The sequence below is a fragment of the Lottia gigantea genome, assembly GCF_000327385.1.
Source record: "Lottia gigantea unplaced genomic scaffold LOTGIsca_9, whole genome shotgun sequence".
In the NCBI taxonomy this organism is placed as follows: domain Eukaryota; kingdom Metazoa; phylum Mollusca; class Gastropoda; family Lottiidae; genus Lottia; species Lottia gigantea.
The window spans coordinates 210376-282464 of NW_008710950.1; the positions used below are offsets into that span (position 1 = coordinate 210376).

Genomic DNA, 72089 nt, shown 5'->3' on the forward strand with positions numbered 1-72089 from the left:
GGGTTTTAAGATGAAATGTGACAATGTTACCACTTTTCGAAATTATATGTACATTTAAAGAACACCCAACAATGTTAACCATAATCAGAAAATGACTAGCTCTCAAGTCTAGACGTAAGATTTCACTGGTAATTATAAACACATAGTAATGGAAAGAATATTTTCATAGTTGACATCTTAAAATCTAAATGAATTCTATCAAAAGAACGAAAGTATCATTGTGACATTGTACGAAGTCCAGCCAATTCTTGTTAACCCTTTAGCTTTCTCAATACCATAATCATATCTTATGAAGCATAAAAAGTGATATTAGATATCTAATGAATTTTAGAAAAGAAACCCCAGGGTAATAATATTCTCACCCTTTTTGACATTCAGACAACCTTTATTCCTCTATGGAAGCCAGTCACGGGTTGTTAATGTTTTCCTGTACATTTGAATCGACATAAGCATTAAACACTTAGACCTTAATGATATATGACCATTTTTGTTGTTGTTATTGCAAACTCGTCGTGTCTCAACATTGTATACTGAAATCGATATGGAAGGCATATGCTTGTATAACTATAGTATGAGTGAGAATCGCCACGATTTTCTTTACATTGAACATTAAAACTAATTTTTCACAATTTTTGTATATGAATTTTTTACCGAGTGTATGCCCTAGTTGACATAGCCAAAATACTCAAAAATTCGCTTGTGAGACTAAAAACACACATGTTAATGGAATGTGTGTGACAAATCTTGTTATGCTCGTGTATATTCACACGATCAAGATGTCTTCGGGAGAGGCTGATTCAACCTGGAGGGTACAGCTACATCATTTAGAAATTGGATCTTCGTCGTTGGATCCGTAAACTAGATAAAAGATAGCGATGACCACAATTGTAATGACAGCCAAGTCGTCACTACAAGATTAACAATCTTTTTATTCGCTCACACATTGATGTGCATGCACTAGAGAGCTGGTTTATTGATGGATTGTGACGAAAATTGGTGTAGAGTTTGTAATCACTTAAAGGGATACTACGTCTTAGAATAAACATAAAATTTAAAAATTTAAAACTTAGCCAATAAGAGCATATTTTCATCAGTAGATATACCTGGTGTCATAAATAACATAACAGGGTCCTTATATAATCCGAAAAATCTAAAAACGTAATAAAAATTCAATTAACTATTGAAAAACGGTTAATATTATGATTAAGCGTTTTTCAATAATTACTTAGTTTTATGAATTTTCCAATTTTTTAGATTTTACAGAGATCCTGTTGTAACTTTATGACACCAGGTAAGTTCACTGATGAATATATACTCATATTGAGAATTAAATTTTATGTTTATTCTAAGACGTAGTATCACTTTAATGACGAACCCTATTGAAGATCAGACAAATTGAAAATTATTTAATGAGTTATTGCCCTTGTTCTTGAAAATGCGTTGTGGACACGATAGTGAGCTGGTCTCTTTGCGGATTTTGACGAAACTTGGTGTGAGTGTTTGTAATCACCATAAGATATGCCCATTTGAAAAATCTAAAAATAGTTCATATGAGTTATTGCTCTTGTGTGAAAACGCGTTCAAATTTTAGCTCGTAAACACTTTAGAAGGCTCACTTTTGACGGTACTTTGTGAAATTGTATATAAATACTCAAATATTTGGTAAATGTAGCCTACTCTAATTATTGCTGTCATTCAGATCTGTAGTTTGTTCAGTTTTTTTCTGAAAAGTATTGTTTTCGTATCCCATAAACACAAATCAATAAATTGGCTTCTGAAGGAATTTTTCTTTTAAGGGGCCTCGGTGGCTAGGGTTCGCTTCCAATCTGATTGAAGAACCTTCCTTCAGATTAATTAACCATTTTGTCCGTCAGAGACACGTGTTTGAGGGGCTGGGATAGAAGGGAAACATCGTCTAATGCCCTCTTGCATTTTGTCGAATTATAATGAAAACTCGAAAACCAGCTTCAAAACAGTATGTGTGGTCTTAGAATAATTAGTTAATATGCCACAATACCACAACTGTTATAAGCGCAACTGATCTGAAACGCTCCAGCATGGTTTCAAGCTGCTTTTTACGCCCAAATCTAAGTGGACATTTCTTGACAAGACATTTGCCCGTCCTTTAAGAAAAGTTATCCTGAGGCATACGTAACATTTACGTTCCATTATGTCTTATGTCAGATTGATTGATGACGTTGACTGTTGGAAGTTGGCAAATTTATCACTTATCCGATCAATTGATATACCATGTAACCATTTCCAAACATTTTGTAGGCGGAAAGAAACTATCAAGTATAAACTAGCTAACGTTTTAGTAAATCAATCCCAACGGGAAGTAACAAGCTGTGCTATTTCAATTCTTTCTTTCATAATGAAATTAATTGGACATACTGACCCAAACTCTACTACAGGAAATTAAGTGTTCTGACTGTTATTATTTAATGGTGTAAACAAAAGGTAGTAGGAGTAAGTTAAAGTAGTTGTAATAAGTAAATGTTTTATCTGTCTGTCTATTTATATAATCCACAAGTCCGTTTCACTGCTTGACCAAATTCACGTTGTGACATAAATAGATTAATTGAACTACAAAACTTAAAAACCTTATCTTCAAGACTATTATTTTAATGCTTGGAAATATTGGAACACTGTCGTTGTCCTGTTATACATTTGATTCTCATTCCATGACGCTCAAACAAATCTTAAAATTACACCGTTAACTGGAACAAAGTTTGGCCTCTGTAATTAGGATACCAAAACTTACTGTTCTTAAGTTCATCTTGAAATCAAGTTTAACAGCTTCTCTGTACTTCAACATCAATGTTCTTTGTCGCTATGAATCCAGGTGTGACACCAGCTCTTCTGGTTAAACTTGTCAGATCATGATCGTGCCACTTACATAGCCTACAACTCATCCAATCTTGTTCTCTAAATCTCCTGATTGATATGGAGGCTTTCAGGTTGTTTCCATTTGTGTCCATTTTCTCCAAGAAATGACTGATTCGAATGCCAAGTGCACTGTGAGAATTATGTGGTTCAGGCTGGTACACCCATTATTAATCAATTCATATCTTAAACAATGCACTCTGTAGATAAAAATATGTTTTAACTTAACAATTGCTCAGTAGTCATGTTATAAAACCAACTTTAGTTTGTATTTTTGATATGACATTGTATAGCCATATATATTCTGGATAAGACTATCCTCAAAGGACCATGACCACATTTTTAAAAGTTTTTACACGATTGGTAGATGCTTTTATAAAAGATCAAAGTATGTAAGTAATTTACTCATCCATGATAGACTGGATCTCTCTCTTGAAGCATTTAATTTATTATGTCTGTCTTACTTATAATATTTGTAAGTATTGTGTAATGTAAGTCTTTTCGGAATTGTTGTGATACTTTTTCCATTCTTTGGACAGTGTAATTAAATAATATGGTGGATATAAATAATGTAACATTAATGTTTTCTATCTGTAACTTTAGCCAATGTCTCTCAGCTGTAGATGAATTACTTCAGGATGTTAATTGTGTACCTTTGTAATAAATTCGATAGCATTTATGCCCTATACGTCAAAAATGGTCATTTATTCGGTAATGCTTGGTATTGATTTTATCCTGCTCGCTAGCATGATGGCGAAGATGTGTAATAATAATGCTGTAATTTAATGAAACAAATAAGAACAATGTATGCTATAGAACGACTTTAAGAGACTTTAAGGTTTAATTGCACAAAGTGCTAAAAGGTTCCCTACCTTGATTAAATTGCGTCATCTTTTTCTAAACGAAAATTTGAGTATAATATTGGAGAGATCGACTTCCATAACAAAAAAATGTATGTATATGATACTATGCAAAAGTGGCGTGGTGGCTCTTAATTTGTTGGAAAGGCATACGTTTTTTTGGCGCCTACCTAAAAAAACTGCGTCTATGGTACTATTAAATTCAATCCAGTGCTTCTCAACCAGGCTCCATAGTCCATGAGGTAAAATGGGGTGACTTTGACACATTTTAATGCTATGATTTCTGAAACAAGAAATAATTCTAATGCTAAGACTTATCTTATGCTATACCTTGATTGACAACTCACCTTCATTTAACCGTTATGATAAGATACGATAAGATAATTTATTCAGTATAAGGGTCAACTGATCTATAGATACATTAATAGTTTGTACAAAATATACAAATAAATAGAAAATATAAGTTATAAATGAATAAACAATATAAACTCACAATACATCGAGATAACAATTTGAACTTTCAATGCAGTTCTTAATATATTTAACTTTTATTTAAACTTACAATATATAATAATATTATTTTAACTGGCAGTACAATACAATTCGTAGCATAATATGTAAACTTACAATACAATTTCCTAATATAGAATATAGAAATTGAGGATAACAAAAATTAAAGTTTCATTCTTAAGGCCATTGCTTTATCTAAATAGCGTGCGATTGATGTAACTTCTGACTCGAGTTTCGATGTACACCCTCTGTTAAAAGTGTAAATATCTGGGCGATTAACAAATTGTCTAGGAAGGATTTCATTTCTCAGTATACTAAAATGAGGACAAATTAAAACAAAGTGTAAAAGATCATCATTAATATGGTTAAAAAATGGACAAAAAGTTGTATTACTCTGTTTTCTTCTTAACAAACTGCAAGTTGTAGGAAGTAAATTTAATCTCAATTTCGCCATGTTGCGTTTAACCCGTTTATCTACATTAAGCATTAAATATGATTCTTGACAAAGATCTTCTTTGAACATAGCTTACAATTTTAGACTTCCGCTATTATTTATTGCAGACGACCAGTTTTGTTAATTGATATCCAACAGACGACGTTTAATAACATTGAGAAAGCGGACAGGATCGCCAATAGTACGCGTTTGCCAAACTATACCAAATCCCAAAGAGTTTAGCATAGTCTTGAATTTTGAAGCCCACGTGACTTTACCTTCAGAATCCAGCCTCCTCAACATCACATAAACCTGTCTAGGATACCTATCCATTGGGATAACAATAAGTTTAGTCCAGTATTTAATACATGTCATATAGCATACAGAAAGTTCTTGTATACCACATTCTCCCAGGGTACCTGCGTTGGTACTAGTTTTGTGGATTCCAACTACCAATTTAGAAAAACGTGTTTGTATGGCTTCTATATCACTTCTATACTCATATCCCCAAATTAAGGGGAGAAGATGGCATTTTGCGCAACATATTTTGAATTGGAAAAAGTGCTTTCTTGGCTTTGATTGACAGATTTAATACCTCCAGCATAGCCTTGTTTTCATTGTAAAAAAAAATAATAACCACGAAGAGGTCCTCCATTTCTAAAAACTACAACTTTTGTTGTAGTAATATTTACCTGAAGGTCAAACGGATGCAAATCAATTTTTCTTTGAAGGTCAGATTTTGATTCAGATACAATACTCAAGTCGTATGCATACAATAAAATAAATAAATCTTCAACCTCTTGGTTTGTGAAAATGCCATTGATATTGGAGGGGTTTTCCATATAGTCAATGAGCTGGTTGATGTACGAACAAAACAAAATTGGGCTCAAACACAACCCTGTCGAACTCCAGACATGCAGGCGAAGTATGGAGTTAAATTACTACCTAGCTTGATACAAGACTGAAGAGTACATATTTCTAAGCACGTGAAACATTTTGCCATGTACACCTTTACTTGGTACTAAATTCAAAAGCTTCGTTCTATTTAAGGAATCAAATGGCCGAGAAAAATCAACAAAAAGGCAATAAAAACGGCCCCCAGGTTTGGATAAATACTTTTGGCAAGACCTTGGAGAGTAAATATTTCATCAACTGTAGAATAACCTCTCCTATAACCTGCTTGAGCTTCATGGAGTTTTTCTTCAACCTGGCACCATTTCTGGAGTCTTTTATTAAGAACAGCCCTGTATATTTTTCCAATACAGTCTAACAGAGAAATTCCCGTGCAATTATTGCAATCTGTTAAGGACCCTTTCTTGTGTAAAGGAGAAATAAGTGCTTTAGACCAACTAAGAGGAAAGTGACCATTGTCAAAAACATGATTAAATACATTAATGCAGGTTTTATAGAAATCTGTGCTAACACCATCCGGGCCTGGGGCAGTACCCGATTTCATGTTTGTAACACATTGGCTTATTTCAGATTCAGTGATTCTACAATTCAAGATGTCCTCATCAAGGTCAACATTAGGGTCATTCACAAATGATTGTACGAAATTTTCATGCAATTCATCTTGCGACAATAATTTTGGGTTAAGAACAGATTCAAAATGGCACATCCACTCTTTTGAATTTATTGTAGGGCATAGTTTTTATTTGGGGCGGACACTCTTCTCTAAATTCGAAAACTTTTTTGGATCGTGGATACTTGTGCATAGAGAGTCGCAAAAGAACTTATCCTGTTGAGCTTTCTTTAGTGTACACACAGCCTTAAATTCTGATCTACTTTCTACATTTAGTACTCGATCCGTTTCAGAATTGCTTTTTCTAAGGTAATTTAAACATACATATTTAAACTTCTTAGCTTCTATAAGTCTTTATCAAACTATTGGGGTTGTGCCCTTGTACCACTGGAACTGGCTTTTGTATAACTTATCATCGATTTTGCACATGATTTAATAAAGTCTATCAAACACAGGACAGTCGCATCAATATCGGAAATATCTACATTATCGAAGTCATTCTGGAACTGTTCAAATTTGTCAATGACGTTTTTAACGTAATTATCTCTTGAGTCTATATTTTCCATATCAATTTTGAGTAAGACACTGTTTCTACATCGCAATAGGAAGATCCTTGGTTCGCTAATGAAGATATACTTAAAGTTTAAGGTTGGTGATCAGACTCTTTCTACAACTGCAAAATGCTTAATTAAATTAAAAGATTCAAAAGAAGCGATCAGATAGTCAACAACACTGCTCCCCATGTGGTTAATACACGTTAACTCACCATTTACATCTCCACCAGACCTCCCATGAACAATATGTACCGAACACAATAACTTTAACCCAAAGGTATTAGTTTCACCATCTTTAGAGTTCCTAGGTTGGTTGAAGTCGTCAGCTACATAGTCGGCTTCATCTAACCCTGGAATAAACTTTACAGAATTGTTAATTAAGTTGAACTGCTGTTCTGGCGTTCAAGTCCCCGGAAATGAATAAGTTTGCATCTGGCCACTCAGCAATTACTTCACACAGAATGTCTTCAAATATATCTATTCTGTTTTCTTCCCCATGAACTGTTGAGTCATCCGGAGCGACGTACACGAAATTGAATATAGCAGATTTTGAACATCCAAAAAATTCATTATCAAATTTCAAAAGTACATTTTCTTTAAAGTTACCTTTCACTCGTTCAATTCCATTCTTGGTAAAGGTTTTGTACAGTACAATTATCCCACCCCTTCGCTTTCCATTTCCACGAACACACCATACACATTCGTAGTCTGGGAAATAATTTCACATCATAGTTTCTCATGAACTGAATGAAATGCGCGTCTTGAAGTTTCGATTTAAGTCCATTCACATTCCACGTCACAAAGGTCAAACTATAGGGTTCAGTTTTTGTGGCTTTGGTTGTTTGGTATTTACCAGTGTTCACTTTGATGAACTGTTCACTCTCTACATTAAACGTGAATGTATCTCGCCCGATGATAAGTTTATCAAACCTTAAGAACGCGTTCACAGTGACATCACTTTTCTTTGCTTGAATGACTTTGGGAATAAGACCTTTCCGAATTTTTCGCACTTATGGTGAAAAGTCTTCAACTACACGCAGATCACACTGATTACTTTTTAACTGTTATGATGTTTCTTAGAACTATACTTTTTCACATAAAAAAAATTAATAAATCGAGGGGGGAATTGACAAGACAATAACAAGATAAAAAATCAACAGTTGACAACAATTTGGCACATTTTGGAAAAGTTACTTTTTCATGTATAATTTTTTTCATCTTAGGAATTGAGCAAAGGTTTCTACTATTCCAGTCACGAAAAAGTTTTCAACCCTCTCTGCAAATTTCTTATCTAAAGAACCGAGAAGTCATAGGGACCACACCAGCATGATTTATATTACAAAGAATATCTATCTGTTCATTAAGACATCCTCTTTCTTAGGCCATGCAAAACGGTTGTTACTGTGTCGCTCCATGTATTTAAGTGATACATAATTGAAACAGATGATACTACTTGTGCTATGACACCCATAGACAGCAATTACCATTGACAGATTTTGATTAACGGAATTGTCTTACTCGTTGAAAATTTCTCGACAGTTGGAAATCTTGTAGGCCTACTACCGCTGTCGTGGCAAATTTCCCTGATGGCACACTTCCTTGTTTTTTTCAATAGCTCAATTTGGTGCAGAAAAGTAGGAAAATTAAAACTTTTGTTTACATTCATTCGATTTACCATAATTTAAAAACAAGTCCTTATTGTTTAAGCAAAGTAAAAAGTTTTTTGAATTTTTTCTGTTATATTTCTGAGAATTGGAATAGTAGCCTCAAAATATTACTGTGAGTCTTAAAATGTCTTTGCTTTGATAATAATATATACATAAGCACACATTATCTCTTCAAAAATTTGCTTTTACAGAAGATCATTTTCTACCAAAATTTGCGAATTTTTGGGGTGAAAATTTCTAGGCGGGAAATGAATTTCTTTTTAATGTAAACTTACAAAAGAGCATAATTTTTATCAACGCAAAGACATTCTATGACTATCAGTACTATTTTGAGGCTGATATCCCAATATTAACCGATTATAACAGCAAGTGAACCTATAGAACCCTTCAACGGTACGATGGTTGTGCACCGTCCACTGGGCATGGTACCCAACTGGGCCAGATACCCAACAGTCTCAAAAAAGAACAACTTAAGGGGGGTCTGCCCCTCCGCCCCCCCCCCCCCTTCCTTTGGCTCAGCCACTGTCTGGTACCACTGTTAGATTTGAAAAGAATGACATTCTTCCAATATATATTTACATGTACGTGATTAAAATCTGGTAATAGATAATTTATATTGAAACTGGTGACAGGATATTTGATTGAAAAGGGAGAAATACAATACCATTGTCAAAACCAGTGACAATTTAATATATTACGATCAATCTTTCATTAATTATTTATTAATGATTAAATGATGATTTATCGTAATCCCTGGTGAAACAGTACATAACGTTTTAAAGGAACAAAAGTTGGTATATAGGCTCTTATAGTTGTCAAAACTTACCTCCTTCTTCTTCTCCATCTCCTTTTTCTTCTACGTAGGGGTGATGTCCAATTTAGATCAGAAAAATTCATATCGCAGACGTTGAGTAAGGATCGACGGACTCTCATGACTTCCTCCATGTCTTAATACTTCGCGCTTCTTCTGTAGAGTTCGCCTTCTGCAGTTTTCCTTTTGTATAGTTTCTCTTCTATAGGTCTTCTTCAGTAGATTTCAGTTTATTCTTTATAGTGAAGAGCAACGTGCCATTTCAGCTTCATCTGTGCACTCTTCTTTTATTTTCTTTATACTATATATTGAGGACTATGGTAACACCTAATGTGCGATCATTCCTGATTTAAAATTATAAAGTGTCAACCGTATTGAAGACATACGCTACTTGCTCACAGTGGACTAACAGATGTTCTGCGTAGCAAACTTCACCACAAAGACATGGCTTTAGCTGGTTTCCGTGATTTCTTACATCACCCTTTATTCTCAGGCGAACGAACGATCGGCATATTGAGATCGTGCAAAAATTCTTTACTGCTACTGCTATCAGAAACCACAATGAGAGTCAATACTTACCTGGCGCGTTGTCTTACTTGTCTTACTTCATGTTATGTCATGTTCATGTTATTTGTCTGAACTGTGTTGAGGAAAGAATGAAGTCATTTGGTTGTGATGATATTCTTCGGAACAAAATTCGGTACTTTCTTAGGAACAATTTTTGTTGTGCTCGGTAAGAATAACTTATATTGGCATACATAATAATAACATTTTTGTGTTTATTGCTTTAATGTTAATTATTGGAATGAATATTGGAATTGGAAAACCTGATAGGTTATGTTAAAATTTACTCATGTAACTCATGGGAAATACTGAAATAGTTTAAACTCATGTCGTCTGAAAGGGGGAATGTATGTCTTGAATCGCCATCGGTGAAATTAATATAATAATATCATCATAATAGAAGATTATGTTTAAATCTAATATGATTGTTTACTATATATTTTCATTGATTTCCATTTCAAGGATAGTATACGATTTTGTCGCCATTATTCACGTTATAAGTTCAAAATCACAAACTTACTATGTATATTATTTTGTTTTTTAACTACTGCATCTGATAGATTACGGGGAAGGCATGGTTTGATTCTCCCAAATGTACAGGCCTAGGGTGGAGCAGACACTTTATTTAGAAATTAGGATTAAGGGTCTTGATATTGGGTTTTCTTCTGTTCTTATTCTGATCTGAAATTAGAAAAAATTACTCGCCCGATGGTCGAGAAGTATAGTATCTGTTATGTACTGATTGTTTTTAGTTTACTATGAACAATATTATCATTTAAGTTCTTATTTTTTGAATATACAACTATATACAACTATCATTTTCTGCTTATAGACATGGGGGAATTTCTCTTGAAGGCTCTTTTAGTGGGCATGAACTATCTTGCTTGCTCGATTGCTGGTTGTATTGAACGGGACAACAAAGGGTGCTATGCCTACATTATGATGAATATTTAGTCCTATAGGTGTTGCTGGGCTTCCCTGGATTGACGGAATTTGGTAGTTTCATCTTCGGGCAAGTCAATTTCTATACGCACAATTGGGATTAGGGTGAGATCGTCTATTGAATGGTCGTCGAGGTTGAAATGATTAGAAACAGGCTTGTTTTTCTTTAATTTGTCCGACCTATGAGCATTAAAACGGGTTCGTAAATTATTCTTAGTTTCTCCTACATATTGTTTGGGGCATTTCTTGCATGAAATTAAATATATTACATTCGAATGTTCACATGTTAGATGTTCCTGGATCGGGTACCTTTTATTCGTAGAGTTGCTTACAAAATAATGAGTATCTGATATATAGAGACATGTTTTGCATCTACTGGACAAACATGGAGCACTTCTTAAACCTGGAGGTACTTCGGCATAAAGTCTGTTTTTAGCTGCTATCTGTGCTAAGGTGGATTTTTTATGTTTCGTAAAAATCGTTTAGAGTACCCACGCTCTTTCAGTTTTGAGAAAACAATCGTACAGGCTTGGTTGAAATCAGAAGATCTTGTACAAATTCGATGAAATCGTAAAACTTAATTATACCAGAAAAGGTGAAAGTAGCTCTTGTGCAAGAGTTGATGAGTATATGTTTCTTTGAAATACACTTTAATATCCAGTTTATTTGTTTCTGCTATGGAATCTCCCTTAAAAACAGTGGTATCGAGAAAGTCTATGCTTTTGTCACTCACGTTTGCGGTTAGTTTGATAGAAGGATGGTGGTTGTTGAGAATTTCAAAGAATTCCCAAAACTGTTCGATAGAATAAGTCCAAACCATAAAAATGTCATGTGGGTCAAATGGACAGAGGGGCAACACCTCACGTTCCCACTCTGCCATGAAAAGGTTTGCGTACGAAGGGGCGAATCGTTTGCCCATTACTGTCCCTGAAGTTTGTAAATATGTTTTACCATTAAATGTGAAATCGTTTCGACTAAGACAAATCTCTAAAAGCTGAAGAATTGCTTCGTCGGGTCTGTTTGGATCTGGGTTTCTATTAAAAGCTTTAAGAACTGCCGTTAAACCAGTAGTGTTATCGATATTGGTATACATAGAAGAAACGTCGATAGAAATTAAAATGGCATTAGAGGGAACTCGAAGATTTTTTATTTTATTGACAAAATCGGTTGTGTCTTTAAGGTAGGCGCGATGTTGACATGCTAGAGGTAGTAAGATATGATCAATGTATTCTGACACAGAGTATGACTCACTACCACAGTCAGATATAATCGGGAGGCCTTTAGCGATTTTATTCGAGATAAACCACTCCTTGGTTGGGTTCTTATGGATTTTAGTGTACAAATGTCTCTCGCGACATCAGGTTTGGCAGACAGATAGTCATATTGTTTCTGTTTGAGATAACTAGTTTTGACTAAATCGGTAAGAATATTGTTAATCATGTTAGCAGTTTCTTTGAAAATTGGTTTCGGTAAAATGGCATGTTTAGGATTATTCAGTCGGTTCTCTGCTTCTGAAACATAATCCTCCCTATTCAGAATGACACAACATGAACCTTTGTCACTCTTTTTAATAACAATGCTATCGTCTTTCTTAAGTAAGTTTAACGCTTCACGTTCCACTCGTGTGAGATTAGGCTTTTCGTGTGTTATGGGGGTTCGCTGTTTGGCTATTCATACTCACAAATGCTTTCAATATTTCAGGATAAATGTCCACGTGGATTTGGGAAAAAACGTTGTTCTAGCACCACGTGGGGGTGATTTCGAAAAAAATATGTGCAGCTAAGATTTCGTTGAAATCGTTCAATGGATGGTCGAAGATAATTTAAGTTAACTATCTTTGGTGTGGGAATAAACTTAAGTCCACGGTCTAAGATTGAATGCTGAAGGGGTGTGAGAATTTTGCGTCTCAAGTAAACTACAGTTTTGCCTAGCGGTGGCCTCTTAGTATTTTTATCCCCAGTAATTAGTTTAAAGACTATCCAAAACAAATAAATGCTGGTCAACTGGTTCGAATTCGTCTTCGTAGGGCGGTAAGATTGTTGCGCTGTTGATACTGGACTCATCATCATGTTGTTGAGGGTGCTGAGGTTCTGTTGTGCTTTCTTCTGGATTTTATTTGAAATGGGTATACATGTGAAGAGGATCTTGGAGTTTTGGAAGGTTTTTTGGCTGTAGCGATTAATTTCTGGGCTTGGTTAAAGGAGGTCTTTGGTAGCTGATCACGATTGTACAGGCCTTCATGAAGAATAATGGTAGTAGGTTTGGGATCATGGTCGTATGATTCCAGGATTGACTGTATGTGATGGATTTGGGTATCGGGGTAAGAATGTATTTCAGTGTCTGAACTGGTTTTTGGTAATTCGATTCAGGTTAGATGATCCAATAATTAAGGTAGATTTGTCCTTGGTTTGGTGATAATATGGTTTGGTAGCGGATATAATGGTTGTCGACGGTGTGATTGGTGCTGGTTTGGTAGTTGTTAGAATTGTAGCATTGGGAACGGACTGAGGTCTGGATACACGTTTCGACTTGGATGGAGACTGAGGGGTGGTTTGCTGGTCCAAAAACGCACAGAAGGAAGAAAGGTTGGCGGATCCTGGATCACGCGGTGAAGATTCAGATGGTGTGGAAGGGGAAGACGAGTCTGAAAGTGAAAAGAGAAGGGGAGTGCCCTCTCTACGAGAGCGTTTACCTATGTCTGCTGGACTAGGAGTAGGTGAACATCGGGCTCGTTTAGGGGTTTGGTTCGGCAGCGTGGTGGCTCTAGATGGTACAGGTGTAGTGTCCATTTCAGTTGGTAGAGATATGGTTACTCTGGTTTTTGTTTCGTTGATTGTTTGGTAGAATTTGGTGATTACAGCTTGAGTGAGACGTTTTCCATAGGAGCGACGGGCCCAGGACAGGGCATGAGAAACTATGCGGTCGACGGCAGGTGTTGATAGAGACTTGGTACGAATGGTGGTCAGCTTCTCTTGAAGTGTGGTTTGGTAATGGTCGATCAGGACCTGCGTAAACTTACAGAGCCATGTCCGATTGAGGGATCTAATATTAGCGTCCACATCTGATGTTTTCATTGCTGGACATATAAAACTATCCAACTCAGAGACTTTGCGTTTCAAGGTAAACGCTGGTTGGCCTTGCATGATTGTTTTCCAGACTATTGGAAAGCTTTACATTTTACAAATAGATGATATGCACTATGTTCTAAACATATCCAAGAAGGTGTAACAGGGGAAGCAAAAATATGATAAAACATGTGAAAATATCCCGTTGCATCAAATGATTGGGACGGTCAGCATTTATTTGGTAGCCTACATGATACTACAAATAAAATGTATTAATGAATGATAATCGATAAGAGACGGTCATCATGCGTAATGTCTCATCAACTGTCCACCTACGTGAACTTTTTATAGTGCTGGCGTAATTGTGATGTTACAACAGGGTTATTCCCTTTTTTCGATGGGCGATGAATTAAATAATAAAACCTTATGAAATGAAGTTTTACGTCCTATTTTCAACTGTATTGGGTATATGAGGACTGTAGAGGAACCTTTAAAGTGCACAGCCAGTACCAAACGGTATATTGTTGCATACGAACGACTAGAAGCTTTTTCGATTTGACCAGCATCAATGGGGAAACCAGCTTTACCGGATATTCCTGTTCTTACTTAGTAACATATTTGTGGAATGATCAAATACATGCCTTTAACAAAAACACAAAGGGATATATTATGGAACGTACGTGAGTGCTTAACTTTCGCGGATCGACCAATCCACGAATTCAGAACCTCATGAGATATAAAACACAATAAGTCTGTGAATAATTGATTCAAGGGAAATTAACAAACAATAGTTCCAATAATAATACGGTATATTAAGAAAATAATAAGATTAATCCGATCAATCAGTATAGAAAAGAAAGAAATGTGTATTGCGAAAAGATAACTTCGGATATGCACATATTGTTCAATTCGGGAAACACGGGCATGTGGTCCCCCTTGAAAATGTTCCCCTCAGCTAATGTTTCCTTGAAACGCCACCGATGTTAATGCATTTGTCGATAAAAATCCTTCGTAGAAAAAATGAAGGATGCTGGTATCTTCTTAATATTTCAATCAGTATGGCCATTAAGACCGAGTGCGTTGGTAGTATTCAACAGTTACTTCAAGAGGCATATCCATGTTTCCTGGGATTTTAGGCAAAAGGAAAATATTTGATTTTGATGTTTGGACTGTGATGGACACAACCTATGCATAGATAAATACCGAGTGACAATAAATCTCTATTACCTTTTCAGGTCTAAATAAGAGCATCAGATTTATTTTATTTCAAGCGCAAGCCTTGTCATTTTACTTTTATATAATCTAAAGTAGTAGTAATTCTTTCTTATAACAAGTATTGTACTGCAGTATCGAAATTTCCTTTAATTTGAACAGTAAGGTTGAAATACAGGATTAGACAAAATCTTTTAGAAATTTAGAATAAGCAGCAACGATGTGATATCACATATTTGTAAAATCGTCAATTTAAAAAGGGAATGTTGGTGGTTTGGTATAATGTACATTCGTGGACTTTAGACGGTTGAGAAATTTGTTTATGTATACAAAAAGCAGTGAAAAAGACTTTATTTTGTCTTATATTATCAGAACATTATTACCTTATAACAATGTTACTCTAAGAAGTTGGAAGGAAGTACCGTGTACGTCTCACTAAATACAGTCTAATCTTGCTGACAATATAATCACAATATGCTGTTCACTACGTCAGACTTTGGTGAAGATCTAAACATCTGATTTTGCAGTAGATGTTAATACAATATCCTTTATCATTGCAGCCTCCATCCAGGAAACGTCTGAGAGATAAAGGCTACGACTAACTATTTATTTACAGCTGGTTCAATGGAAATAATGGGAACACGCGTCTCCATTGAACCTACCATTCATAGTCCGTTACAGGCCGGCTCGAGAACGTTGGAAGATTTAAATCACTCTTGCCAAGCTGTCCACTCTTTTTGAATTATTTTTATAAATCACTCTTGCCAATGGGATTCGTCAAAAAGAGAGAGTACTAGACAGACATCAGAAGTTTTGTAAGATTTAGAATGCCCTGTCTCGCAACCTACATCCGCCTCAATGTTTAGCTTAGTGAGTGACTAAGAATACAATTTGAGGACTAAAGACTATTATCAATTAATATACAAAATAACAATATGAGTCATGTGTCCATATATATAACACACTTATTAGGCTATTGATTCCTCTTAAAAATCTTGTCCATATGTCAAACATACAATAAATGACTTGGTATAAAACAATATTATTATACAAAATATATAATGCAGCTTGACACCGAAATCCATCCTGCATGTAAGAAAATAAAATTTAAGCAGACATATTGTAAGGGCTAACATGATTACACGAAAACTGTTAATGAATCGTTTCACTTTTAGCAAATGATAGTTAAGTTTCCCTGGTATCAGTGCCATAACATGAGTCATTGTTGTGCTATCGTCCATTTTATTAAGTATCTTTCATCGAATATACCTCAGAGAAAATTCTGTTAAACTGAAATATATTAGCTCTATTCATTACAAACATCTACTATTATTAATTATTTATAAAACACTTTCCCAAAGAGCAACTAACGCCTACACTATTACATATGTGTGGGTAGAAAAGAGGTGAATATTATAAAAGCACGAGTTGTACTTACAATGATTATACATCAGTCACATTTAAGAAATGGGATAATAGTGAGAGATGTATAAAGAGAATGCGATTCCTCTTGATTTCAAAGTCAAGTTACATAAAGCTAAGTCTTTGTGTACAATTAGATCAAGATGATTTCTACCGACTCCTGTTGAGCATTGTGTTAAAACGATCAGGGTTTTTCGTGGTGAAAAACGCTACATAGGTTTCGCACGTGAGTGTTTGTAATCACTCTATTGAAAATGAAAGTGAAAATTGAAAAAATATTAAGTATGAGTTATTGTCCTTGTTTTTGACAACACGTTCAATATGTAGGTCGTCATCACTCGATTAGGCACAATTCTTGACAGATTTTGACGAAATTTTGTGAAATTTTTTATTATCAATGATATTATTGATGAACCCTATTATAATACATTGTTTTGAAAACGCTTTCAATTTTTAGCTCGTAAACACTTAAATGCACGATTCTTGCTAGTTTGACAAAACTTGGTAATATTTCAGTATCGCCCCAATAAGTGTATGACTAAATTTTGAATATTTTATACTGTTCATTGTTATTGTAGGCTACTGCCAAATATTTTATTCAAAATCAAAGCTGCCAGTGGGCGTATATTACCTTGCCTGGCAAGCTATCTTTCTATTTGGCAAGATAAAGTTAAACTCTTGTAAGACCCACTCCCCGTACTATGAAACCTACCGACTGGTGGGTTTTAAATGCAAACCAACCGAACCGGAAAGTAAAGTTGTAAATCAGTGTTGTTAAATTTAGCAAGTCAGATAGATTTTATGGTGACGTCAATAATATTGAATCCATTTTTTAAAAATATGAAACAACTCCAAAAATATGATGTGTTCTCCCTGAACTGTCTTAATTCTTTAGTCTTCGTCATGAGAATTGGCATCATGAAGAATCGACGAATCTTTTTGACAATCTTAACGATATTTTAAGAAATAACAAATGCAGATAGTCATAATTATACGAGGCTCCACTAGAACAACCAACAGAACCTGTAGTGTGTTGATAACAGACTTCACCGAGATTGGAGGCACACCTCCAGTGCGTTTGTACGGTGAGGTACATATGATTGTTAAGCCTACTTTAGTTTGTTGTCACAGCAAATCAAACCAGTCTTAAAGATTATACAATATTGTATGGGTTGTCTATATCAATTTCTATATTTCTTCTCTTATCCACAAAAGACAACTCTGACCATAACTAACCATGAGTTCTATTATGAGATTTTAGTAGTATCATGACAGTGGATAAAATAGAAGAATCGTATTAATTCTGTTAAGATTTTAGAGTCCCGAGGACAAATTACTTTTGTCTAATTAAATTAAATCTCTTAATGATATTACCTATTTATAATATTGTGATACGAAAGTTTCATTACTATGGATTTGAGATTGTGGGAAGTTACAGTAACAAACAACTATGAATGCATTCCACCACCATGGATTTTCGTCATAATGAGTTAATGAAATCAAGGACTGGCTTACCAAAATAACACTTCGCATATGAACAAATATCGAAGAATAACTTGCCTTAGGATGCAATAGAAAACCCTCACAAAATAATTGCGTAATGTCTCTGTTGAATTGGTAAAATTGGGTTATCGGCAACAAGTAATTTTCTAACTGATGTGCGGTTAAATTATTTTCTTAAACCACCTTTTCTGCCAACTATTTTTCTGCCCCTTCAGTGTGCAATCTGACTATATACCTACGTCAATGCACAATGATACTGCTGTCTTCTTTATCATTTGCATGGCTGTAATAAATAATGACAAATACATAAACAAGGCAAAAATCGCCTGTCCTAGCGCTTCTTTCCGTCTTCATTAGCCCACAAGGTGCAGAAAAGTAGGACGTAGAACTTCATTTCATTTAGGCAAAAAAATTGCGTCATTTGTATCGAAAAGTGGAATAAACACATCGTGATAGCTCTTCGATTTTTAGATATTTTTGGTTGTCACAGTTCCTTAGACCTAACTGAAGTGGCTATATTAAAAATAAAACCTCATAAAAAAAAACCGAATGAAAGTTTAGTCTTGGTGTTTTACATTTTTGAGAATTTCCAAAACATTTAGTATCGGTACAGAGCTGAACCATTGACCGGGAGGAACAGGGATATTGCAGAAATGTTTTGTTTCAATCCACGTTTCCACTATATTAGACGGATCTATGACTTTTTTTGACACCTTTTAACAACGTGTTGGACTGAAATGGAATGAAATAACACAATAAAATTGTATTTCGAGGCACATATCTTAGTGGGGTCAGTCTAAATAAAACTAAATTACAATTTCGCTTCGTTATTTATTTTCGTCGATCTCAGAGACGGATAAAAAACCTACAAAATATTAATAATAAGAAACTAAATCATAATTTAATTTTAAGAAGATTGTAGTGGGGTATACACATTACTTAATAAAACATTATATGGTAGGTAACTCTTAAATACTTCTATTGTACGGACTCAGACAACTAAAAATGTAGTCCCATGTTATTTGTAGAAATCCTCTTTTTCCCTTTGTGGGTTTTTGCATGACTATTTTTGACTAATTTTTGGTCTAGATTTGGAAATTGATGTCTGAAATTGCATTTTCTTTCAGATTTTGTGAGATGATGAGAGATTTTCATACGGATGGATAATTCTAAAAAAAAGTATTGTGTGCAGTGACAGTCATGAAACTAAGTATTGGTCAGGCTTTCATGTGACATATTGGAAAGTCTTTAGAGAGATTTCTGGAATAAAGTTATAGAAGATTGAATTTTGTGATTTAACATGGAAACAGATGGCATATGAATTACCGGTCCGTACGTTAGTACTCATGATCGATGTTAGAGTAGTGGGAATAGTCGCCTTTTCAGTAGGCGACATTCACCTAGTTATTACCTTTTTCCACTTGCTTGATTTTTCCTCCATCGCAGCAGCACTAATTATTTGTCGCTTTTGCCTCAATAAACTTTCTTCAATATACTTAGACCAACTCTTTTGATTGTATCTATTGGGTGTAATGAGAACCTCTGTTCGTTCCCCCTGCTTCATCATTACAGTTAAGATCTGCAAATTGTCGGACTTTTGGGGGAAATGTAAAGGCAAAAGCGACGAACCAGTTAGCAGCACCAATGCGTTCTAGAAAAAGACCTAACCCGAGCGACTACCATCTTCTGAAAATGCTGAATACTACCACAGACTCAGAGTATAATATTATATTATGTGTAAATGTTCACCGTCTAGCTGGATGTATCAAGTGAGAATATCTTAATATCGAAGTCGGCGAGGATCTATGTAGCAATTACTTCGTCATTCAAGAAAAGTGTAGCGTTTTTCTCATTATCTCGTTAACAGTTTATCCGGCATAGACACCATTAGTCATGAAAAAAATATCCGAGTATCATCCCATATAGGTATATTATTATGTTGGTAGATTTTAAAGATGCATCATTATTTATATGGATACTGGATACATACAATAAATGTAATTCTAATTAACACACAGTTATTTAAACGCATGTGTATGCGATCTAGAGTTTTAAAAAAGTAGATTACAGTTTACCTACTGATTATGTACAGATTAAAACTTGCAGACTTGAAACGGAATTCTTAGCACTCAAAGTAAACGTTATATTCTAAAAGTGAAGTAAACTACTAGATCTTAAAACTTTATCACCAGTTTAACCTGCATAGATAAAATGTCAGATATTTGTTTATGTCCTACCCTTATGTCCTTATCTGGCAACCAACAGGCGTTTTGGGTTTACCTACAGTACTGTTCCGCTGAATGCAAAGGGCAACATCTCGTAAAGTCTAGTATTTCAGAGGGTAAAGCGAAAATGTCCAATGAAAAATGTTCATTGCACAATGGCGAATAGTTAATTGCTTTGAAATCTGTCCGCCAACAAAAATGTTCCCATACTGAACGCCGATGCTTGGCACTTTTGCCTTTTCGCACCTACCCTTAACGTTTTTTTATCGAAACTTGACAGAAAAATATTAATGTGTGTCCTAAAAATATACTGCAAATTTCAGTCTAATCTAACTCTTCGTTCCATCTTAAACTAATTTTCAAAGTGTTCAGCTGAAGGGATGTTTTTCCAGATTATGGCAAAAAGTCAGGAAGACTTAACGCTTTTGTCAGACAGGCCTACCTACGCCTTTACTTAGGACGTATAAACTTATAAGCTTATTATAGTCTTCAGGGTTCAATTTTAGCAGTATCGCATCGTCTGAACTGGAAATTTTTGATAAGTTAACCATTTTCTATCAGGAGCTAATAAATATTTAACTTGATCAACCAAAACTGAATTGGTTTGATGAGTTGCTTTTAAAATTGTCCAATCTAAATTGAACCCTGAAGAAGAATACTTGAGTCGAGTTAAGGAAAATTCACTTTTAATGAAGCAAATCATTGTCTAGCCCTCGCCGTAGGCAACAACTGATGAAATATTGATATCACTGTGAATCTACTGTCGTTGCACATTCGTCAACCTATTATTTTTTAATGAGAATTTGTATTTCAGGTTAAAAATAATTCTACCACAGATCTTACTTACAGCTATGTTGCGAATTTAGTTAGGTTCAAATAAAAACAAACACTATTTCAGACTCAACCATTCAGTTTTACTCATACAAAGTTCAAAATTTCACAAATGCTGACATCAACATCAACAAACAATTTCTATAATTGAGAGCGAGGGTGTTGCAAAGCGACAGTGATGGGAAAGCTTTAACTGTCAGTTTGTCCAAATCTCGTGCATATTTCATGTCATTTCACAAAACACTCCCCCCTTGATTGTGTAGACCATCAAAAGTTCAACTAAAAATGTTCAGTTGTAAAATTCAAATTCAAGTTCAATTTTCAAGTTCAATCAACATTATCTTGGACAAGTTCGACCGGAAATAATTTTGTTAAGGTCTATTCATTTCACAAAGTTCACCACGTTTATCATGGGTACGAACGATAGCTGCGCGGAATTTTCCATTTCGACCTGTTAAAAGTTTCTCAACTTCCGCTAGGGACCAATTTAATCGGGGTATTTTATCTTCATGGACACAAACGAAATATCCAATGGAAACACTAGGACCCACCATGGGGATAATTCTACGTTATATTTCCATGACATACCTTTCGACGACACAATTGATTTTAGTTCAGCGCTTTTAAATGTTTTTCCATTTACCGAAAATACAAAAGACCAATACAGCGTTTCTCTAAAGTTTGGCTTTGTCCTTAATTCAGATTGTATATTTTTAATCCATAATTTCTCAGATTCAATTAATTTTTCATTTGAAAGTTCATTAAGCTTCTGATTTTCCTGGATCAATTTCAAATTTCTCACAAAACGCAATACAAGTGTGGTTATACGAAACACTTGGCTAAACACGTGACTGTACTGGACTTTAATTCGACATCTACGTCGACTAATAATTCAGGATCATTCTGAGTCGGTCATTGACCGTTCCACCATTTATGGTTATTAATTAATTCAGTTGGAGTTGCTCCCATGGAACAAATATCAGCTGGGTTAAAGGATGTAGGGCAATAATTCCACATTTCAGTTGGACTAATTCTCCGGATCTCAAGTACGCTATTCTGGACAAACTGTCTGTATTCCTTGGTTGTATTACGTATCCAACTAGGTGCTACTTGTGAATCAGACCAATAAACTATTCGGCTTATGTCTAAGACGTCATCAAATGATTTCTCTATACTCCTTGCAAGATGTGCAGAAATTAAACAGGCTAACAATTTCAATCTCGGCATGGTTTGTTTGGTAAAGGCGAGACTCTAGTCTTGGATGCTATCAAGGAACAGTGGATTTCTTCTTCATTTCGACATCTCAAGTAGATGCAGGTTCCATATGCATTCTCGGATGCATCTCCAAAGGCATGTAATTCAATTTCAGCTTTATCAGTAAAAAAAAATCAGGACAATAACATCTAGGGATAGGTATTTGATTCTTCTTCTGTAAATCTGTTAATAAGGATTTCCATTTCATACACAGTTTATCATCGAGAGAATCGTCCCGATTCAAATTCTCTTGGCAAAGTTTCTTTTAAAATTCAGTACAATTGGCGATAATATATCAACGGGATCATAAAATTTGGCGACGATACTCAAAACTAATCTCTTTGTAATGTCTTTGGTAGGAGTTAACGTTTTAAAGTCAAAAATAAATACATCCGACTGAGTATTCCATGATATTCCAAGTACTTTAGGACCGTTATCTTGATTCAAAGTAAACTTCGTATAGCTTTGATCGTCTTCAGCAATAAATCCGTTTTCAATCTTTGATTTGGTAAATTCAACATTGTTATTTATTATATTTAAAAGTTCAATACTGTTCCATTTCCTCAAATTAAAACCACCTTCAAGTAATGTCAATTTAAGCTTTTTACACTGGTCGAAAGCAGTTTTTATACAATTAAAACCCGACGCATAATCAGTAACAGTCGAGTAATTCAATTTCGTGGAAACCTATTATTCGTGGATTTCCGGAAAGGATTAATAATTTACATGAGCGACCTTGCGCGACCTCCGCATTAGTTTGCTTTAATAAACATGGGTTTTCTCTACAATATCAGCTAGTAGAATGAATCCAGTAGTTTCAAGCAAGGTAAAATGTATTAATGTATACTTTGACAAATACAAAATGGCGGATTTCACTTATTACCAAACGTTACCAATTTTTATCGGCCAAATTTCCTTATAATCCCAAGCCGTAATCGGAATTCCAAGTGTCGTCTGCTAGAATGTAGTCCAATGAATGAAGTCACGTGATCAACTAGCGGATTCCGTGTCAGCAGAAAATTTCTATGGAACACAAAGTGGACCATATTCTTATGTTGTTTCAGTGACTTTTAGCAATAATTTTTTTTTTAAATCGTGGTTCTTTGAAGGGATTGTCACTAGTTATAATGAATTGATATTGAAGATAAATACTAAGAGGAGGTATCCATACAACGTGTTTTTCTAGACTTATTTATAGATCAAACATTGTACACGAAAATAGATGACGCATTCTGCCGCCGTTGCCGAGTTGGTTGCTCATGAAATATGGGTCAAAGTGAAGGATTCATAAAGAAAATCGAAATAAACCAGTTTTAATTATTTTGTAGAATATCTGACGAAACATCTAAGACATAAAAAAAAAATTTCGTTTTTTTAACTTTGACGAAATTCGGTGTTGAATCCTTATATCCACGAAAATAGGTTACACCACTGCATAACGGTATATTAAATATATATATATTAAATGGTGACGCAAGGTTGCATTTGAACGTAAAGGGCTTGACGTTAGTCCAAAAACTACACGCGTAAATCTATAAATGTCTATATTTGGACGGTTAATCTTCCCAAAGAAATCTTAGGTAATCACGATGATTTACTTTAATGGAATTATTCAGAAAAGCTTTCTCTATGTCGACGATTACTGCTATTTTATTTAAACGAAATCTCACCAGGATATCAAATATTAAGGGTGTTAGTGGCGGACCTGAATATAAACAGTCATTCAAACTTGGACTTTGAGGGTTAACTTTAGCTTAGGCGTCATAGACGGGTCTAGTTTTGGTTTTATCTTTATTCAGTCGAATTACTTCGTGATGCGGTAAATAATGGTGATTCCCTATGATTGGTGTGGTTTCCTTTTCTACTCTCTCCATCTTTCAGTTGATCCTTGATAATTCTATTGTATTCGTGTAAAACGTTTTGTTTCAATTTTAGACGACGTAGGAAATTATCAGGTAAAAGTGGGTGATCCTCTTTAAACTGTAAGGCTACTGCGTATCTACCATCTCCAAATTGTATATCTTCTATAAACTGATCATAAACAGAAAATTCATCCTTTCGAATTACTATCGTTTCTAAATCCCAAAACCTCTCCAAATCATCTGTTACATTTAAATTATCTTCGGCTATAGGTACTTAAGAACAGTCAATTTTTAGAAGTAAAGTTTACTGAGCATGCAGGTAAATTATCACAGGTAAGTATAACTGGACCGGATAAAATCCATCCTATCCTTGATTGAAGAGCGACAAAACCTCCCGTCTCCCCCCTTCTGGTAACACCATTAAAAAGTTCCAATAGTAATCAGTGCCGATCAATACATGAACTTCTACGTCATCAGACTGGGCAGGTATGTCGGCTAATTCAAGACCTTGTAGGTGCGGGTATTTTTGAAGGGCTATATCCAGAACTTGGTTGCTGACATCTCTAATAGCTACGGCTAATTGTACTAAGACTTTAGTCTGGGTGTCTCATCACCGAAAGTTTTAATAAGGAGATTATCAGAACAATAAGCTTCTCAGATAATTACATTTGTCAATTTTTGAAATGTCCTCTTTTGAATGAATAGCAGCATTAAAACTGTCCCAAAATGTATGCCAGTCAACAGGTTCTCCAGAAAATTTATTCAATGTCAATTTCGGCATTTTAGCTTTCACTGACTTTACAACTGTTTTGTTTAGGCCTATATCAATATCTGAATTACGGCATATTTCATGTCATTTCGCAACAATCTTAACGTGATCCCTTCCAAAGCCAATGAATGAATGACTGTCGGTAGGGTAGGTAGATGACAGGTTAACGTTCGCTGTTCCCAGCGGATGCTATGAATGACTGTCTCCAATCTCTCCCTGTTATACCTATGTTCTTTAGGTATATTTATACCGTGCACCCAGATGGTTTCCTGCTTGAGGAAATCTGTGCAACAGATCTTAAACCATCTACTTTGCTAGTTTTGCTGAAATGTAAAGGCAGATTTGTAGCTGAGATAAACTATTATCAAAAACTATACAAGTGTAATAATGTATATTATGTAATCAGAAGTAAAAATCAAGGAAATCTATTGGGTAGAGGTGTTGCTACTGCAATGAACTAAATCCAACGTATTGAAGAGGTAAAGCAAAGTGTCCACCAGTAAGAATAGAATGACAAAGTCAGAATGAATTAAATGGTATGGTAAAGGATGATATCATTCAGAAGATTACAGAGCCTACAGATTGGTGTGCTCCTATAGCACCAATTTAAAAATCAACAGGAAAAATAAGAATATGTGTAGATGTAATGAAATTGTCAAACGTGAAAGACTGATGTTACCAAAAATAAAACAACCCCAGAATATTTTAGTCACACAGTTGGAGTTACAAAGATTACGCCCAAATCCACAGAAGGGAAGAGATGAGAAGAAATGGGCAAAGATCGGAAAAGAATGTTTAGCAAGAGTATGGGTCTGTTACAAATTTCCAAGATATTTGATTGATTTAGAAATGTTTAAGCTGTTGACAGATCATAAACCATTCATCATTCATCATCAAACAAGATATTAATAAAAGTTACTGATGAGATTGAGAAGACTTTATCAATATACTTGAAATGAAAGGATAGTTCATGATACCTTGTCAATAGCTTCATTGGAAGAAAGTGCTGAAATTGAAGTAAAAGCCTCAGAACATGACGTTGAACAATATATTGATGCTGTACAACATAATTTACCAATTACAGCTAAATTACTGGAAGAAATTTATGATGCTTTCCAGAACGACTCTACTACAATCAACAGGATATTGACAATTAATGATGGAGAGGAATATAAGAACAGAACTGCAATCACTTCCATATAAACTTAGGTATGCTGATGTTTAATGTTCAAACATATTTTATTGGAATTCAAATGGATCACTCTCTCCAAACATATAGGTGTTTTCCATTTCACACGATAAAAATATAAATACATTTATAATACAATACAATACAATACAATACAATACGCCACCGACAAGTTCTAGATGAATCATATGGATAAATAACTTAACAATCAATTATTACTTTCAATTTGTAAATCGTTGGGATGTTCTAATAAACTGCTGTACATGCTCGAATAATTTAACATTTGAATTATATGATTAGGATCACCACATAGTATACTGTCAATATTAAACAATGTAAAATCTACCTGTATCTGTTGAGGACATGACTTTGGATAACATAATATTATAATGGACAATCAAAAAAGTAGTGATGGGCATCTTCCTCTTGAAAGCCACACAAGCACATTGAATCATCTACTATTCTAAATCTAAATAACCACCTTTAAGTGAGCTTCGGCCGTGTCGCAGTTTTGTATGTTGAATATTTTCAAACCTGTTTAAAAGGGATTAATACTTAGGGGCCTTACCGGTATTTATTAGTGATCTTTTGACATTGTATTTAAAAGTATTAAAATCACCAATTAGCTTGGTATTAATATCTAATTCATTCCAGTCATTGATGGTAGTGCTGAAGATTGATCTTTGACATAATAGTTCTAACATATGGGACATTTTGATTCGTGAAATTTCGATGGCTATAATCATGATAAGTATAGGAATTTATTTCTTCATTAAAATCAATTAAGTATTGAGGTGAATGATCATGGATAATTTTGTGGTAAGTATTTAATCGTCTTGCTTTGCGACGTTCGGAAAGGGGTGTCCACACAGATTCAAAATACAGAGATGCTCTACTGGAGTGTTTTAGAAACCAGTGACAATTCAGTGACAGTGACATAAATTTAGCCATGTAGTCTGCAATGAATTCCCTACTGGTGCCGTGCATAGTTTTCATCTTATTTTTTGCTTTTTGCCACATTCCCTCTGTTAGTTGTATACCTTTCACCGGATTAACAAAATTTTGGGTATGATTGACAGTTTGGTGTATATAGCCAAGATTTCCCAAGTTGTTGTATGCTGCCCAGTTCCGGGAAGTATCAATTGTTGAATAATTGGTTTCAGTGTGGCAGCATTTCTCTGGGCAACTGGCACAAGAAATCCCAGTTTCAGAGCAGGATCATACCCACCAAAGATCCACTGGCAAACGAACTTTCGTCAATTTCCACTATCTGCCCTACACCACCTAATTTAGGATGGTTAATGAAATACTTAACACATACATCTCTGCAAACCTGATTTCAATCGACAATTGTGTATTCGGAAAAAATCTGCAATTCTCTCATAGTCTGGTCAACCGATAAAGCCCTAGACGAGCCACAGCTATAGGCCCAAAGATATGTTAATCCTAAAATTTGTCATATTTGCAAATGGGACCTTTCGAAAAAACTTCCAATGCGGATATCTTTTGTTGTTCTGCATATCGTACAGCGCCATGTCACTCTGTCAATGCCCCGTGCATATCTGCCTTCCACACATTGAACGTTGCAATTTGTACACAAAACTGACCTCGCCAATAATCCATTTTGACGGCAAATATCAATGGTCGCAGGAAGATCATTCTTAAATCTTATACCAATGTCCATTAAAGTAAACTGGTTAAATTCAACCTGATTTGGCAGAAATAAAGTAGGTGCAGCTGCAGCCATTTTAACCAAGTTCAGAAGGAAGTCACAATTATATTTTATTATAAATATTAAGTGGATGCAAATTAAAAAATCAAATTAAATGGAAACCTTAATAGAATTGAAAAGTAAACACAGATGATTACATCTTGTTGAAAAAGCCCTACAAATATATTTCAAGAGAATTCTTGTATTGTAATGATGACAGTATTATTAAATATTCTTATAATAAACAATAAACGTTCTGTATGTCGAATGTGTTAAACAAAGATTTAAACGAGTATACTACTACTTTATTCTATCAAAATAAGATGTTCGGATAAACTGGGGGGGAAGGTTTGTACTTCCACGCTAAGGTAATATAGAATTCGGCGGTTCTCATTTCTGAATATTAAAATTACACTAGTGTGTCAGAAGATATATCACATAATGGCATATCGCAATATAGGCTGTAAAACAGGACACATGTTCCCATCAGTTCTACTAAAACGATATTGTTTTTGGAAGTGTTTGCAGTGCAATGCATCAAAAGAGTTCTGTGATTAATCAATACATATTATTGTGTCTGTCGAGTTTGATATCGATCGGAAGTGATCGGGTGCGATGCGGCAATAGGGGAATTGTGCTATGACTTTAGCGATTGATTTAACAGAGTATGGGGTGTCTGATGGTTCTGAATATTTCTGTGAGTAATCAAGACACATTACTAAGTCATATTGCCATTTTTCGTGTCGATGTCGCGATGGGGAGTGATTGTGACATGACTTTAGCGATTGATTTAACAGAGTATGGGGTGTCTGATTGTTCTGAAAATTTCTGGGAGTAATCAAGACACATTACTAAGTCATATTGCCACGTTTCGTGTCGATATCGCGATCGAGGTTGATCGGGGTGTGATGCAGCATTAGGGGAATTGTGCTATGACTTTAGCGATTGATCTAACATAGTATGGGGTGTCAGATCGATCTGAAAATTGCTGTGAGTAATCAAGATACATTACTAAGTCATATTGCCACGTTTCGTGTCGACATTGCGATCGGAAGTGATCTGGGTGCGATGCAGTAATATGTGCGATTGATTTGTGTTATGACCTATATAGTCAACACTCCAGAAGGAAACATTCTTGACTGATTAGACGAAACCTCCCGGACGACTTTACAATTGTGGACGAATTACGATGGCCATAGATATATTTATTAGTTTAATTAAGAGTAAATATTTATTCTACGTTCATCGTAGTAATTTTATTCTTGGTTGTACTTTCAAATTGTTTGTGATGATGTTAGATATCTATCTCTCTACTGAACCCTGGGTGTGTCCTCGACAACATAAGGCAATAAATTTCTTTAATTTTATGTCTATGATCTCTTTCCCATTTTAGCTAATCCTTTGGAGGAAGGGGACAAGGCGAGATTAAACAGAAACAGCTGGCAAACCAGTAGGTTCTCCCTTTGCCAGAAGCTATTGTTAGTTTAGAAAATGTGTCACCAAAACACGGTCAAGCACATATTTAATGTGCATTTAAAGCAAGCGATCCTTCGAGATAGGGTGAGTACTAACCAGTTAAATATGCATTTAATATATATATTTTTATAATAATTATGTTTACGAATATAAAGACAGTTTGCCAGGCAAGACAATATACGCCCACTGGCAGCTTTGATTTTGAATAAAAAATATTTGGCAAACAGTAACAATCACCAGTATAAAATAGTCAACCTTTAGTCATACACTTCTTTTTATATTATACTGAACCATATTACCAAGTTTCGTCAAAATCCGCCAAGAATTGTGCATTCCAGAGTGTTAGCGAGCTTGAAATTGAACGCGTTTTCAAGAACAAGGGTAATAACTTTCCCAATTGTTCGAGTCAATTGTAAGGTCTCATACTCTCATATCTCCCTTGAAGACACTGAAACATCGACTCTTCATCCCGGACTCTGCATCCCGGTTTAATCCAGTTGAACAATAAAAGAGCAGTGCTACCAGTGGGATTTGATGCGGGAACTGGCATTCCAAGGCACTTCTTGGGTGTGACCGTTTGGTTGAAACTTTGGAGTCACGTATTATATATAGTGATATAGACCTATTTCATAGATAACTACTGCCAATACCAATGTCTACTTTCTTTTGCTTTTAGTCCACCTTCTGCGTATTGTAATTATGTGTTGGTTTAATTTGACCGTAAATATGAAAAAGTTTAGCTTCATAATACTTTCATCATTTGTGATGGCATTAACCTACTTAGTGTGGCCACACCTCCTATCACAACGGCCCCAAGTTCACAGGTAATGTAAACAATTTTATCTTATTCCTGAAAACATTAAGCAGGATGTGCTCACTAGTAAGCTCGATGCCACTCGATGACACGCATAAATATCAGAATCAGATGTTCAATATACGTTTGAGATCCCTTACTCTTGCTATTTGGGTTATGCATTACTCTATTGTCTTACCCACGTTTGTTGAGGTAAGTTTATGTTTAATGTTTCTGCTGTTTCAGCCAACCTAAAAATTCAATTGTAATGGCGGGAACCACAGTTTCCAGATATGATGTTAAAGAACACATGGTGCTACAAGAAATATCAACTTCAAAGTTACCAGTCGTTAGGACTGCACCCGGTGTGGCCTTAACTACCAAAAGACCTACTATATACTTATCCTTGAAGCCGATGCGTTGTGTTGCACATGGGATGCGTCAACAATGTATAGGTCCAATGCATGAGAACCTTATAGGTGTTAACCAGTGCCAAACGCCACTGTGTGCATGTTTCCCGAAAGAAATTGTTCTTCTGCCATCTGGTGCCATAAACGACAAAACTTTTCTGCCTAAAAAGGAAATGTTGCCGATTGAAAAAGAAACAATAAATGATGAAGAATTTGTAGATATACTGAATTCAGCCAGTGCCACAAAGTCCCAAGTCGTTTTGGAACAACCTTCGAAACTTTACAAAGTTGGTGATGTAATTAGAGTTAAAATTCATCTAATTGATGGAATAGGTAGACGAAGATTAATTGGAGGTGACGATATTCGTGTTTGGATGAAATCAACAAATGGTAACTATAAAGCCAGCGGTGATGTTATAGATTTAAAAAATGGGTCTTATATTGCTACATTTAAAGCTCTGTGGAACGGAGATTCCATTATACACACAGCTATACCTTATACAAGGGAAGCAATCGCATCTATGTTGAAATGGCGACGCCAATATAAAACTCTATTCTATTATTATGGAATATTTTTAAAGGGAAAATTGCAGGAATATGTGTTATGTTCTATGTATTCTACCATACCTGGCTATACATCCGTGTGTAATTTAACAGATGTCAATGATAATTATCCCTGGTTTTGTGGTCGACCACTCAATCCTCTTCTCACCTGCGATGATTTTAAATTGGCAAATGACTTTGATTATACCCAGATACCAGTAACCACTGCAGAGTTCATCACATTTAATAGGTATCTCATTTTTATTTTAACTTCGTCATTTAATATAATTAAGTGGACTGTGAACTTAATAAAATGCCTTAATTCTAATGCGAACGAGCAAAACAATTCCATCAACCACAATCCCGACCAATGCATAACAAAATCGGGAGTAATAATTGGACAGTACTAGACTGGGTGGTTCATAATGTCTCTCTAATGCAAGATGGGGTATTTGTTTTTCCTTTAACAAAGCAATGTATTCTCGCCCATTCGTTTTTCAGAAATAACACTAAAACAGTTCTTCAATCAGTAAAAGTCCATGTTGATAGCGGTAAGTTTTGTTGAATTTGTGCACTTTTGAACAGAACCATGTTTATACTCCCTCAAAAGTTGAAAAATTGTTTTGGATGTTCAAGCGACATACCAGAATACTAATTTCTGTTTTCAGGATGGTTGGAAGAACCGCGAGTCAATTGTAGCAGCCTGCCAGTAAGAGATACCTGGAACACCAAAATGCCAACTGGATATTTTCAACATGATGAATGGAAACAACTAAAATGTAAAAACCATATAAAAAAGGATTCCATTTTGTCATGTATAGAAAATACAACGCTGATTATCTATGGCGACTCTACAACAAGACAGTGGTACAAAGCAATGCTAAATTTAACTAATTGTAATCAATCTACGGAAGAATGGACTAAACCTAAATGGTATGAGTATTCTGTCTGTAAATCTAAAAACATAAATTTTACTCTGATATGGGCTCCTCATGTATTTCCATTTCCCAACGGACACAAACAAGCTAATGGTAAGATGAGTCTGAAATCCGCAGTTACATCTCTCAATGAATTACCATCCACTGGAAAAGTGATTTTTGTTTTACATTATTTTTGTCATTTCGTCAGACAACATTACACACTATATATAAACCATGTAAGGTCGTTAAAAACAGCAGTTAGAAACGCTTTAAAGAGAAACAAAGATATAAAAGTTGCTATTAAATCACCTCATGTGTTTTATCACACAATGTGTCCATCGTGTTTAAATGACTTTCAAGGAAAAATATTTATTGATGTGCTGCAGAGAGAGTTTGAAGAGTTTAAAGATTCAGTTATATTTTTGAATTTTTGGGACATGAATACTGCTATTGCAAATGGACCTATTCATCCTGTGTATAAGGTAGTGTGGGAAAATTTGAGATTACTGTTTGGTTATGTATGTAGGTGATACAACATCTATACTTATGCTGCTTACAAAACCAGAAACACTCCTATTATACGTTTCGTATTTTGTATAAGAATAATTTTTTTTTTGTTCTTTCTAAAATTATATACATGTATATACATTTTTTCTGTGTTTCTTTACGCCCATATGAAGTGTGACACAATATTGGAGAAGCTATAAAGGGATATAACAATAACGATCATGAATCCCTTTTTGGCTTCTATTGATTTACCTATATATCTTGTCTTGTTTGGTTGTTAATCATTTTACTTGATAACGTTACCTGTGTGTGTTTCGAAACGTACTATGTAATAAAACTAGAAACAGTATATCCATATAACTTGTGTTCTTAATGTTTACCTTCCTGCTTCTATATGTCTTACAAAGACTAAAATAATAATCACTTAAAGAATATACCCTGAACGTGCTTGCATGTAAATAACCATCGATATTGCTTACGTTTTTACCACCCCTAATCTTGAACATTGAAATGAATGTCGAAGCGATAAAATATGAATAATATTTACCTGGAACAAGTATATTTTTGATAAATCCTGACAGGACATCTTGAAAAAGTTTTTATATGTGTATGTAATGGCACGTCCACTGCGTTCAATAATGAGTAACAGGCGGACCTTCGGTCCTTGTGTTGCGATCATTATTGAACTTATTGGACTGCTTTCGGCCATTACCATATACTTAGTTGGGTTGATTGAATATTGAGGAAGGGTGATTGAATTATTGAATTGTACCTGTATAAATCACAAGTAAAATGTCCATCGACGAAGGTTTTCATATATACTTTTATGTAGTTTGAACAGGATAAACTCATTCAATCGTTTTAAAAAACGAATCGATCTGATGTAGCCTGAGTTCAATATAATACTTCAATTGCTAAATTATAATACAAGCAGGTATAACCAAAATTTAAAATGAATTGTACTAACATGCTGAGCATGTTGTTATTGTATCTTGGATGGTGATAATATAATTTCATAAAAGAAAAATGACATTTATAGCGAGCCATGAGTCTGAGTATACCTATCATTTGTCTATTGCAATCGCTTTACCTCGTTCAATTCGTCTCCCCCTCAATTTTTCCTTAATTTTTTCCCTTTGGATTTTCGCTTTTTGAATTTGCTTTGTTAGAACATCAATTGCAACATTAATGCACATTGATATTAACGAAAGTCCAAAGAATATGTATATTGAGTAAAGAACGAAATAATCTCTATTTGTAGAAACAAGATCACCGAATCCAATTGTACTTATAGATATAAATATATAATATGCTGCTTCAAGATAGGTCCAGTTCTCAAGATGCGAATACATCACTGCGCCAAGAAATATATACGCTAATGAAACCAACAATGCCCAGAAAAGATTCAGATTAAATTCCGTGTCTAATTCAAAACCGAAATATACTTTTACTCCAGGTCTGACTTCGGTGCCATTCGGGACGTCTTTAAATTCCGTTCCTCCACTGTCTACCACCTTGTTACATCTTCCACAAGTCTTTCTGAAAATCTTACAGCCCAATGCGAACATAAATTTAATCCACCATGTGAACTTTTTCCCAAGTTTAGCTAAGATAACCAATGCAAGTGGTATCCCAATCAAGGCATAGACAATTGTTACAGATCTACCAAGTGATGTAACAGGAACGATGCATCCATAACCTAAAATGATTTAATTTTCCATTTTTACGTAAGTTCCATAAGTACTGGCAAACACTATTCTCACAATTATTTAATAAATTATATCTGGTTGAAGAGATAAGGGAGCATAAAAATAATTTGAAATACAATTGATCTTCTATAACATATTCATTTAAAAGGTTAACTTACCTATGGTAGTATATACTGTTAAACAGTAAAATACGGCAGACTGAAAATGCCATTGGACACCAGTTGATGAAGCAGTCATTCCATTTCTGTACGCATTTATAACGTTTGTTTCATAGTTTATGAGCAATTTATTTAGCTGATCTTCATTGTCAGTCGTATTTTCTGAAAAGGTCATATTTTTTAAGACCATTATCAGTCCTTGTCTTTCAAACTTAATTTCGTTCTTCTGAACCTGTTCATTAGACGATTCAATAGCCAAGAAAATATAAGCCCCAATAACAGAATAAAGCGTCAATATAAACATTAATCCAACAACAGATTTTACAAGTCCATATATGAGCTTGAAAAAATTAAGAATGGTTCCTAGGCCAGATCTCTGTGTTGAAATGTTGGTGATATCAGACTTAGTATTCGCTTCCATCACTGGTTATGTTGAAAACAACAACCTTATCAAAAGTCCGGTATCAATGACATAATGATATCATCATTATGTTAAACTTACTCCTTAATCAATAAAACCTTAGTTTTCAATAACAATAGTTTATTTTCAATAACAATAGTTTGTTTTCAATAACTGTAGTTTGTTTTCAATAGAGACAATAACTCAGAAAATGGCAGTGAAGCATATTTAATTTAATGAATGTAAGTAGTTATTAACAAAACTGCTTCATTTATTATTTAAAAACCCATCATGTTATAATGATCAGCTTTTACAGATCCGTGCATGTTTTAGTTTGGATTTTAATTAACAGTGTTATTGTCCTACAAAATTATTTTGTTTAAAGTGGAACTGTCCGAAATCATATGAAAACAAATTGGACAGGTATCAATTAAATACTTTCATAATAATTTCATATTATGTCGTTGCAGCGGTACAACGTCGCATAACAGCCAACGACTTTTAATTGGGACCTGTTTCACTCTGTTCACATATAAATTAAATTAACTGAACTCTCATTTTTGCATAAGACCTCGTGATTGACTTGTGTAATTTAAGTGATTGGCCTAATTGTTAGAATACGAATATTTCATATTCCAGTTACAAAATATAGTGTACTTATTTTTAAGTCCTCAAAAACAGAACTTCGACGGCAGAAGCTTATACTACACAGATATAGTTCACTTGAACGAATCAGTCTTTTATGGTCAACAATTAATATGTCAAATCATAACTGATATAGCAATTGAATAATAATAAAGGTTCTCGCATCTTATCTTCTTGAGTATATGTGTACATCAATTCGATGACGACAGACATTAATAGCTTGAACATATTTAATGTGAAATACTGAAATTAATTCCCTTGATGTTGTGTTCATGCATTTATAGTAATCTAAATAGTAGTTTATGTCATAGTTTACTTCCAGCGGGATGTTATGAAGTCTGGTTGGAGCAATATAATACTCTAGTTGATTGATTTGATTCTGATTAATGTTAAGGGATTCGACAAAAGTTACCTAACCCTTGGATATTATGCTTATCGAAGAAACTTACAGCTTCTGCTTACACTACATGATTGTACTCTGGTTGTCTGACGTCTGTGGTTTATGTTCCTTTCAAAAGGATGACGTTACTGTTGAAGGGTGTAATTAAACTGGTTTAAATTGTAATTAGTTGTTTTCAGTTCACAGTATTACACTAACAGTTACACTTCACTGCCTTTTCTACCTTTCTATATCTTTTCTGTTTCTGATCTTTCCCCTGTCAGTGATGCAGGTAAGAGGGGCTGACATGGAAAAAGCGTCTAGTCGTTCGGATGGGACAATAAACCGAGGCCTCGTGTGCTACAGGCTGTGCACGTTAAAGATCCCTCGACAGTTGGAAATCGAAAAAGAGCAGGCTAATGCCGCTGTCCTGGCAAAATTTTCCTCATGGCATGTCGTTGCCCGTCTTCATTAGCCCACAAGGTGCAGAAGAGTAGGACGTAAAACTCCATTCATTTCATTTCATTTTTTTTTGTTTCTGATCTTTGTTCATCTTGGTGTCTACATTTGTTCATCTGAGCTGTAATGACCCCCTGAGTTGTATTTTTATTATGTTTTTGTGGTCATTCTGTCTTTATATATGTAGGATAGCTTGTTCTATCAATCAGTATTGTCGTTTCTGTAATTTGGTGTAATTGAAGTTTCTTCTATTAGGTTTATAGCTTTCTTTAGTGTTTGTATACACTTTTCCAGTATGTACCTTGGATTTGGAACTTAAGATAACTTTCAGTATAGATTCCCTTTATATAACCCTTGGTGGTAAGGTGCTATACCTTAACTTTTTAACGTTTAAATCCCTTTAGGGTTTTTTGTTGATTATTAAATCTATTAATTCGAACCTTTGGTGTGATGATTTAACCCCCACCCCCCTCTCGACAACATTACTATCGAACTCACAGTGTAACTTAATATCAAGACAATGTAAGTAATTTATAGCCTATGTATGGATCTGATCATACACATTGCTGTAATCTTGCGGACATACGAACGGTCTTCGTCTGCGTTTTTTGTTGTCGACTAGAGTCATGTCAAGAGTTTCACCGACGTTTCACACGAAAAGACAAAAATCTCAAGTCGGTCGTTTTCCATCATGTCGAAAATCACGTGCGGAACATACAATTGAAAGGAAATGATTCTGATTAAACGATGACGTCATGAAAACTATCGGAGACAATAATTATTATCAAACGAACGAGATAATCGTGTCGTGAAAGCACGGGCACACGCGAGATTTTACTCAAGATTCGAGTCGGCGTCAAAAATCGCAAAGACCGTCCGTCCGTGCGCACGTACCTTTAGTAAGAAAATAGTCTCAATTAGCCCTGTTTCATTTCATTAACAATACATGTACTAATCTCTTTGCATCGAAAGTTTAATCATTCAGCGAATCAGTAATGCTGATGTTGTAATGTTTTCAGAATGTTGTCTACGTGTAATTGTTATATATGGGCAATGGTAAATATCATCATACATTGGATTCTACTGTATTAATATGTCAAATAACGACACAAATAAATAGATAGAATTAGACAATTCCGTGTAAATTTTTATTATGGTTTGTTTTTATCCAATCTTGATTTATAATACATTTATATTTTTGATATCTGTTCTCATATACATGGTAAGTAATGAAACTATGAGATGTAAATAAAATGGTATAGAAGATAACCTACTATTTCATTATTTCATGTAAATAGCAAGTCATCTCATTTAAAGGGGAAGTATATCCCAGTATCAAAATAATTAGTTCGAAACATTTGTCTTTATTCCAGTCTGTGATAGCTATTTTGAAAGTTATCTATACCAGCCGATAACTTTCAAAATAGCTATCACAGACTAGAATAGAGGCAGATGTTTCGGTCCACAAAACAAAGTTATTAGATTATTTTTCCTTTTGTTTCGTTTATTTCCCCTAAAAGTTTAATATTTCATGAACTTCCTTTGATTGTAACTTTAAGTACATCGCTGCATACTCCCACACAAAAAGCACTCTGCAGAGTGATGTAGATAAATCATCAAAAAGTACTATCTTGAACTACGTCACTATGCAGCCGTATAAACGAACATGCTGTGTTTATGCACTGTAAAGCTCACTAAGTAAATTGATTAATAAAGAAATATATTCTGGTCACACTATTTAAACGTATCGTAAACATTATCTTTAATATGAACAACCGTGCACAAACTATTTTTTTTGATAAAGATCATCTTGTCGCCACAAACATACAATAAAAGGCATTTTATAAAATTATAAAAAAAAAAAGTAATTACAAGTAAACCGTCGCTTCTTTGAAACTGAAATCGATTTTATGGAAGGAAGCATAGAAACATAAAGAGAAGCTTTGGTGCATGAATAATAAAACATGCTTACAAAACTACCATAGCAACAGAATGACTATTCATGGGCGATATCACTGTGATAAAACTGATGTAGCATAACCTTATATTATAGAATATTTCAATAATATCCTTAAGAAATATTAAAACAGAACTTAAAAAACATGTTAGAACTTTTCATATCTACACTTCGAGAAGAGTTCGAAACGATTGTTCAAAAAAGTGTGCTTAGGGGCATTAATGATGACAAGCAATAAACAATACAATATACTATTTTCACTGTTTATATAGTGCTCAATACATAAACTGTAGAGCGATAAAGAAAAATTAAAAACAGAACCTAAAAAAAACATGTTGTTGTTACTCGGAGTTTCACGTTATGTGATCTTCAGACAACTGACCTAATTTTCAGCCTGTGTCTTCACGGAAGTTAGACAAGTAGAAATTATTCTCAAGTGTCCACTTCCTTCGAGACGAGTTCGGAACGTTTGTTCAAAGAAGTGTGCTTGGAGGCATTAATGATGGCAAGCTTCTCAGTTAAACACAGGTTACATCATTACTAGATTAAATCATTTGAATGCTAAAACATCCATGTTAAAATGTAGCAATAAAAGTGGCACATATAATTGAACATTAGATAGAATTCCTTCCATGGCGATGTCGACCATGAACGTGACCATTTTTAAAATTTACTTTGAAAATATTATGATTATGTTTCTTTTGATGACCATTTTCCCCGGAATGATGATGAACATTATGATCACGATCGGGGCTATGATCATGATGATGGTGATTGTTCATCTTAATGCTCATTTCGTGCATCTTTCCTTTGGCAAGTGAAAATGTTTTATTAGTCCTTTCCATAGCCATCTCCGTAGCACGTCCAATGTTCACCTTTGCTTTGTCAATTTGTTGTGTAAAGTAAACTATAGCCACGTTAATACACATTGATACTAGAGAGAGTCCTATAAACACATACACTGATGATAAAAGGAAAAATTTGGGATGAGCAGGTATAATATCCCCGAAACCTATGGTACTAATAGAAATGAAAATAAAATACACCGCTTCGAAATACGTCCAAGCTTCCCATCTGGTGTATATAAAAGCTCCTAGAAACATATACACTATAACAATGGTTAGTGCCAAATAGAAATTCACATTAAATTCCGTGTCCACTTCATATCCAAAATACATCTTTACACCAGGTCTTACTTCGGTTCCGTTAGCTACTTTTCCTATAGTAGCTTCCTCTAAATTGTAATCCTCAGTTTTACATCGTCTTACTTTCCTACAACATCTACTTTTACATATCTGACTTAGAAAGGCTAAAACAAATTTAATTCCAAACGTGAATCGTTTACCCATATCAGCTAATGTTATTAACGCGAGTGGTATACCAATAAAGGCATATATTATTGTAACAATTTGTCCTAAGGTAGTTGAAGGATAGATGTGACCATATCCTGAAAAATAAAACTCATCATTACAAAATAATATTCTTTACATAAGTAAAAGTGATTATCATTTTGATTTGACTAACGAATGTCAGATTTTGTCATGTTGAAAAAGTTTGCGAGTTGTTTTTATACATACATTCTTTTTTCAAGCACCAAGTTACATGAGAACTTTAAATTTGTGACAATATTTAATTTCATTCACTGGTTTAAAAAATTAATTTATCTATAAGTTAAGTAGGCTATTGAGGTATTATTTACATAGATGACGTTTATACCGCATGGTGTGTTACATGTCAGATTACCACAGTGGTGTAACATATATTCATACATAAAAAGATTCAACAGAGAATTTTTTTTTATATTTTAGACGTTCCTTCAGATATTCTATAAAATAATTAAAATTGGTTTGTTTCGATTTTTTATATGAATCCCTCACCTTGACCCTTATTTCATGGGTCTCGACAACGGAAATTTGGCGGATAAAAAATTGTGACATTTGGTAATACATTTGAAATCCACCATTTTCTTTTTATGTTAGAATAGATAATAAATTTGATATTGATTGAAACGATTGGAAAAAAGTAAACCAGTTCTGATTTCCTATCTGACTTGTACTCAACAAAATCAGTACTGATATGTCAGCTTGCCAGGCAACAAACGCCCATTGGCAACTGTCAGATATATACGGTTCTTTGTGACCATACAAAAGGACCAAAAACTACCTAGTTTGCGATATCAGCATCCAATCAACCAACTATACAAAAGTACTTAATGACATTTCATTTAAAAAATCGATTGTCTATCATCAATCCGCATTTTATAATGAATACTAAGTTTTCTTCGAGATCTGACCAAAGCTGTTCGGATATGTTTTTAAATCAAAAGTTCCAATTACTGCAGTCTTATAAACTACATTCATGTTCAAGGGTGGTGATGAAAAGATAATAAACCATACCTATTGTCGTATAAACAGTTCCACAATAAAATAAAGCAGTATAAAAATCCCATTTTGGTTTAGTGACGGAAAGTGAAACACCAGTTTTATAAGCCGTGTAGACTTCCTCTTCATAATCTTTTAGTAAATTAAATAATTGATTTCTAAGCTCAGTCTCGTTAAGTACGGGTAAATTGGTAAAATTCACAAATTGTTCAATAATCTCTTTCCTTTCCTTTTTTATAATCGCCTTTTGTTCAGTTTCATATGGAGCTTCAATGGCTCGAAATATAAAAGCACCAATTAGGGAATAGACAATTAATAAAAACAATAGTCCTATTAGAGAACGGATGTAGGAATACAAAACTTTTAGCACATGTTTAACTCTTGTCCAACACATATTCTTTTTCGGTAAAATTTTGTCCGGTTCCAGAATGCTGTTTTGGGATATTCCGCTGATCTGCATGGTGACAGAACCCTCTGTCATACTGTCGGCGAGGAGCTTTTCCCTCGTCGAGATATCTGAAATGAAAGAAATGTATAAGCTGAATTATGAGATAGTGGAATTCAATAATGAAGATTACATTTCTGATACCAAATGGCACGTATCCATGGAGATGAAAATCACAGAAATCAAATATATTTAAACAAATTTTATTACATTTACGACAAACGATAATGTTTGAAATGAAAGGGCCTGTATTCACTAGTGAAAAAATCTATTTAAAAGCTTCAGATGTTATTGCTTTTTAAAAATTAATGTGTAAATGTCATTTGTTTATATTTTAAGGTAAGATTTTTCAATCCCACAGAGCTCCACTTTCATCTATTCATATAATACAAATGTCTACTTCAGCATCTTTGAATATTATTAAAGTCATCATGACAAAGTCTTCTGAGACATCTACCAACAATTATAATATAATATAGTGGTTCACAAAGATATTCTCTACTCTGTGTGGTCATTGTTCAATTAGCAAGCACAGACGAATGCTTAAAACTTGAGCTACGAGGGTTGGCTGAAACCTTTTAAACCCTAAGTCGGATACCTCAATCGTATTTTTCGCCAACAAATAAAATCATTCAATGAATCATAGACATAATCTTGTGAACCTACCAATTGAAATCATCAAAAATGGACAAAACCGATTAATGTATAGGCTAAGGCAGTCTTCATGTATCTGAGACTGAAACACAGATAGAGTTTTTACGATGAACCACTTCCAGGAAGTCCTTCACCAGCAATTTTTTCGGAGAACATGACATGATCGGCTGATCGACAATTAACCACTCGATAATTTATGTCGTTTTGAAGCAGATCCAGAAAAATGTGACCAGGGATGAGGCTACCTACCCAAAAAAGGTCGCCGATCGCCATTATTCTAGTAATGATGATGTTATTTCATCTGTGAATGACTCTTTTTTTATTAACGAAAAATGAAAAGCTTCTAAACATGTATAATTTCCAACGTTTTCAATATTTTGAATGCTGTCCACCGGTTTATAAAAATTAACATCAACACAGTTTGTATCCAAAAGTCGACTAATACTCACAGAGACAATCTCGAATCCAAGGAAATATACTAAATTCTAAACGCAATAAAAACGCAATGAAGTGGTTTTATAGCCTCGATGGAGTTGAACAATTAGAATATATTAGTATTTTATCAATTATCTACTTCAATAAAGATGAATACCAGACAGTATTAATGTTGAATATTTATATTATTCCAATCAAATGCTCACAATGAAGTTCATTTTCAGGCGTCGATATAGATATATCACGGAATGTTTTTTTTTTTGTTTCTAGCACCACCTTCAGACTTTTAAGTCCGTGAATTCTTCAGAAGAGTGTATTGATTCATGATCCACCAATCTATTAATTTGAATTCCAATAAAATCATCACTTGACAAACACACAAAGTAAAAATCGTCAATACGTGATAAATTATAACCAAGTTTTCATTTCCTGTATGTCAACAAAAGCTTAAAAGCGTGAGCCGAAACGAATTGAACCTGGGGCTCATGGAGAGTTTCTGAATGCGTTGGGAGGAGCTAGTATTAATGATTCAATGTGGGATGGCAACTCTAAAGAATTTTCAACAATTAAAGACATATTAATTAAAACCAAGGCAGAATCCATTTTAAATAAACAACACCTCAAATATTCTATACAGCAGTCAGGCATTTATTCCTTACACTGATTCCAATAATTACATAAAATACAATTAAAATCAAATTATTTGCAAACATTTGCCGTCTACGGCATCACACTTGTTGCCTGTTCGCCAGTCTATTCAACTCTATTTTGTGTGCGCTATGCGGTTCTTGGTGGATTGTTTTCATTGTTTGCAACCAATCAAAAGATTTTCGTGATGACTGATGATCAAACGATTTTTCTTTGATTTTTAACGTTTTGACGTATTTACATGTATCGTGCTCACTATACTCATAGTCTAGAAATTTGTATGGATTGTTGTAAGTTGGCTTTAGTGTTGATTGTAAGTCGAAGGATGCTGAGTATAAATCACAGGCGAACGATGCATCAATCGGCTACGAATGCCTTGTAGAATATATATATTATTATATTCTTCGACTGAAACGTTTGCCCTGCAGATCTTTAACAGAGAAAAATATATCGTAATCGTAATTGTTTGTTTTTCCTCACAAAAGAAAGTTATAACTTTTACTACATTTCAGATAATTGGGGTCCTTACACTATGGTATCAGAATGTTCTGGCTTAATAAGTCGGACGCCAAAATATCGTAGATATCCAAGTTTCAGCTTTTCCCATATACCCCCGTCTGTGGTCCAGAAAAGCTTAACTATATAGATTATTACGTAAGTATCGCGTGGTAAAAAGGATTTGTAAAATGTAAGGGCTCGAGAAAATCGCTGGCTACTATTTTTACAATCCCTACCCTTGTAAAGAACACTCACTTCGTATAACTTGACGTAATGGGACTGTTTCAGTCTAGAATGACAACGTGTGATATTACTACATGTACTTACATGCATACACTCGTTCTGTAGTATAAGATAGTATACAAATATATACTTTTAATTATTCATAGGTTACCATAGAAATAAAGAAAATGTACAATAGATTAAAGGTTAACATATCACCATGGTGTGTAATCGTCCAATCTTTGAACTTCAATGAATAAATGAATAATAGATATTCGAACTAGGGTTTTTATAGACCCAAGATACTACAGATCTATAGTGTGGTTTCTCCAAACTCCACAAGTCGATGAGGAACTATTTTGGTAAAGTAAAAGAAAGTAATAAAGATTCAACATCATTAGCAAATTTTGGTCATATAAATACAGTTGTACATACTAGAAGTAGGTTTTACAAAAATAAAGGAATTACTGCATTTTCACTATTGCAATACACTTTTTGTTTTCTTTATTTTATCTTTGCAAATTGTCGTTCAAATTATTTGATCTGTGATCCACATAAGGAAAATGGTTAGTTCAGAAACTTAGTAAGATTTGTCGGTGGCAACTCCCCCGGTCTTTCGTGTACAATGTAGAAAATGGAACTGTCAATAATATTTCTAAGTGTTAGACCTATCACCAAGTGATATCATCTTCAATTCTCAAGAGTTGTGAATCAACATCTAACAATTGAGATAAGACAATACTCGAGACAAACAAATTTTTAACTATTAAGATCGACTATTCGTGATGATATAAATAACCTAAACGTTTATGAATATTTACATGACAACCATAGAATTGATCTTCTCTGTGGAGGATGCATAGTAATCTGATCTGGAATTATATATCAATTGCGATCACAAGCCGATGTTAGTGTATTTGACTAATAAAACGACCATAACTCGGCAACATTTTGAAATAATGAAATAATGAAAACTGATCTGCGGTCTAATCAGCATGCATAATGATCTGGATTTTTTAGCGAACGGAAACACACTTTTTTTTACTGTTATACAGGAAATACAAAAATATTAATGATACAACAAACAAATATGAAAACCTTACCTGATTCAGACATATTGACCAGTAAATATGGTTTTCTGCTTAAAATGATTAATACAACACATGAAACTTGTCTTTGTCAAAACATGTACCTGTATTAAACTGGTGTTACTTGTTTCGAAGTATCTTCAACCCTGCCAATAAAAATAATGTAGTACTTACTAATTACATAAAATATACTAATAAAACATAACATCATAATGAAGTTCTTAATTAAGACTTGTGTCTAACTGTTTCATTACATCGAATTGGATATGTTATTAAGACGCCAGGGGAATATACGCTGCAAGCTTCCTGAATATAGTAATTCCGTACCAATGCCAGATATAACCGAATGCCTACAACCGCGTAGACATGCTACCGTTTAAAATGCCTTTCTTTAAAGGTCTTTCATAGAATTCCGCGTACATGAAACATGAGAGAATTGAACTCTACTAAAGAATAAAATAATTATAAGTCTCAGGCGAATGACTAGGCGTAGTGTAAAGCGTATTATGTTGCTTACTAAATTATGTACGCATCAATGCGACGCAGTTTTTTTTTTTGTCTTCAAATTTCAACAGTTGGAAAGCCCGGTGGTAAATCAGTTGCATACTAGATTTCTCCTTTTCGTTGGTTTAATAAAGTGCAGAAAGTAAAACGTATAACTCAAATTCGTTTCAGATTATTGCTGTAATAACTTCTTTCTATTATTTTGAACTTTCTATCACTGGGACCATATACTTGGTTGCAGTACTCCCCTTATTCTCTAAGCACTTGTACTCAATTGTCCTTATATTGTTATATAATAAAGATTGATTGCTAATATATATGAAGATGAAGTGTGCGTGTGCCGGATCAACATAATTTTATCTTGAAAAGAAAAGTCAGAAAAAAAAGACAATTACATAAGTAATGATAAGCCAAAACCAGTATTTCATTGGACATTGATGCGCAGCGTGAAAGAATACAATGCCAACGATAACAGTATGATTATGTCTAGCAAGAAAGTAAAAAAGAGAACAGAGTATTTATGACATGTAATAAACTTAATACATTATGACATGTTATTTTATGATTTATAGTTATGTTACAAACATATGGTAATGATAATCTCAAGGATTAGGACGATTTTGTAATGAAATGATAATATTTAGTACGATAACACATGTGTTTATTGCATCTACACATTATAAGCTTAGATTAATAAAAGTTATGGCCAGAAAAGGTCCTTCTTGTTGCATAAGCCGGTGTAAACATCGTGTAATATATAGACTGCTTGTCTTCGTTAGGGAAACCAGTATTTCTGGCTATTCTAACAGGCATGCATATTATGTATACCATGAACATATAACGAACTTCCAGAAGCAAAGATTCTTTGCAGAATAGCAGAGTAAAGAAATCGAGAATAAGTGAAAGCCTGTGTTCGGTGTCGTAATTTGAATAAAAGCCTTAACAAAACAAGCAAACTTCCTCATTATTAGACCAGCTTATTGGTGTAAATTCTAATAATATGAAAGTCTCATGCTTACCTACTTAGAGACACGTACCACATAGCAATAGAACACTATTCCATTATAGGCCTATCACATATTCAGTTTTGGAAACGGAAGAGTGCCTTTATAGAGAATTCTCTCGTCACGGTTGACTTGTTAAATAGGAAGAACTGAGTACACGAATAGTTCAATTGTCTTCTTTCTTTAAAGAGACAGCCATTGTTCTTCGTCCACTGTATTTTGTTCTTAGTCCACTGTAATACTAGGAAATTACAATGATATTTTGTCTCATAATTTTTAAACAAAAATCAATTCAAAGGCTTATATAGTAAATGATGTTCATATTCATGATTATTTAGTTAATAGGATAATGAGAAATGTGACCTAGTTTGAATATGTTCATCATAATTCGATATAGTAGCTTTTGTTTACGTAAATCAAACATGGTATGTAATGCACATAGTTAATTTATTGGATGTTATGGTAGCAATACATCAGGTTTGAATAGTTACTTTATGTAAACAAGATTGTCACTTACCTGATGTATCTGAAGTGACTATTTTGAATCAAACAGTCCTATTCATGTCTAAGTTATATATTGTTTATATCGTGTATCTATAGACAGATGTTCAAGTGACCTAGACTGATCTTTACTTTATAACCGGTACATTCAAATATATATTGATTATATGAACAACTCTTATAAATAATATATTTTATCAGCATTATATCTATTTACATCAATACTGAAATAGATCTTACATGCACAAGTGATAATTGAAAAACCTAAAGAAGACCTTATATGACACTATGTGACCACAGACTCCTACACCACTACTTGTTTAGAGATTGTCAAATTGACCCTCACCATAATGGTGGTTTGTAGCAAAATGTGGTCATGATAACCAGAAAAGGTAGCTTGCCAGGCAAGGTAACATACGCCCACTACGAGCTGTCAGAAATGATAACAAAGTCTGTAGTGGTTATGTGAAAAATGCAGTCTCTATCAGGCCTACAAGCCAAATTAGACGCAATGAATTAATTCAAGGGCCATAACTCCAAAACCATTCATCCAATTTTTACCCTTTTTCAACTTGAGATCTCATCAATATATACATACATACCAAGTTTCATTGAAATCAGATAAAAACTGCACTCTGTATCATGGCTACAAGCAAAATTTGAAGCGTTTTTACTAAGTCAAGGGCCATAACTCTGAAACCGGTCATTCGATTAATTCAAATTTCGAACTTGACCAAGATCTCAACAATATATACATGCATACTAAGTTTCATCAAGATCAGATAAAAATTGCAGCCTTTATCATACATACAAGCCAAATTTAACGCGTTTTTACTAAGTCAAGGGCAATAACTCTGAAACCGTTCATCTGATTATTACCAATTTCGAACTTGACCGAGATCTCATCAATATATACATGCATACCAAGTTTCATCAAGATCTGATAAAAACTGTAGCATCTATCGTGCATACAAGAAATGTGGACGGACGGACGGACCGACGGACGGACAGTTGCGACGGCAATATACGTCCACATTTCCATGTGGGCGTATAAAAATAGAGTGTTAACTTGGATTTCCACTAATATAATGTCTATCGCCATTTCGAGTTGTTTGGGATTATTTTAGTTTGATAAAATACATTGAGGTTTCAATTTAAAACAGAATTTTAAACTTTTCCACATATTAATTATGAATTTCGAACATGTCTTACGTTTTCTGATTCTGAATATCAAATAAACATTGTTTTCCCAAAATTGTCTTTAAATGGTTAACAATATGAGTTAAATACGGTGTTAGTTAGTGACCTATATTACTAGATGATCACTGTTCCATTGACGGAGTGGTTATTCGACGAAAAACAAGTCAAATGTGTACAGTCAGTCCTTTGTCAAGCAAATATTAGTCTAAGATTTAAACACAGAAACATTTCGCTCCTCTTTGGAGGATTGGACTTGAAAATTTCATAAACATTTAGTATATTAAAGTGACGTTAACAACGTTAAAGAAATAGAGTGCAAACACGAGAAGAACGTACATCAACATTCTTACATATACACTGTATTTATAATCTATCTCATATTTACAATCTAAAGTACAGACAGACGGTGTTAAAAAATGGAGAAATATAGAATTGATAAAAGCAGAGTCTTAGTGATAAGTATCTTTGTAAGTATATATATCACTGTAAAAACAAACTGAGATTTTCAGTGTGAATTTATAATTAGATTTAGAGGAAATGATAATAATGATAATAATTCGATAACGTAATTGTGCAGACATATAACTAGCTTATATAATTTGCTGAACCGTGAAATTCAGTTTAACATAAAATATTTCCTCTTGGTACAATCTTTAAACAGAATGTTGTATTACTATTTATCTCTTGTTAAATAACGTTCCAAGAATCGCCATTCAATTTGTTTTACTTTCAGTTTATTTTTCAACACAAAGTGCCATGTAAGATGGCGAAAGTTACTTCTTCCTATTTAACTATAGCGCGGTCAGTCGAGACAGTCCATTCGAAGATACTGACGTATTGATCGCATTCAGGAGACATTCATCTCGTAAACCGATCGTACAAATGTAATTAGAAAAACTTACCCTATATTCAACTCGTATGTTGCCCGTTACACTATGGAGAATTCCTATACAAGAATGGAGAAAATACACAGACACGTGTGAACTTTTATTCACTCAGAACTGACCTCTCTGTAAAATTCAACAAAACTAATACTATTTAAATGTACTTACATGTGTTACAGAAAAGATAATCCGCAATGTGTACTATTTACTATATATAGTAGAACAGTACGTACAAAGAATAAAAATGAATGCACTAAAATTTGACTTAAACATTTCACCCTAGTTGACTAATTTCCACTTGAGGCGAAGATAAACAAACTCCCACATCTTGATTCATGCCAGTATCACTATCAAATGAATACATTCACAGCAAGCTACACACAAAATATAACATCTATCAGTTTGTGATTATGTAAATAAATGGAAAGAAGTTCATGACCTCTTGCTTCCTGAATCGTATCATAATTAACTATAATGCTCAATTAACGAAATTAACAACAATTATTAGAAATATATTATTAATTGGGGTCATGTGAGGATATTCTCCAATCATGTGTATTATTAGGTACAACTGCTATTTAAAACAGTAAATGATATGAAAGCGCCAACTGAAATGAGAATGTTGATAAATGAGCGTAGAGGAATAGTTTTAATAATTTTAATAAGCAATTTTGAGGATTCCCAGAACGATAATAAGAGATTGGCGCAACGTGAGATTACAGCATATATGTTTTTTTTGCCCACACAAACGAGAAAAAAGTAAGTAATTAAGTAAGAATCATTTCTATGTCAACTCAACAAAATGGTGTGATCATAATCGAAGTGGGAAATTAAATGCATAAAAAACTATCAATCTACATTTTAAAAAATGTTATTAGCATTCGACAGTTAAAAAATACTTTTAATATTTAATATTCATGACTTAAAACTTCTATTCTTGGTTTCTTTTAATCTTATGAGATCTTGTGAGTGATCTTGTTCTGTCATTCACGTAATGGCAATTGATAAATCGGAGTTTAACTAGGAAGGAAAAAAGATTTACTGGTTTTATTGGAATCATTGGAATATCGGTAATAGAGTAATGGATTTTTTTTTAAATAACTGTATTCTGATCTGACCTCAATCATAGTTATGACTTACTGTTTATAGACTAGAGAACAGCACATCATTCTCGTTCAAATCAATAAAATGTGTGATTTTAAAAATATAAAGGTCATACTGGTGATAACATTAAGGATATTTTACTGTATATTAAATGGTTAAATTATCTCGATATCACGACGTATTTTATAAAGGAATACACATCTAAGGTATAATGATAATTGTACAACATTACCAACTGCCACAAAGACCTGCAATGAACGTGAACGTTTCACAAAAGGATGGATCCCTGCATGTCACTTTGTTCTTGCGATGGGGAATGCAACAGATACTACAATGTCCAGTGACAGTAACTGTGGCTTTCTACCAAATGCTCAGTATTCACTAGATGGTTTATAAACTTCAATCATTCACAAAATGTGCTAATTGATGAAGCGTTTACGTTAGCCTTTCAACGGAGGCTATCTTCTATTACTATATTTCCCACATATTCAATCTAGCCATTTGATTACTAGACCACTAAAACATGGTATACATGGTACTGTGCTGATATCTTTACTACTTAATGAGATATGGAGTAAAATAGCTTTAAATGGCGGCCATATTGCATTTTAAGATGGCAGCTATATGTGACATATAGCTTCTGACACCACTGGATACCAAAAGCCCTGAAACATAGAAAAGGCGTTGGAACTGTACTCACATCTTTACTACTAAAATGGCTTTAAGTGGCGGCCATATTGGATTTGAAGATAGCAGCAATATGTGACATACAGTTTCTGACAACATTGGATTCCTAAAGCCACAAAAAGTAGGTTAAAGCAATTGAACCGTCTTTAACAAAACTTTTCCATATTGGCGGCCATTTTGAAATTCAAGATGGCTGCCATACAGGGTGCAATTTTCGATGGCCCCTGGACTAATCTAATATAATCTATAATAACCTAATTTCGTGCACCTCCGGAAATGATAAATAATTGTGACCTCATGTTTTGATATTTATACAACGTCAACCTGCTGAATATTTCCTATCGTTTCAAAGCAATGTCAAATTTATTAGCCTATCTGTATCTAACATATATGATATACCAAATGGCGGATTTAAGTTATTACCAAATGTCAACATTTTATATCGGCTAGAACTGCCTCAGCTTCCGGACTAAATATTCAGTTTGATTCCCAAATAATAGCATTTGTTTCCTCATTTAATAACATTTCTTGCCAAGCTTCCCGTATAATTAAACGATACTACTATTTATAAGCACGAATAGTTAGTGAGCAAGAGACATGGTAGTTTTGTTATCGATGTATCAAACTTATTTAAGGTAATCATTCCATGTACTTCTCAAATACATTTAGAAGATTGAAAACATACAACCTGGGTTGGAATAGGTAAAGGGAGCTAATCGGTATAGTACACCTGAACTCATAATTCAGTTGCCATCTCATCCATGTTAAATCACGAAATTCAACCTTCTATAACTTTTTCCAGAAATCTCGTTCAAAACTTTCCAATATGTCGCATGAAAGTCTGTTGTCTCTTTAAAGTATCTAAAAGATTTAACAAGCAAAATAAAGCCGTTAATATTTAAACCTAAAAATATTTAAAACCATAACGCAAGGAAGTTCGTTATGCTTATTGGAAGTTGTTTGAAAACAACTGTATTGGATTTGAGTAAAATAAATACCTAATTGAAGAGGTATTGCAAAGGTTTCAACTAATAATACTGAGCCATTATAAAGCCAAAGTCTCTAATAAACCCTTTTAAAACAAATATAGTTTGATCAAGAAGATACATTAGCCTACTTAAGAAATATTTTCAGGTATAATTTACGATGTTTTTGATAATGAAAACTTTTTCAAGAAGTTCAAAACAATCTATCAATAAAGTTTATACAAGAACGTTTAAATAATATGAAATTTTTTAATACACTCTGTCCTCAATGTTAAAAGCCTTTGTAAGCTTCAACATTCAAAAATGAAACAAAGTTATCTCCCATCATATAACAGTTTGTAATTTTTCTTCCACCTTTTTTTTATTTATATTGGAAATATCTGGATTATGGCATTGTGTACGCGTACAACTTCTGTAATTCCAGATTAGTACGTCATGATAGAAAAGTGCGGTCTCATAGTCTCATGAAAGCACTGGCCAAGGTCACAAAGTAAAGATTTATGATAAAACAAGGTGCAAGTTAAAGGTTAAGATAATTAGATATGTTAACTAAGGATGTCTCTATAATACTATCTGTGTTGGAAACATTTCTTTAGCTGAAATAGCTGAAAATATAAGAGTAACATTCTTCTGATATATCAATAATCATCTCAAGATCAAACCTGTATTGTAAAAAAAAATCTTTTCATGTATATATAAGAAAATAAGAAGCATTAATATGAATAGTCATCGTAGGAAATTCAAAATTAAAAGAAGTCAGATATTTTAAGGCTATTGAGGGTTAAGTCTACCATGGACTAGGATATTAATGAAATTTTTATTTCTTCTGTAAACTGTAACAAGTCTCTTGCTGTAGACATGAGGATATTGGTCTTGAAGATTCTGATAGTGGCGTCTGATGATATTAGAGGCATTAGTGGCAGTATGATTGTAGGTGGTAACGAAGGGTATTATCTGGTTATAGTGTTGAATATTTAAGCCATAATTATATACAGTTTGAAATTGGTCCATCCAATAAATCTCGCGTTGTAATCCTCTTTGCTTTGGTTTGATATTCGGCATAAGTTGTATCTTTTCAATTGGCATAATCATCAAGTCTTCAATGGAATGGTCGGGGGTTGGTTAAAGTGACTGGAAATTGGTCTGTTTTTGCTATGTTCTATATCGTAATGATGGCCGTTAAAGTGAGTTCGCAGCGCGTTCTTTGTTTATCTAATATTTTCATGTATCTATAAGAAAATAAGAAGCATTAATATGAATAGTCATCGTAGGGAATTCAAAAGAAAAGGAGTCAAAAATTGTAAGGATTGATATTCGGCATAGGTTGTATCCTTTCAATTAGCATAATCAATAAGTCTTCAATGGAATGGTCGGGTTGGTTAAAGAGATTGGAAATTGGTCTGTTTTTGCCGTAACGATGGCCGTTATAGTGTGTTCACAGCGCGTTCTTTGTTTATCAAATATACTGCATGTCGCATTAATTTTACATGAAATTAGGTAAATCAGATTTTGGTCTCCGCTTGAAATTTGGTCAGTCATTAAAAAAGTTTTTCTGGTTTTATTGTTTTTTAAAGAAATGAGAAATAGGTACATCTTCGCAGGTATGACACGCAGAAACACCACAAGCCAAATCCAGTAGGCGAAGGAGGAGGGTAATTTTTCTTCTGAAGTTGTAATAACGTGTCGTTATTTGGCGAAGTAACCCTTAAGTCGTAATTTATTGAAAACTAGGTTACATGCGGAATCAAAATCAGTCTGTTGAGTATGTATGCTTCAGATGAAACGTGCTTTTGAACAAAAGTTGGTGCGTATCAGTCTCTCTAAAAAAATACTTTAATATCAACTTTGGAAGTTTTTTCGAAATCGAAACCCTTGAACACCGTAGTGTCCAAGAAATCCATACTATTGTCGCTAGTGTTCGCCGTTAATTTAACTGAAGGATGGTGATTGTTTAGTATTTCAAAATATTGCCAAAAGTTTGCTAGTGATTTGGTTCAAATGATAAAAATGTCGTCAACTGAAATTTGGTCTATTTCGCGTTCCCATTCGCCATGAAGATATTTGCATAGCTTGGAGCAAAACGTTTGTTAATAGCTGTTCTAGAAATTTGAAGGTATATTTTTCCATTGAAGGTAAAGTCATTGCGCGTTAAACATATTTCTAATAGTTCTAAAATTTCTTTATCTGGTCTTTCTTCGGAATGATTTCAAATAAAGGCTTTACGGACAGCATCTAAACCAACGTATACATACTCGAAACATTTAAAGATATAAAAAATGCATTAGGTGGAATATCCAATTTTTTGTTTTTTTGTTTTTTTCTATAAAGTCGGTGGTATCTTTAAGATAAGACGGATGTTTGCCTGCCAAAGGTAACAAAAAGTAAACAATATATTCCGAAACTCAGGTATGATTCACTGGCGCAATCAGAAATAATTGGGGATTTTATTCGCGACTGTCCATTCGGTTTCAGGATTCTTATGAATTTTCGGTAAGAAGTAAATATGACGTTGACATATATTAGTTTCGCAGAAAGATAATCGTATTGTGCATCAGAAAGAACCTTTTTGTGTAACTAATGTTTTCAAAATATCGTTGATTTTTTTTTAGATATTTCCATAAAAATTGGTCTTTCTAGTTGGTGATAATGAGTTTGATTACTTAACTGTTTATCTAATTCGAAAATATAGTCCGCGCGATCCTGTATTACACAACAACTGCCTTTGCCACTTTTACGGACAATGATGTTATCATCATTCTTCAAGTCATTCAATGCCATACGTTCAAAATTGGTTTAATTGTTCTTCTCGTGTACCAACGGTAAACGAGAGACTTCATCGTACATTTCATCGCAAATATCAATAATACCATTGTGTATCACGCTGTCTGATGGATTCCAACCAGATTTTTCAATAAATTGTTTTCGGTTGTTCTGATTGTCTATAGGCGTCATCCGTGGTTGATAACAAACATTCAAATCAAGTTTCATTTAAATCCGTCAAGAATTGCACCTTCTAGAGTATTTACGAGCATTTCAAGAACAAAGGCAATATTTCATACTAAATATTTTCCGACTTTTTTTTATTTTCAATAGGATACATCCTTGGGTGATTACAAACAATTCTGCCAGGTTTCATCAAAATCAGTCAAGAATTGTGTCTTCTAGAGTGTTTATGAGCAATTGTGGACGGACGGACATGGGTGACGACAATATACTCCCCCAATTTCATGTGGGCGTATAACAATGAAACAAGAAATGGATTTCATATCAGATTTAATCTAGCACTTTTTTTTGTTCCACTGGAGAGAAAGAAAAATAAAGTTGCTGTTGACTGTCAGTTGAGAGATTCGAATAAGAACAAATCCACATTAAATACGACAGTGACGAAAATGTAAAATGAAATTTGTCTTTGTGACCAAGCTTTTGTCATATATAGATTTGGTATAGCGAGTGGTTCGAATGGAAACTAAGGTTTCAATTATATTACAGATAAATTTAATTAGTAAATTGTAAGTTGGTGCATATAAAAGGTAGAATAGTCTCTAAATACATTTAACCAAATATATTTTAGGTTTAAGATAATTCTATTCTTCTTAATTTGATTTTATTTGGTGGATACTGGTCATTGTGTTATATATTTGATAAACAGATGTATATCTGGTTTAAATGAGCATCGCATTATTCACAAATTCACCAAATGCAGTGAGCATAAACACTTCCTAAAAGGCTAAAACTGACTGTCTTAAAGATGATGAAAAGTTAGCTGTAATTTTTGGAGGAAAATGATGCGGAACAAACAACAGTTAAGTCAAATTTGTTCTTACGATCACCTGTATTAGGCCATCAAAAATTGTTGATAAGATGCGGTAATATTTACTGCATACAGATCATGAGGCTTACAGTATGTGGTACATAAAAAAATACTAGGCACTTTGTTGAGGGTTTTTTTAAATCGAACTAAATGGAAACAAATAGTTATTGTCATGCTGACACGGAATCCGCTAGTTGATCATGTGATTTCATTCGTTGGACTACATTCTAGCAGACGACACTTGGAATTCCGATTACCGCTTGGGATTATAAGGAAATTCATCCGATAAAAAAATGATGACGTTTGGTAATAAGTGAAATCCGCCATTTTGTATTTGTCAAAGTATACATTAATACATTTTACTTTGCTTGAAACTACTGGATTCATTCTACTAGCTGATATTGTAGAGAAAACCAATGTTTATCAGAATAAACTAATGCAGAGGTCGAGCAATGTCGCTCATGTAAATTATTAATCGTTTCCGGAAATCCACGAATAATATGTTTCCACGAAATTAGGTTACTTGACTGTATAACCTTACATTACACGGTGGGGTACGAAACGACCCTCCAAAGTTTCTGTGCACTGTGTTCCATCTGCAGTAATGACTGGTACAACTACAAACGAACAGCAACTTCCTGATTTTCATTATGATTTAGAATTTGAGTACGAGCATTTGAATCCTAGAATTAGTTGTAATGCAGCACTTGTTGAACAGCGATCTCCAGGAGAGGTATATGGAGGAGCAAGGTTAGAAGACGATTCCCAAGAAGTTCTGTTACCAGGTGGCACAGAAGAAAGAAAACCGTCAACAGATACATGACAGGGACAATGTATTTAAAAAAAAAGAGATTTGAGGGGAGCACGGAATCTGTAGCCATAGACTTTTGTCTGCCACTTCATCGGATAATCATATTATATGATCATTGAAAGTCATTAAACGAATGAAGACCAATAAAGAGACCACCACAACAGCAATAATCGAAAATAGATGTTATTGGATTCAGAAGTCATTCTTTTGTGTCTAAGAAAATTTAATGGTAGATATCAGAGAGAGGCCAGAGGGGAATACATTGGTTTCCTGGGATGCTTCCTGAAATGTAGGCCGTCTTACTCTTTGGCTCGTTTGTGTGTTTTACTTAACCTCTTGCGAGCGGTTATCTTGACTCGCTGCTGGCGTGGTTGGATACTTGCTCAATGGTTACCTCCACAGCAAAGACAATTGTTTTTTAATTATCACATATTCAAACTGTAAAGGAATCACGTGACGTTTCACTATTTCAAATCAACCAATCGATGGCGGCTTGCCAACAGTCCCATTACGTCAACGATAAAACATATCTCCAACATGTTGCCAAAAACTAACACCGAGTATTGCCGTACCATCTGTAACAAGTCGTCATACATCAGTGAAGTGTTAATATGAGATGAAAATTGTTGCAAACGGTCAGCATTAAAAATTTTTCCGTTGCGAAGCTGTCGTGATCCAATGAGAAAGTTTGTGAAGCCTCGCAAAAGCAAGTTGAACATTCTGCATATATCACTGCGAAGCATTGTGATTGTCAAGCTTTTTCTTTTGTCAATGGTTCGCAGTGGGATTGAGGCTTTAAATGCAAGGACTGTTGTAAAGAGTATTCGTAGCTTTATCTAAGAAGACAAGTTTAACATTTAAAACATTCCTGTTACTTGTTACAAATCCACCTGAAAGAACAAAGATTAATTTTGGAATCGAGCTTTGAGCGCGTTATATGTTATGTATTCTGAAGTAAACTAGGTGAATTAACGTTGAAGATTTAAAAATCTAAAAGCTACCACTAACAATTTATGTGGGTTCCATTAAACCTGGGATTAAAGCCTTGGTTCGCAAATGCAAAAAGATCGTGTCGTAATGGTAATTGAAAAAGTTTCTTATTGCGTCTTTATTACCAGATTGCATTACTACGCCTCTCATTATATACAATAATCGCGTCATTTACGACACAAGATTCCTATTATAGATACCTTTCTGGTGAATAGTATCGATAGAAGCAGCCCAAAATGGCAGTTTACTCCAGAAATACATAGAGCAAGTAATTAAAAATGGAGTAAGAAAACCAAGAACATTTTTTTCCTCTCACGATTATGTAATGTAAGTCCAAATGGTATTTTATTCACATATATATATATATGAATTAGACTGAGAACAGGCTACATAACCTCTGTCGAAAACATGTAGAAAAATTAATTTGCACTATAATAATAAATTATGAAAATTTATAAATTATTATACTAACGTATATAAAATATAGAATAAAATATTAAAACAGAATTTAGAGAGAAATAAAAATAATAGTTATAATCATAAAAGCCACACACGTCCTGTTATAATGAGAATTGGAACTTGGACTATCACTACAAGGCGGTTGTGCGAGATTTGATTAATTTCGTGGGCCGCTGGTTAGGTACTAATGTACTAATTGAAGGGAGACAATTTTGTGAGTCCTGTAAAAGGTTTCAGAGGCATAATTAAAGATATATAGACAGGATCAGTTCTATAAGTATATTCATTGAGGTTATTAATATTTCGCAGATTATGGGGGGGGGGGGGGGGGGACTGTCTGTTTTCGACGAGATCGGGTAGATAGCGCAGAGTTATGTTATTGAGTACTTTATAGATCATTACCTATCTTTGCCACCTTTATCTCCTGTAGTGATATAATACCCCTTTTCCTTTTTCAGTAGTTGGTGGTGGCTGGCTGCCCAACAGATTGTTCAGAGTGCATCAAGTTGGATATATTTTAATTTGTTTGTTAATTCGGCAGTTCAACCGTCCCAAATTATGTCACAGTAGTCAATGTGTGGAAGACTAAAAGAGGTATAAATTGTTAGAACAAATTATCATGCTACCAGACAAGGTTTTGGTAGTTTCTAGATCATTAATTTTCAGACATAGAGAAGTATCGCCTGCAAATAGTATTTTTAGTGTACGGTTTGATAGGTAGTTCTGGAACCACTGTAGGTCCCATCTGATACCAATATCATGGCAGAACCCAGCATACCAGACTCTGTTAAAAGTCTTGTTGATGTCACGGAACACCAAATACCATTGGTTATAATTGTCTGGGTACCTCTCTCTCTTCAATAAGAAATTGGAGAGGTCGGTATAGACAAATTCCTGTTGATAAAGGTGCCAACAATGTGATTTATCCTTGGTTGAAGATGAATACCATTTCCTCCTGATATGTCCTAAATACAATACCCTAAGAGAAAAATATATCCCTTCTACCATTTCACATTTAAATATTCCTTTGTCGTTTCATGTTCTTTTTGATTCGCTAAATTACAGTTTGGCACTAGCTGTTTCTAAATTTATTTATTACGCACTAGAATCCAGAAATAAATAGGTTTTTTTGTATTATAATATTATATGTAAACAGAATTATTGATATTTTGCTTATATTCCTCTGGTGTTTTATTCCTTTATGTTAACTTAGCATGTGGGAGTCTTATTAGACTTAAAATAAGATAGTATTAATTTGCTTGATATAGATATATGCTGTTGCATAAATTTATATATATTTTTGTTTCTTAAACTTGTCACCACATATGGTGTGTATTAGTTAATGCATTATTTTGTTATGATGTTACTTTTTTCAAACTTGTTTATGTATACACTATATTTTTTGTAAACTATTAATTGATGTCAGTGTGTCATATTTGTATCACTTATTATTGTGTATTATCTTGTATAATGATGTATGCTGCTCAAAAAGGGCGAATAATACAATAAATATCTATCTTTATCTGTGGGTTGAATTGGTGTCATACCAGCCTACTCTCTTTCGATTTCTAACTGTCGAGGAGACTTACACAGCTTGTAGAAAACAGGGCCTCATTGAAAATTAGGGCATCCTGTAGGTATATCGAATCATGGATGCACATTGTTCCTGCACTACATCTGGTCAACTGATGAATAAACCAGTAGCACCATTTGGTTTTTGTATTTACTACATACTAATTTCGAGTCAATACTTCCAGATAATGCGAAGGGATATGATATATAAATGTTGTAATATATCTATTCTAGACTATAATAAATTATAATATTTATAGGAATAAAAGTTGTATTATAAAGTAAAGACAGGAACTGAACATAATTATATTGTCAGTCAATGATATCATTATCATTATATATTATATTTTATAGACGTTTCTTTGTTATCTGATATTTTTAGGTGACAAACGTATAAATGGTCTGACATAAATAGATTAATTACAGAGTTTATCAAACAAGTTCAACAGTGTCATCTGGCAGCCTTTAGGCAAAGTAAACAAAGCCATAGACTGATTATTATTGATAAGGTGTTTATCCTATGATCATTTGTCTGAGCAAGATTAGATGGCAATGTACTGAAAATAAAATTATCAATACATAGTTTACTCTAAATAATATTTTATTCACAAGAAACAGGTGTACGTTTTTATAAACTCTCTCCATATACCAAATTTTGGTATTTTTTGGCCTAATAGAAATATTGCATGTACATAAATTGTTTATTGGTTGCATGATCCAAATGTGTATGTAAATCAATACAAATCAGTCAAATTACAAATAGTCCACGATAATTTAAAATGACGGCGCACATAGAGAGACCTAGCCATCGATTTTCCTCTTAGTTACCGAGTCATTGTGCAATTCACATTAACAACTTTGTGGTTTTGTAAGAAATTGAGATGTTACGTTCGTTTTACATTGTTTACGTGAGACGTAACATGTTTCGGGTTTAATCAAGTAGTGCACTTTGCATTATGCTTTTTACATGTCAGCTACATTCTAGATTTGATTCTGCTAACTAGGTCGGACGCTAGTTTGATAGAGATCAATCTTGTGTCCATATCATAATTCAAGCAGCAGACAAGACTGAACAGAAAAGTTGTTGCTCTGTTTCTAAAGATTTAAATATATATCACGTTACTCTTATACGCTATGTAGAGAAAAGATAAATTAATGACAATTTACTGTTGCCTATGACAAGCATCTTATCTAGGATCAAGAAATTCATCCAAAGAAATAAAGTACGGATCTAGAAGTGTACAGATACATTTTTAAATCACAACCCTACATTCTTGGGTTGATAATGAATGGGTTGTACACGACTGATCCTCAACATAACATTTCTTCAAACCTTAACCTCTCGATGTTGGTGACACCAGGGAATAAAAAGTTCATAAATGAAGCAACGAAAAGCATCTAGCAAGTCGGGGATAACACATTCTTTGGGGACAGCAGCAGACAATTATCTCAATGTTCTTCGACACCTATCAAACATGTTAGGTCATCTTTCAAGTCTTGTCGATCTTTGACAGCCATGTCCCCCAATTGACAATTGAAGTACACATAATGTTAAAGCAAATAGAGTACTGTTCTCATTTCCAACAAACTGCTATCATACGCAGGTACCGAACAGTATTTGAACCACTGAAGAAGTGTTTACCAGCCTCCTAAAATGCTGATGCTGACAGTTTTTACCTTTCTGTTGTAACTGATCGTCTGAAATGCCAGCCAGTCGGATAGTTTAAACAGTGACCAGTCTTCAACATTGGTCGACAAAAACTAAGCACACTAGAAGAGGGTTTCAATTACCATGATAGAAACGTCATCAAAGTCCCTGGTGATGATCCCTGCCTCCGTTAGGATATAAGCAGAAGTTAGGAGACTAAGGTACCTCTCCAATGAACATCTTTGCGTTCTTATCCTAATAGAACTGGGAGATCACATGGACACTTACATTGACAGTTGCTTTAGAATGTAAAGACACTCATGTCCTTGAAATGGTGTAATCAATCGTTTGAATTGCATTTTTGTTTCAGGAAAGGTTATGTGGATCTTATAATTATGTTAACTGTATTTACTGTAGCAGACTAATATCTTAAAGGCCTCAGAAAGCAAATAAGATCGACGACAACGAAAAAATCATGACATGGCAGAGAGAAAAGCACTAAAAGCTGAAAGAAACAAATCACTCAAAAAGAAGAAAGTTTAATTTCGACTTACATGAAAAATCCACAAAACAATCAAATTATAAGTCGTAAAATACTCAAGTAGCAAACCAAATGGAAAGTGGATACTTGCTCAATGTAAAGGTCACACGATGATTACACCATTAACATGTGTTAGTATTAATTGTTTGACGGAAATTTAGGATTTTTCTGTTTTCGATTTTGTTCAAAATGTAGGTTTTTTTCAATAACATGATGTCACTTTTTGAAATGATATAAAGTTTTCTAAAATAATAGAAAGTATTTAATGAGGAAAATGAAGAATGCATCTACAAACGTATAGTTACTATTTGAAGAAAATTACAAAGGTAATTGATCTTTTGAACTTTTTCCGTCAAGCAACTTTACTTTTTCTCCTACATTTGTTAAGTATTTGACAATGTCTGGCAAACTGGGGTCTGTTTATTTTAATTACAGACAACAATGTCTTAAAGTTGTCTTTAAGATAATTCACATGGTTATGAAGTCAAATCCTTACATTGTGCTTAGGAACGATGTTACTCTTAAGGTTCGGTGTCACTATTTACTTTCCTTAACAAACTTTCTCCAACATTACCTGTTTAAACTTGAGTAACATTTCAACAACATTTTTACAACGTAAAAAATAATTCTTCAACATTTTACCCCAAAACCCTACCCCAAATCTTTCTGAGAACTTGATCTTAAATTGGATCATTGAGGTGTGATGTTTTTCATGGATGTAAATTGTTGCTAACTGTGATTGATAGCTGTTTTTTTAAAGAATAATTTGTAACAGCTAATATAAAAATCAGAAACATGTATCTTAACCTTATTCTATGTTATAACTCTTCTTACAAATATATCGAAAATTTATTCGACAGACTGTCAATGAATAATATATCTTTCATAGACAATTCACGACATAAAATCCACATGCTTCAGAAAATTTCAGATATATTTCGGTCTAAATGAGACGTTTTAAACACAGTTAAATTTATGTCAGGAGGTCGCCATTATATGGGACACTAGAAGTTATCTAAATGAGGTGATCCAATTTACACATTATAAGGACTTCAGTTCTTTTTATTTCACTAACTTTCCTGAAACCTACTTGGTTAGATGAAAATAGAATCGTTTACAGATAAATATGAAATCTGATGAAAATAGAATTCCAAGATTGCATGTTGTATTGTAAGTTTTAACAATGATGTGACCTTGTCATTGTAATATAACATTCCTATTTGTGATGGTCATACATTTGTACATGAGTAATTGTTTGTGAATTGTATCAATGTTTCTCTTTATCAGTAAAATCTTCTGTTTGTATGTAGGCCTGAATAAGGTATGACTGTATTGGTCTAATACAATGTCAGCAGTAATTCTGAGAAAGTGTCTATAATTACCAAAACTAATCTATCATTATAAAAGCAGAGAAACTAATAATATGAAGAATATGTTGGTTTATCTACAAATCAATTTGCGTAATACTTTGTTATAGTGCAGCTGGTTACAAAACTTTCTACATCCACTTACCACGCGATTATCCACTTTGTTTAGATTTTATAGAGAGCTTTAGATCTGTACGTTTATTAAATTACTGAAATTACATCTTAAAGTTGATTTGCTGATCAGTACCAAAATATATCACATGAACGAATGTAGAAGAGAAACTGCCATAATCTGACGCTATCAGCCAGTTCCCGTATCTAAAGCTCTTCTTCAATACATCTGCGGAATTATCTGGTCTCAACTTATATTCTATAAAATTATCACGCTTAAAAGCTGGCAAATTGGAATCTTCTCAGGGTGCCGATAAAATGAAAAGGATTTTAGGAATATTTATCTGTTTTACTGGTAAGAATGAATTTATTGTATTATATTAATAAAATACTTCGTAAGTATGTATGATTTGTATCCGTTATGGCTTTTGTTGCCATATAAAAGGCTCTCTCGATATTAAAAACATTTTGCATCAGTTTGAAACTTGTACATCTACAACGTATGTATAAATTTCGTTATAGATTTAAGGGATCGTTATGTAATAAGGAATATGTAAGTTTTTAATGCTAGTTATCTTTGATCCATTCAAAGTTTTGTTTTTAAAGGCTAGTTATGATCGTTATTTATTGAGAGATAGATTTTAAGGGCTAGTTATGATTGAAGGGATCGTTATATATTGAAAGATAGGTTTTAAGTGATAGTTATGATTGAAGGGGCCGTTATATATTGAGAGATAGATTTTAAGGTATAGTTATGATTGAAGGGATCGTTATATATTGAAAGATAGGTTTTAAGTGATAGTTATGATTGAAGGGGCCGTTATATATTGAGAGATAGGTTTTAAGGGCTAGTTATGATTGAAGGGATTGTTATATATTGAGAGATAGGTTTTAAGGGCTAGTTATGATTGAAGGGGCCGTTATATATTAAGAGATAGGTTTTAAGGGCTAGTTATGATTGAAGGGATCGTTATTTATTGAGAGATAGATTTTAAGGGCTAGTTATGATTGAAGGGATCGTTATATATTGAAAGATAGGTTTTAAGTGATAGTTATGATTGAAGGGGCCGTTATAAATTGAGAGATAGGTTTTAAGGGCTAGTTATGATTGAAGGGGTCGTTATATATTGAGAGATAGGTTTTAAGGGCTAGTTATGATTGTTATATATTGAGAGATAGGTTTTAAGGGCTAGTTATGATTGTTATAAATTGAGAGATAGGTTTTAAGGTATAGTTATGATTGAAGGGATCGTTAGTTATTGAGAGATAGGTTTTAAGTGATAGTTATGATTGAAGGGGCCGTTATATATTGAGAGATAGATTTTAAGGTATAGTTATGATTGAAGGGATCGTTATATATTGAAAGATAGGTTTTAAGTGATAGTTATGATTGAAGGGGCCGTTATATATTGAGAGATAGATTTTAAGGTATAGTTATGATTGAAGGGATCGTTATATATTGAAAGATAGGTTTTAAGTGATAGTTATGATTGAAGGGGTCGTTATATATTGAGAGATAGGTTTTAAGGGCTAGTTATGATTGTTATATATTGAGAGATAGGTTTTAAGGGCTAGTTATGATTGAAGGGGCCGTTATAAATTGAGAGATAGGTTTTAAGGGCTAGTTATGATTGAAGGGATCGTTATTTATTGAGAGATAGATTTTAAGGGCTAGTTATGATTGAAGGGGCCGTTATATATTGAGAGATAGGTTTTAAGGGCTAGTTATGATTGAAGGGGTCGTTATGTATTGAGAGATAGGTTTTAAGTGATAGTTATGTTGAAGGGATCGTTATATATTGAGAGATAGATTTTAAGGTATAGTTATGATTGAAGGGGCCGTTATAAATTGAGAGATAGGTTTTAAGGTCTAGTTATGATTGAAGGGGTCGTTATGTATTGAGAGATAGGTTTTAAGTGATAGTCATGATTGAAGGGGTCGTTATGTATTGAGAGATAGGTTTTAAGTGATAGTTATGATTGAAGGGGTCGTTATGTATTGAGAGATAGGTTTTGAGGGATAGTTATGATTTAAGGGATCGCTCTGTATTGAGGGATAGATTTTAAGGGATAGTTATAATTGAAGGGATCGTTATATATTGAGAGATAGATTTTAAGGTATAGTTATGATTGAAGGGATCGTTATGTATTGAGAGATAGGTTTTAAGTGATAGTTATGATTGAAGGGGTCGTTATGTATTGAGAGATAGGTTTTGAGGGATAGTTATGATTTAAGGGATCGCTCTGTATTGAGGGATAGATTTTAAGGGATAGTTATAATTGAAGGGATCGTTATATATTGAGAGATAGATTTTAAGGTATAGTTATGATTGAAGGGATCGTTATATATTGAGAGATAGGTTTTAAGGGATAGTTATGATTGAAGGGATCGTTATGTATTGAGAGATAGGTTTTAAGGGCTAGTTATGATTGAAGGGATCGTTATTTATTGAGAGATAGATTTTAAGGGATAGTTATGATTGAAGGGGTCGTTATGTATTGAGAGATAGGTTTTAAGTGATAGTTATGATTGAACGGATCGTTATATATTGAGAGATAGGTTTTAAGTGATAGTTATGATTGAAGGGGTCGTTATGTATTGAGAGATAGGTTTTAAGGGATAGTTATGATTGAAGGGGTCGTTATGTATTGAGAGATAGGTTTTAAGTGATAGTTATGATTGAAGGGGTCGTTATACATTGAGAGATAGGTTTTAAGGGCTAGTTATGATTGAAGGGGTCGTTATGTAATGAGAGATAGGTTTTAAGGGCTAGTTATGATTGAAGGGATCGTTATTTATTGAGAGATAGATTTTAAGGGCTAGTTATGATTGAAGGGGTCGTTATATATTGAGAGATAGGTTTTAAGGGATAGTTATGATTGAAGGGATCGTTATTTATTGAGAGATAGGTTTTAAGGGATAGTTATGATTGAAGGGGTCGTTATATATTGAGAGATAGGTTTTATGGGATAGTTATGATTGAAGGGTTCGTTATATATTGAGAGATAGGTTTTAAGGGATAGTTATGATTGAAAGGGTCGTTATATATTGAGAGATAGGTTTTAAGTGATAGTTATGATTGAAGGGATCGTTATATATTGAGAGATAGGTTTTAAGGGATAGTTATGATTGAAGGGGTCGTTTTATATTGAGAGATTGGTTTTTTGGGATGGTTATGATTGAAGGGGTCGTTATATATTGAGAGATAGGTTTTAAGTGATAGTTATGATTGAAGGGGTCGTTATGTATTGAAAGATAGGTTTTAAGGGATAGTTATGATTGAAGGGATCGTTGTTTATTGAGAGATAGATTTTAAGGTATAGTTATGATTGAAGGGATCGTTATATATTGAGAGATAGGTTTTAAGGGCTAGTTATGATTGAAGGGATCGTTATGTATTGAGGGATACGTTTTTAAGGGGTAGTTATGATTGAAGGGATCGTTAGTTATTGAGAGATGGGTTTTAAGGGATAGTTATGATTGAAGGGATCGTTATTTATTGAGGGATACGTTTTTAAGGGGTAGTTATGATTGAAGGGATCGTTATATATTGAGAGATCGGTTTTAAGGGATAGTTATGATTTAAGGGATCGTTATGTATTGAAGGATACGTTTTTAAGGGGTAGTTATGATTGAAGGGATCGTTAGTTATTGAGAGATAGATTTTAAGGGATAGTTATGATTTAAGGGATCGTTATGTATTGAGGGATAGGTTTTAAGGGATAGTTATGATTTGGTTATGACTTGGGTGTGACTTGTATCTCAGAATAAAGAGCTTGGGTATGACTTGTACCTCAGAATAAAGAACCTGGATATGACTTGTACCTCAAAATAAAGAACCTGTGTAAGACTTGTATCTCAGAATAAAGAGCTTGGGTAAGACTTGTACCTCAAAATAAAGAACTTGGGTATGACTTGTACCTCAGAATAACGAACCTGGGTAAGACTTGTACCTCAGAATAACGAACCTGGGTATGACTTGTACCTCAGAATAAAGAACCTGGGTATGACTTGTACTTCAAAAAAAAGAACCTGGGTATGATTTGTACCTCAGGATAAAGAACCTGGATAAGATTTGTATCTCAGAATAAAGAACCTGGTTATGACTTGTACTTCAAAATAAAGAACCTGGTTAAGACTTGTATCTCAGAATAAAGAGTTTGGGTAAGACTTGTACCTCCAAATAAAGAACCCAGGTAAGATTTGTATCTCAGAATGATGAACCTGGGTAAGACTTGTACCTCAGAATAAAGAACCTGGATAAGACTTGTACCTCAGAATGAAGAACCTGGGTAAGATTTGTACTTCAGAATAAAGAGCCTGGATAAGATTTGTACTTCAGAATATAGAGCCTGTATAAGATTTGTACTTCAGAATAAAGAACCTGGATAAGATTTGTACTTCAGAATAAAGAACCTGGATGAGATTTATACCTCAGAATAAAAAACCTGGATAAGATTTGTACTTCAGAATAAAGAACCTGGATAAGATTTGTACTTCAGAATAAAGAACCTGGATAAGATTTGTACTTCAGAATAAAGAGTCTGGGTAAGATTTGTACTTCAGAATAAGGAGCCTGGATAAGACTTGTACTTCAGAATAAAGAACCTGGATAAGATTTGTACTTCAGAATAAAGAGCCTGGGTAAGATTTGTACTTCAGAATAAGGAGCCTGGATAAGACTTGTACTTCAGAATAAAGAGCCTGGATAAGATTTGTACTTCAGAATAAAGAACCTGGATGAGATTTATACCTCAGAATAAAGAACCTGGATAAGATTTGTACTTCAGAATAAAGAACCTGGATAAGATTTGTACTTCAGAATAAAGAGCCTGTATAAGATTTGTACTTCAGAATAAAGAACCTGGATCAGATTTGCACTTCAGAATAAAGAGCCTGGATCAGATTTATACCTCAGGATAAAGAACCTGGATAAGATTTGTACTTCAGAATAAAGAACCTGTATAAGATTTGTACTTCAGAATGAAGAACCTGGGTAAGATTTGTACCCGAAAATAAAGAACCTTATAATAAAGAATATTATAATTAATACTATCTCCAGATGATTGATAGGTGAAGATTTCTGTTTATTATTATGAACTAAACGTTGGTGCCCCAATATAGAAAGAGGTTACTTATTACTAATGAATCAACCTGTTATAGGTTTTAAGGCCTAAGCTTTCGATATATTTCGCATGTGAGGATTAATCATTGATTTCGGGGTTCTTTTTAGTTCTAATAGATTGTTACTATCTGTATGTTGTAATGTAATTAATATATAATACGCAGTAGATCAAGGTCTAACATACAATGTATTTAAAGCTGAATCAAACATGGTGGATTTTCAAAAAGTAATTTTATGTTATATTAGCCTGAAGTCATATTTCCATGGTCATATCATGCCATTATCTAATTACAACAACACAAACCATCTTATACCTGGTAGCAGTAAAACATACCTCCAGTCGATATGTAGTTGTGTCTTACTTTTTTACAGGCTATCAGCCTTAAATGATTGATTGACTAAAAGCCAATACACAAATATGTTAAAATGACAAATTGTAATACCATTCTATCCGTTGCCAAATTGTTAACGTTCACTCACTGATGCTGTTACAATTTCCTGCTACTGAAAGGTAAAACAAAATATGTTATATGTAACATAAGAATAGACTGGAATAATATTTAACAGAAGTGTAGACTAATATTTCAGACTACTGAGATATCAGATCTGGGTTCCAACAAGCTACGGTTTTAACTCTGACATTTGTCAGATTCCGGAAATATCATGTCTATATATCATTCTTAATATATCCTGTATTAAAATTAATATTATCTCTAGACGATTGGTAGATACAGATTTAAATAGAGAATATTATAATAAACTGAAAGTTGGCGCTCTTATATGGATATTTTATAAGACGCCAAAAATTCGGCTTATTTTGAAGGCATTCTACTAAATTTTATGAATGGTTAAATAATGATTGTGAGCTATTTCCCTTGACCGATTTCGACACAAATTCAGAATATGAAGCAACATTTTCTCCATATTTGATAGATGAAACGTGTTCCATGACAGACAGTGAGCGGAAAGGAGACTTCGTTAGACAAGCCCTAATCAGGTGTATATTGATCATTGCATGACAGAAAATGAGTATTCAAGCATGTCTACTGTATTTTAAAATATAATCCGACATAAACAATAAAAATTCAGTTTTGAAAGCACCATGGAATGATACAGTGACATGAAATGAATGGAAATTTACGTCCTACTCTTCAAACGTACACGTACACATGTCAGCCACTCCGGGAAACGAGTTCAAAATGAAGGTATAATCTCGATCTATATGCTCTAACTCACTGAGCCATCGCGGCTGTCTAACATGATACAGTAAAGGACAAAATATTCTACCAGATAATGTACAGATGTATTATTTATCATATATACTAATAAACGTTATAAGTAACAGAAATTCAAAAAAATAGGAAAATAATAAGAAATCAACATGAAACCGTATGAAAATATCACTGCGAAATTGTATTTGCAATTAGGTTTGGGGTTAGAATTAAGCCAAGCTGACTCTTAGTGAGTTTGGCCTATTGGTAAAGGTTTAATCGACTACACTTCCCAGTAAAAAGCGTGCGGATATCGGGGTTTCACTGTAATTGTTTGGGTCTTATATTTCTTTAGGAATATATACCGTTGCTGCTTTACATATATTTCAATATTCTAAATACAGCAAATTAAATAGATCCCTTAATAGTAGCAATTAAAATGATTATGGTATAAAATGGACACTTTGGTTTCTGATCATGTTTCTCCTGATAAAATATTGTTATTATAATCTAACCAATTTTATCCTGACTCTAATCCTTCTCTATAGAAAAATTATGCCGATATCAAAGTGTTGAAAAGTCTGAAATAATTGAAAATGGTCCAGTAAGTAAATGATTCATCTGTGTCATAAATATTAATTGAAAGTTCAATAGCTGTATAGACTAATCCTTCTAATGGTCACACAGGTGCCTGATCTGGTTGTCACGTGAAACGTGTCGTCTGTGTATACGATTGATAAAATTGTCTGTATTGTACTAGCAAGTAAACTGCTGTATTCGTCGATATTGTTAATAAAAAAGATGCTCACAACAACATGCTTCCAAAAGACTAACAGTTGTACAAGCAATATTTCATTATGGTATAAAATGGACACTTTGGTTTCTGATCATGTTTCTCCTGATAAAATATTGTTATTATAATCTAACCAATTTTATCCCGACTCTAATCCTTCCCTATAGAAAAATTATGCCGATATCAAAGTGTTGAAAAGTCTGAAATAATTGAAAATGGTCCAGTAAGTAAATGATTCATCTGTGTCATAAATATTAATTGAAAGTTCAATAGCTGTATAGACTAATCCTTCTAATGGTCACACAGGTGCCTGATCTGGTTGTCGTGAAACGTGTCGTCTGTGTATGCGATTGATAAAATTGTCTGTATTGTACTAGCAAGTAAACTGCTGTATTCGTCGATATTGTTAATAAAAAAGATGCTCACAACAACATGCTTCCAAAAGACTAACAGTTGTACAAGCAATATTTCATTATGGTATAAAATGGACACTTTGGTTTCTGATCATGTTTCTCCTGATAAAATATTGTTATTATAATCTAACCAATTTTATCCCGACTCTAATCCTTCCCTATAGAAAAATTATGCCGATATCAAAGTGTTGAAAAGTCTGAAATAATTGAAAATGGTCCAGTAAGTAAATGATTCATCTGTGTCATAAATATTGTTAAATTTTGGTTGTTCCATATAGGAAATATTTTGGCAGTGACGTTGATATTATTTTAATGCTATGAAAACTGTAAATTTTTATACGTAGTTTCTTTATTGGATCTGTCAAGGGTGTGTTGGTTTTAAATTTAAATTCTTATTCCTTCACCCGATACAATGAAGAGCTTTCAGGTCTACCACTTTAGAACTGTGCTGCAACGCCATATTGTGGATGATGAGAAATTTGGTCAGGATAGAAGTGCGAATACGATACTATCGTCATTTGCATGAACCTGTTTTTCTGCGTTATAACCAAAAAGAGGTTCAACGACCAACAACAGAAGAGTGCTACCTAACAAAGAGTTTAAACCAAAATATAATCGTAAAAGTAACCATTGTGCAAGTTGAAATAATGTGATATAAAAAGTTAAAAGAATGTAGAGAATTTTTAGAACTCCAAATCCTTATCTTACATCAAATGTTTACTCGTGTTAAAAGCCTTGTTTAATTGAAATAAGTGAAAATCTAAACAATTTATAGGAAAAATCTCGCCTAGTAACATTCTGCACAACTAATAGTTTAGTTTCAAATCATCTGCAGAGGATTCTTTAGTGTTGTGTTATCTCTTGAGCTAAAATTCTTGCACTCAAACTTTCTATTTTGTTTCCCCAAGGCAATCGATGTCATTGAACCCGCGTTAATGAAATTTCCTTAAATACGGATACAAATTGTTAGATCGTATTTTCCAAAGAAATGAGATGTCGTTAAACATTTGGTAAAGTACTTAACATGACAATATGTGTAATAATTGAAGAGAATGACAAATACAATCTAACTGATAGATCAAGATTTGGAGAACACTTTGTTCTAAGCTTGATTTGAATGCAATGAAAGATATTTTGGTAGCAGATGTTATCAACATGATGTGTATAATATTGAAAATATTAATCCGTCATAATACATTTGATAGTGAAGGCGAAGATATCTTACAATTGTTTCGAAACATTTTATGAAACTTTATTATTCTTTCAGATCTTGTGATACCTTGAGACGTAATCATAATTTATCTGCAATAAGATCCAAACCTTTTCTCTTTTTCATCATTCAATCAAATTTTAACATATTCTCTCGTGCATTCTGGGAACCCTCTCTAAGTCAATTAAATGCCTGTATAGATTTTCAATCTGTAGTTAATTCTATTTCACTCCTTTATATTTTGCTGGTTGCTTAGTTTGATTATAATTGTATACTTTGGTACAGTTTTTCTAGGGTTGGTGGCCCATGAACTTGGTTCAACCAGTCATTTGGTAGTTTAGCCACTGACTGAATACTAAGTATTCGGAACATTGGTAAAAGCAGATATCACATGAAAACAGAAAAAAGGTGTCCTCTTTAAAGTGATACCACGTCTTAGAATGAACATAAAATTTAAGTTCTCAAGAATGGTCAATGTGGGTATATTATATTCATCAGTGAACTTACCTGATGTCACATATATAGTTACAACAGAATCTCCTGGAAAATTGGAAAATTCATAAAACCAAGTAATTATTGAAAAACGCTTAATAGGTAATTGCATATTTATGGATAATTACTATGTTTTTTGGATTTA

General features: G+C 33.8%; 6 protein-coding genes across 6 annotated transcripts in view; 2 read left to right on the forward strand and 4 right to left on the reverse strand.

Moving 5' to 3' along the window:
* Positions 1–13082: 13082 nt before the first annotated feature.
* Positions 13083–13892, reverse strand: LOTGIDRAFT_155641 (hypothetical protein; the record flags this gene model as incomplete). Its single annotated transcript, XM_009068182.1, has 1 exon — positions 13083–13892. One exon carries the CDS (start codon positions 13890–13892, stop codon positions 13083–13085), a length of 810 nt encoding a protein of 269 aa, XP_009066430.1.
* A 13140-nt stretch (positions 13893–27032) lies between these two features.
* On the reverse strand, positions 27033–27206 carry LOTGIDRAFT_98649 (hypothetical protein; the record flags this gene model as incomplete). Its single annotated transcript, XM_009068183.1, has 1 exon — positions 27033–27206. A coding segment is annotated over one exon (174 nt), but the record flags the coding sequence as incomplete, so codon positions are not given.
* Positions 27207–30329: 3123 nt separating this feature from the next.
* On the forward strand, positions 30330–32464 carry LOTGIDRAFT_155642 (hypothetical protein; the record flags this gene model as incomplete). The annotated part of the gene is made up of 3 exons (XM_009068184.1): positions 30330–31264; positions 31516–31565; positions 31683–32464. 3 exons carry the CDS (start codon positions 30330–30332, stop codon positions 32462–32464), a joined length of 1767 nt encoding a protein of 588 aa, XP_009066432.1.
* Positions 32465–33505: 1041 nt separating this feature from the next.
* On the reverse strand, positions 33506–34729 carry LOTGIDRAFT_109014 (hypothetical protein; the record flags this gene model as incomplete). Its single annotated transcript, XM_009068185.1, has 2 exons — positions 33506–34140; positions 34309–34729. The coding sequence occupies 2 exons, from the start codon at positions 34727–34729 to the stop codon at positions 33506–33508; spliced, it is 1056 nt and encodes a 351-aa protein (XP_009066433.1).
* A 4033-nt stretch (positions 34730–38762) lies between these two features.
* Positions 38763–40923, reverse strand: LOTGIDRAFT_108839 (hypothetical protein; the record flags this gene model as incomplete). Its single annotated transcript, XM_009068186.1, has 3 exons — positions 38763–39326; positions 39417–39595; positions 40545–40923. 3 exons carry the CDS (start codon positions 40921–40923, stop codon positions 38763–38765), a joined length of 1122 nt encoding a protein of 373 aa, XP_009066434.1.
* Positions 40924–67683: 26760 nt separating this feature from the next.
* Positions 67684–72089, forward strand: part of LOTGIDRAFT_229728 (hypothetical protein) — a gene marked incomplete at its 5' end in the record, with an annotated part of 10864 nt that continues 6458 nt past the window's right edge. Inside the window, one exon of the mRNA XM_009068187.1 lies at positions 67684–67696. Within this exon, the coding sequence (XP_009066435.1) occupies positions 67684–67696 (13 nt within the window). The remainder of the gene's footprint in view (positions 67697–72089) is intronic.